The sequence below is a fragment of the Salvelinus fontinalis genome, chromosome 14 (genome assembly GCF_029448725.1).
Source record: "Salvelinus fontinalis isolate EN_2023a chromosome 14, ASM2944872v1, whole genome shotgun sequence".
Lineage (NCBI taxonomy): Eukaryota > Metazoa > Chordata > Actinopteri > Salmoniformes > Salmonidae > Salvelinus > Salvelinus fontinalis.
Window position 1 is genome coordinate 39,782,425 of NC_074678.1, and position 71,074 is coordinate 39,853,498.

Consider the following 71,074-nt stretch of genomic DNA (forward strand, 5'->3'; position numbering starts at 1 on the left):
GGGGTTTCAGTGGGATTGAAGAATAGCCGAGGCTCTATGACAGGAGAAGATTTCCCCTCGGGCCTCTAAATTTTTACAAGACTGACAGATGTAGTGTATTGTGCATAGGGGCCTATCAAATGTGTGACTGTCTGAAGTCACAACGACAGCTCAAAGAGGCACACGTTTTTTCCTAGGCTGTACTGTAGGGGTTTCCTGTAGGGTTTATTAACAGCATTCGGGTCGCGTGTGCAGTCCGGCAGTGTCAATTATGCGTGTGCTTTGAATTTATGGTGACTTTGTGTGAAGTAAATATCCTAGACTCAAGGCTTCCATGCAACAACCTGTTTGGATAATGTGCCATTTTATTTTTTGCTAATCTGCTGCTACACATAACACTAATCTGCTGCTACACTGCTGCCACTAAGGAAAAATGTAATTTCCAGGGTCTTTTCATTTAAAATTTTTTTTGGGGGGGGTAATGTGAAGAGTGTTCCCGGGACAGTCCCAGGATCCCGTTTACCCATGTTAATCCCTACAATGGTGTAATGTGTTGACTTCATAGCTTTGTATTCCTGTATGGAGACGCAACCGGTTTGTTTTAGTGCTGATGTGAGGGTGTGCGTCTCCATAATAAGTTGGCCATGCTCGTTTTTCACCAGGAAACAAAGACCCGAGGCGAGCAAACCCCACACTGAGCCAACCAAAAGGCTTTCCTTTGACTCTCTGGGCTCTGATGTCATTTCCCTGGTGTCAGATCTGGAAGCAAAGGGCTGACAGGGAGAGCTTGACACTCATCCAGAACACTGCCCGACTTAAATAAGGACCTGCACACTGGTACTCTGCCCCTAATTGTTCTCATCTTAACCAGCCCATCCACTACCTATTGACCATTCGGTCTGAGTATTATGGGTAGAAACAACATTTCAATAAAACAGAGCAAAACAAAGTTAGTCTTAAAAGCAGTGAGTTTTTGGTGCTCCCAAGTGGTGCAACGGTCTAAGGCACTGCATCTCAGTGCTAGAGGCGTCACGACAGACCCTGGTTCGATCTCGGGCTGTATCACAACCGACCGTGATCGGGAGTCCCATAGGGCGGCGCACAATTGGCCCAGCGTCGTCCGGGTTAACCGTCATTGTAAAATAAGAATGTGTTCCTAACTGACTTGCCTAGTTAAAGGAAATAAAAAGTGTGTGGAGCAGTTCATTTTTCGGCAGTTGTCTGATGCTGGCTATACAGTACCTGTGCAGAACTATTTAAATGTGTGTACATCCTTCTGAGTGTAGCTTGTCAACAACACCTTAACTCTGTAGTGTCGAAATGTTACAGAGAGACCCGCCAGACCAACGCTACAGTAATGTTGTTCTCCCTGTGTTGACTGACAGTCTATTGTACGGTCTGTATTAAAAACGACAGCAGTTCTACCTACAACAGAACCATGCACACACGGCACCAGTCTTTGAAGCAGCAAACCAAGCACGATCTCAAGCACACCTCAGGTTCTCAGCGCGAGCAGCCAGACCTCATCCGCGTTACAACAGCGCCATCCTGTGTTAGAATGATTCCCAGTCTCCCAGTAACAGCAACAAGAGACTCCTGGAGGATAGAAGAGGTACTGCAGTGAGGATGCTCACCTGGATGCCAGAGGTAGTGAAGTAGGGGATCTCAAACTTCACACTGATGGGGGGCTTCCCCTCCTTGTCCTCTGCTTCCACACTTGGCAGACCGAAGTGGGCTCTCATCAGATACTCCTTACCCCCCTGGGACAAGACAAAACAGATCAAGAGTTAGGATAACGTGGATTTGTTTTACATAAATGTATCCAGGTCAGTTAAGTGACACATGATATCTTTGGGGTTATGATGTTCGGACACTCAAAAGAACCGCACTTTGAGAACTATAGTCTACGCTAGCATGCAGTCCAGTGTGTTGTTGTGCTCACCGGGAATGACTTGATGGACCAGACAACCTCACTGTTCTCTGGGATCCACTTGACACTGCCCACCGTGGTCTTGAACTTGGGCGAGTCTGCGTCTGTGGGAACTGGAATGTGGATCTCCACGTTGTTGGCTGTGGAGCGCCTCTTGAACTGACTCTTGGCCTTAGACACAAAAAGAGAGGCTAATACATGGCATTCCTGAAGATCATGCTATTTGCATTTATGATAGCTTTGTGGTCAACTATTGATTTGATACCAGAGCATACTGTTAGCTGCTGGGTAACGTTGCAGGGCTGGTGTTTACCTTGATCATGTACTCGATCCTGCTGTGGGAGTGTTTCTCTATCACAGACTCTATCCAGATCAGGGGCTTCACCTGGGGACAATACATTTCATAGGCTTAAAAAACAACTCATCAATACAACGAAAAGGGTCATTTCTGCATTGACACGTCTTTCTTGTACATGCAAAATGGCATGTCATTATCTCATATGCATAAATAAAATAGCAATTCCGTAAAGCTGAAATCTGCATAAGGTGAAAGAGGGTCACTGTCTGCCACAGCGCATTTGTTATCGGTTTTGTTTAGTTGATGAAACGGAGAGTAAAAAAATTGCAATAAATACTCTGCTATTCTATTGCTCGTGCAATGATGTGCAACACTCCTTCCGTGGCCTCCAACTGCTCTTAAACGCTAGTAAAACCAAATGCATGCTTTTCAACCGTTCGCTGCCTGCACCCGCACGCCCGACTAGCATCACCACCCTGGACGGTTCCGACCTAGAATATGTGGACATCTATAAGTACCTAGGTGTCTGGCTAGACTGCAAACTCTCCTTCCAGACTCATATCAAACATCTCCAATCCAAAATCAAATCTAGAGTCGGCTTTCTATTCCGGAACAAAGCCTCCTTCACTCACGCCGCCAAACTTACCCTAGTAAAACTGACTATCCTACCGATCCTCGACTTCGGCGATGTCATCTACAAAATAGCTTCCAATACTCTACTCAGCAAACTGGATGCAGTTTATCACAGTGCCATCCGTTTTGTTACTAAAGCACCTTATACGACCCACCACTGCGACCTGTATGCCCTAGTCGGCTGGCCCTCGCTACATGTTCGTCGTCAGACCCACTGGCTCCAGGTCATCTACAAGGCTATGCTAGGTAAAGTGCCGCCTTATCTCAGTTCACTGGTCACGATGGCTACACCCACCCGTAGCACGCGCTCCAGCAGGTGTATCTCACTGATCATCCCTAAAGCCAAAACCTCATTTGGACGCCTTTCCTTCCAGTTCTCTGCTGCCTGCGACTGGAACGAATTGCAAAAATCTCTGAAGTTGGAGACTTTTATCTCCCTCAACAACTTTAAAAATCTGCTATCCGAGCAGCTAACCGATCGCTGCAGCTGTACATAGTCCCTCTGTAAACTACCCACCCAATTTACCTACCTCACCCCCATACTGCTTTTATTTATTTACTTTTCTGCTTATTTGCACACCAGTATCTCTTCTTGCACATGATCATCTGATGATTTATCACTCCAGTGTTAATCTGCTAAATTGTAATTATTCGATTTATTGCCTACCTCATGCCTTTTGCACACATTGTATATAGATTCTCATTTTTTCTACCATGTTATTGACTTGTTTATTGTTTACTCCATGTGTAACTCTGTGTTGTTGTCTGTTCACACTGCTATGCTTTATCTTGGCCAGGTCGCAGTTGCAAATGAGAACTTGTTCTCAACTAGCCTACCTGGTTAAATAAAGGTGAAATAAAAAAATAAAAAATAAAAAAATGCCAGAGGGAAAAAACAGTGTTAGTTGTTTGAAGTATCTTCTTTACTGCTTTAATATTGCAAAACGGACGTGGCAGTTTCACCAAGTACGGATTCCAGCTTTAACTTGTACACTTCTAATTGCATGCCCATCCCATAAAGTGGGCGGTTACCTGGACAGAGATTAAACCTAGTCTTGGACTAAGAAGCCCTTTCGATGGAGAAGCTTCATGAACAATGTTTCTTTTTTTGTCAAAGACTTCATATCTTTGTAAAACAGATCCATAATGACAAGCCCATCTAATGTAACTGGCCTCTCTCTCTCATACAGTACCCACGTGTGTGTTGAGGCGGTAGGACATGAGCTCAAACTCTCCATCGGGGGGAATGAAGGAGATGGTACGGTCATTCTCAAAGCGGGACAGACGCACACACTGGTGGAACTTCGTGTCCTCCAGCTCCACTGATTTACTCTTCCCTCCTGTGGTGAGCACAGCAACAGAGAGAGTCAGGGCATGAGAGGATTGTACCTGGTACAAGTCCAGTCTTCTGAGAAAAATACAAGCTCTGTTAAGAATTTAAATAGATTAGAGGTAAGAGCTGAATCCTAACTTGAAATATGTGCGCACAGCACACAACTCCAACTTCCTTGCAAATCATACAATGATGTCGATGGGAAATTCTAAGCAAAAGGCTAAGTCACGCATTAGTGTCTAAAATTTGGGATGAGAATACAGACAGAAACAGCTTTGAAATCTGACATGCATTTGTATTTTAACTGAACTGTAACCAATCCAGTGACACACAGTGCAGAGGAACTCACGGCCAGTGTTCTCAAACAGAACTTTATCATTGAGGCCCAGACGCAGCTCAGGCATCCCTGACAAGAACACACGCATCTTGATGGAGCCCACGATCTCACTGCGCAGCACGTTACCGTTCGCACTGACCTGCAGAGGAGAGAAAGGGGGAAAAGTGTCAAACTGTTTACAACAATTGCAGAAATGCGTCTACGTTCAAAAACGTTGATAGTACTTCAATAAAACACTGAATAATTTTGTCATTGAGAAATAATAAACATTGTAAGCCAAGAATGTATTAGAGGGAGGCGAGTGTTAGACTTAGAACACGACGTGACAAGGCACCGCACCAGAAGATTAACAGACTCGATGACATCCAGGAAGACTTCATTCTTCCTGTACTTGATGCCCTCTGACCTCCAGGACACAGCGTTGGTGACGGTGGCAGGAGGACGCGGGCCCCCTGTGTCCAGCTTGTGCCCCTCTTGGGTGATGTACCTACAAACAAACAGAGACAGACCTGGTGAGAGGACAGGACAACAATGACAGGAACTGTCTGTCTGCAGCCATACTGGGTGTTTAGGTGAAATGGAAGATAAACTGTATACACAGTACTGTAGGTCACTACTACATTATTAAATCATGTTTAACTTGGAGGAATTTTAAACTGTTTAATGGAAGCTAAACATAGGTTTGTACAGAGAGAGTTTTGTAGATAGAATAAGGGCTAGTTAGGATACTCACTCTTGAAGGATCTTGCTGTCAGTAGTCTGAGGATAGCCAAAGTCCATCAGCTCATCCATCAACTCATAGATGATGACAAAGTTATCTCTGATACTCTCCTCTTCCAACTCTTTAAAATACTCGGAGAAAACCTGCAGAGACAATAGGCTGAGTCTAGATACAACAATTTTTTTTTACCAGTTAACCACCAGTAATACCTATGGGTTATTGGAAAATAAGACTACTGCACACCACACACCATTATAGAGACGAATTAACTCACCTGGATAATTTTGTAGAGGAAAGAGAAGACCAAGGAGACACAGGCATTTTTCTTAGACGTTGCTACAACTGATGGAACATTTGTTAAGGTGAAAAGTTGATGTGGGGCTTTCAACATAAGTCGACTTGTATCTACCTTAAAAAAAGAGGCCGGTTTGAGAACGAACTACAAGTGGAATTTGCAAGAAGTGAACCTATCCATTGTTTGAACTCTCAGCGAGAGAAGTAGTACTTTGACCTGAGCAGTCAAACCAACCATCACTCTCCCTTTTACCCAGAGCAAAATATGGAAGCGTTTCCCATTTCTATTTAGAAACATATATTGGAATGGCAAAGGAATACTGAAGCAGTAGTCACTCTAATCCCCTTTGTGAGAGGTTGAGTAAGTGGCAGTAAGGATACGGTACAGATTGTTGTGTTTGATCCACATGAAGCGGACCCCTCCATGGGCCAGGATAGGGGATAAATTGCCCTCCTCCTCTCTGTCCATGAGGATGGGCATAAAGTGCTCAATCTCTGACATGTCCACATCTCCTCTGTAGTTACGACAGACCAGAACCTGGAGCGGTGAAACAAAATATACAGGAACTTACTTCTCTAGCTATCGCTCTGTCCTACATGGTATGTGCCTCCTGATGACATCGTGAACTGGCATCAGTGGCATCATGTTTTCATATCTTCAAGTGTCTTTGATATGGAACACAAAAATCTACATGGGTCTAACGAGACTATGCATTTGAGGCTTCACATAAAGTGTGTTTTCATTCTCAAACAGGCCTTAGGATGGGGGCAAATGTTGGTGATCATGATGACATCCATGGATGGTATGGGCTCTTGTCAGGCTTGTGATACAGTATACTGTTCACAAGGCCACCACAACAATTATCATTATCATGCAGAATTTGGCCATAATACATTACGTGATTCATTGAACCCAATCTGATCCCAATACCAGTCTAGCTGGGTGGGGTAGATGCTAGCTAAGTAACTAGCTACAATGCATACTATTAATGTCCCGTTTCAACATCAAAAGTTAGCCATCTCAAATTCACTATTGTATATTTTTCTTAGACTGTAAAGTAGCTAGCTACATATTGTAAATTGGCCATCAAATTATGTGATGCATTAGTAAACATTTTAACGTAAACCATGTTAGATTAAGCTAGCTAACGTTAGCTCTTTAGCTGGTTGAGCTAATCTCAGTTCCTCTTACCTTGCCCTTAAGATCTAACACATACACCGCACTTGCTGACATTTTTGCTTTTAGCTCGTCGTAACTTACGAGTTGGTACCGGTGAAAAATATTTATAATATCTAAAACATGCGGCGGTACGATAGCATCCACCTAGGAGTGCTAGGTGTTGCCGGCTAACATCAGAGAGGAAGAAGCAAAGCGAGAGGGTTTACTCCGCCCAAATTTTGTTCACGAAAACAAGACCGCGAAAGTGAGGAACTTTTGAATATGAGTGTCGAATTTGGTCATCAAAATAATATAATTGCTCATTTGCTACGTGAGGCTTATTTGATCAAATATAAGTTTCGAGTTCGATTGTTACGAATAAACTAACGCACGTGGTATTTCAACAACAAAACGACTTTATATCAGAGTTCTGCCTGTTGTTGACACACTTATCTGACCTTATTATCTAGAATGGTCAAACCTTTTCGCCCCCTCCCCCATGCATTCAACCTTTGAAGACATGTATTTCCATTGTTGGAGCGACTACTCGACTATCTTGTCAATATAATAGAAAACCTTTGCTAATATTTACTATTATATTTCTCTACTTCCGGGAAGCTGTCTGTCTATTCCCAACACAAATATTGCCTTCATACATAATTTGCTACATATTTTTTTAGATTACAAGTTATGCTAATTGTAATTAATATATTGAGTGACTATACTGTACGCATGTGGTGTTATAAGAGACCACAGCTCAGCCCTCTACTTTACAATAGAAGGCTCTGCAATTGGGCCTGGAAAATGCCACCTGTTGTTTCAGTCGTGACAGCAATGAACTACACACAACCAATACTAATGTAAAAAATGTAAGGTGAATAAATTTGTGAAATTCCAGACAAGGAAAAGTAACTCAGTTTAATTCAATACACATCACAGCATGTCTAATCTAGTATAATTCTATGTATGGAACCAAAATATAGTCACACAAATTACCACATTATAAAATGACTAATATACAACAGAAATGACACAGCATGGGTAACAATGGGCAATTTTTTTTCTTCTAAAGCATATTCTAAAATGAAAATGGTCCAGGATTCCTCTTCATTTGGTCCAGCTGACTTTAGGAATATCGTAATGTTCTGTCAGGGAGTCCAGGTGACGGTTGAAATCCTGCAATACAACAAAAATACCTTTGTTTATTGTAAATGCCAGGAGTTTGTAGAACTCAAATGTCCAAGTGTATTTTCTAAATTACAGTAAATTCATGCAGATGTTTTCAAATAATAAGGTCTTACCTCAACTCTCCGCTTGTGAGTTTTTTCTGCTTTGTTCAAAATTCTCTCCATTTGCTGAAAGAAACATAAAAAAATTGTGTGTGAATATTGGTATTTTAAACAGGAAGTAGGTATTTTTATCCCATGACTAACATTGTCTCTATTTCAGTGCTAGAACATCAGTAGGACAATACATTTAGGACAATAATTATTACCCTCTTCTCTTGCATCTTGTCAAAAGCCATTTGAGCTGGTGTTCTTTTGTCAATGTATCCACTCTTGGTTTCCTCCTCTTCATTTTTATTTGTATTAATTTGCTGCTCCAAACGATGCTTCTTCTCCTTGTTCTTCTTCTTCTTTCTAAAAGAGTAAAATAATGCCAACAGATGAAGAGTTGTTAGTGAGGAGTTAGCTAGCCTGCTACATAGCTAGCCTAAACCAGCTAGAGCTTTGAGGTAAATACTAGATTAGGCTTATATGTTTGTTTACTTTTATTTAACTAGCCAAGTCAGTTAAGAACAAATTCTTATTTACAATGACGGCCTACCAAAAGGCCTCCTGCGGGGACTGGGGTTGGGATTAAAAATCTATAAATATAGGACAAAACACATCACAACACTACATAAAGAGAGACCTAAGACAACAACATAGCAAGGCAGCAACACATGACAACACAGCATGGTAGCAACACAACATGGTAGCAGCACAAAACATGGTACAAACATTATTGGGCACAGACAACAGCCCAAAGGGCAAGAAGGTAGAGACCACAATACATCAAGCAAAGCAGCCACAACTGTCAGTAAGAGTGTCCACGATTGAGTCTTTGAACGAAGAGATTGAGATAAAACTGTCCAGTTTGAGTGTTTGTTGCAGCTCATTCCAGTCGCTAGCTGCAGCAAACTGAAAAGAGGAGCGACCCAGGGATGTGTGTGCTTTGGGGACATTTAACAGAATGTGACTGGCAGAACGGGTGTTGTATGTCGAGGATGAGGGCTGCAGTAGATATCTCAGATAGGGCGGAGTGAGTCCTAAGAGGGTTTTATAAATAAGCATCAACCAGTGGGTCTTGCAACGGGTATACAGAGATGACCAGTTTACAGAGTAGTATAGAGTGCAGTGATGTGTCCTATAAGGAGCATTGGTGGCAAATCTGATGGCCGAAAGGTACAGAACATCTAGCCGCTCGAAAGCACCCTTACCTGCCGACCTATAAATTATGTCTCCGTAATCTAGCATGGTCATCTGAATCAGGGTTAGTTTGGCAGCTGGGGTGAAAGAGGAGTGATTACGATAGAGGAAACCAAGTCTAGATTTAATTTTAGCCTGCAGCTTTGATATGTGTTGAGAGAAGGACAGTGTACCATCAAGCCACACTCCAAAGTACTTGTATGAGGTGACTACCTCAAACTCTAACCCCTCAGAGGTAGTAATCACACCTGTGGGGAGAGGGGCATTCTTCTTACCAAACCACATGACCTTTGTTTTTGAGGTGTTCAGAACAAGGTTAAGGGTAGAGAAAGCTTGTTGGACACTAAGAAAGCTTTGTTGTAGAACATTTAACACAAAATCCAGGGAGGGGCCAGCTGAGTATAAAACTGTATCATCTGCATATAAATGGCCTTGGGGTACTCCCTTTGTGACAGGCAGTGGCTGAGACAGCACATTTTCTGACTTGGAAAAACACTGCACTCTTTGAGAGAGGTAGTTGGCAAACCAGCCCAAAGACCCCTCAGAGACACCAATACTCCTTAACCGGCCCACAAGAATGGAATGGTCTACCGTATCAAAAGCTATGGCCAAGTCAATAACAATATCAGCACAACATTGCTTAGAATCAAGGGCAATGGTGACATAATTTAGAACCTTTAAGGTTGCAGTGACACATACATAACCTGAGCGGAAACTAGATTGCATACCAGAGAGAATACTAGACATCAAGAAAGCCAGTCAGTTGATTATTGACAAGTTTTTCCAACACTTTTGATAAACAGGGCAAAATAGAAATAGGCCTATAACAGTTAGGATCAGCTTGATCTCCCCCTTTAAATAAAGGACGAACCTTGGCTGCCTTCCAAACAAGGGGAACCTCCCCAGAAAGGAGAGACAGATTAAAAAGGTTGGAGATAGGCTTGGCAATGATAGGGGCAGCAACCTTAAAGAAAGGGTCTAAACCATCTGACCCATGACAAATCAGGACAGACCGTTTCACTGAGCAGCCATTACGAACACAGGCTGTAAAACAGTGATCACTAAGGTCATTACAGAAAACACCAGACTGATACCTATCAGGATAATTTGTGAGGATAACATCAAGCCTTTTCTGGGTGTTTGGAGTCATACCTTGTGGGATTGGTAATAATCTGGCAAAGATTTAGGGAGCCCCATTGCTTTAGGACTTTGTCAGGTGGTTTAAGCATGTCCCAGTTCAGGTCACCTAGCAGGACAAATTCAGACTTAGTGTAAGGGGCCAGGAGTGAGCTTGAGGCAGGTTGGGTAAAGAACGGTGCTGATGGACTGATGGCCCGTGCACTTTAAAGCTACATACATTTGAGAAGGCTAACACTATGTAACTATTTACAGTGAACAAAATACGATTTAGCTGTTGTTAAAAGCTACATACATTTGAGAAGGCTAACACTATGTAACTATTTACAGTGAACAAAATATGATTTAGCTGTTGTTACCATGTTTGATAGTTAGCTTAGCTGGCAAACTTTTGCAAATTGTAAAGTCTATAAAACGCAGTCCACTCTGTGATTTTTTCTAGTTTTGGAAACAGAAAACTGTATGGAGATGTTTTATCGATGAGAAAATGTACAGTAATGTCAGCCAAAATTCATCTCACTTCTACTTCCGGCCACTGGGCTTCCTCTCATCACCATATTTGGCAGTGGGAAACGCCAACCGGATGCTTCACATTTATAAATCTGGTGAAATATCTGGCTCATTGTTCTAGCTGGTTTATAGGGACAGAGAGGTAACTACTTTGCTCCTTTACTCCATTTTAAACATAGTAAGGTGTGGACAATTTTAAGAACACATTGACTTATAAGTAATAATAACATGAAATACATACTTTTTACCGGCGGAAACGACGCCTATTCCTTTCAATTTCAGGGAACCTTTCTGTACGGTGGCGTATTGATCCGCCATATTTGTTGTTGACGTAGATTTCCTTCTTCCTCTCTCGCTGTTACGCAGATGAGTTTCATGAATGGTAGTCTGTTGCCACCTAGTGCAGAGTACCGTGCGTTCATCCCAGTAGGTGGCAGTAACGTGACCAGAAATGGGGATTATGAATGTCAAACACATGCGCAGTGGCCTGTTGTGTTAGCTAATCCCCAACGCTTCACGAAAGGATGGCAGGGTACGGTTTATTCTGCTCTACAATGACAATGAAATGCCTTGTGACCAATACACCCGTGTGGTTTTGTACGAGTAACCTGTTGTATAAAACCCCGACATGTGGATACGCAAAGAAAGTTGGTAAGTAACGTTAAATGGTTCCTATAAAATGTATAATCTAATCTAGCTAACGTTAGTTCCATTAGAAAATATAAGTGAGTAATGAACAATACACAGGTACAGATAAATAACAGGCACGGTGAGCAAAAGTTATTTATATGATTACAATATGAGTAGTTAACATAGATGGTTTAGCTGACAACGTCACGGAAACGATGTGCACGCTTCAATGGGGCAGAAGCCGGTGTGATGTTGTGATTCTGGATGGCCAGGTAGTTCAATAGGGTCCAGCTCCAACGTCATCTCCCAGGGTCTCCATGCTCCCACCTACTGATATGTCATCTCTCATGAAAAGTGGGCGTTTCGAAAGGAACCATGTAAGGAGAAGTGGGGGTTTCTTGGAAAATGTATTCGATAATACCCATGTCTTGTTTTCACTGATTTCATGGCAATGCTAATATGGCAGAAATGTGCTAGCTAGTGTAACAACAAGTGTGCTTGTGCTACAACAAGTGTAACAACGTATTTGAGACAGCAAGTGCTTATTGTGCAAATTTTATTATTTTTTTAAACACACCTTGGAGAAGAAACATAGTTTACATGTTGTCAAAGCCTACTTAGACACTGTGTCACCACATTTCCCGTGATAAATAGCCAGATTTTTGACCTGGTTACATGTACATTGAACAACACAGAAGCTTTTCAGCATGTTTCTGTACCAATTTAGGGAAACCCTGCTATAGAGTACCACATAATGAGTCATAATACCCATAAAACCTAGCAGTCAAACAAGAAAATGGTTCCAATCATTTTTCCACCATTCATTTTTCCCATACGGATATTAGAAACACTTCAAATAAGGGCTGCGTAGGCTTACCCTGGCATGAGGTTTTGATAACCATGTAAAGCTCTCTAGGACAAGATGATTTATCAATATATTTGCCTGTATTTACCCCCTAAACATGAAATACTATTTAGCTGGTAATATGGCTATCATAAAGAACTTCAAATGCCATGATGATCTGGATGAGACTGCCAAATCGAGGCAAAGGTAGTTAATCCAGAGATTCCTATCTAAATTTAGTCATGAAGAAATTGGATAACTTTCTTGAAATTTACAATTCTTTAAACTGTCTTGTGCAAGTTTTAAATTTACATAATACCTGTTAGCAAAGGTGTCAGCTAGAGATGACGTGCAGGAGCTTGCAGGGATTTGTAGTCTTGCATGATGTCTACTTTGATGCTAATTAGCATTTTAGAATCAGAGAGTAAATAAAGCTGAATATATTGATAAATGTCACCTTGTCCAAGAGAGATTTACATGGTTAGCAAAACGTCACACCAGGGTAAGCCTATATTCTTGCAGTTGACATATGACGCCTCCTGGTGGCCATGTTGGAAGACCACCGCATTCATTCTAATGACAATAGCTGAGTGGCTACCCCAAACTGTATGATAATAGTGCTTAAAACTACAGTGAACAAAAATATAAACGCAGTGTTGGTTTCATGAGCTGAAATGATCCCAGAAATGTTCCATGCGCACAAAAATCTTATTTCTCTAAAATGTTGTGCAGAAATTTGTTTACATCCCTGTCAGTGAGCATTTCTCCTTTGCCCAGATAATCCATCCACCTGTCAGGTGCTGCATATCAAGAAGCTGATTAAACAGCATGATCATTACACAAGTGCATCTTGTGCTGGGGACATTAAAAGGCCACTCTATAATGTGCAGTTTTGTCATACAGCATAATGCCACAGATGTCTCAAGTTTTGAGGGAGCGTGCAATTGGCAAGCTGTCTGCAGAAATGTCCACCAGAGCTGTTGCCAGAGAATTTAATGTTAATTTCTCTACCATAAGCCGCCTCCAACGTCGTTTTAGAGAATTTGACAATACGTCCAAACGGCCTCACAACCGCAGACCATGTGTAACCACGCCAGCCCAGGACCTCCACATTCGGTTTCTTCACATGTGGCCAGGTCTGAGACGAGCCACCGGAACAGCTGATGAAACTGGGTTTTCACCACCGAAGAATTTCTGCATAACTTGTCAGAAACCGTCTCAGGGAAGCTCATCTGCGTGCTTGTCGTCCTCACCAGGGTCTTAACCTGACTGCAGTTTGGCGTCGTAAGCGACTTAAGTGGGCAAATGCTCACCTTCGATGGCCACTGGCACGCTGGAGTGTGCTCTTCATGGATGAATTCCGGTTTCAACTGTACCGGGGAGATCGAAAAAAATTAAATAGAATTTTATTGGTCACATACACATGGTTAGCAGATGTTAATGCGAGTGTAGCGAACTGCTTGTGCTTTTAGTTCCGACTGCACTAATATATAACAAGTAATCTAACAGATTCACAACAACTATCTTATACACACAATGTAAAGGGATGAATAGGAAATGTACATATAAATATATGGATGAGCAATGGCGTGCTGCATAGGCAAGATGCAATAGATGGTATAGAATACAGTATATACATATGAGATGAGTAATGTAGGATATGTAAACATTATTAAAGTGGTGTTATTTAAAGTGACTAGTGATACCTTTTATTAAGTCCATTTATTAAAGTGGCCAGTGATTTGAGTCTGTATGTTGGCAGCAGCCTCTCTATGTTAGTGATGGCTGTTTTTCAGTCTCTCGGTCCCAGCTTTGATGCACCTGTACTGACCTCGCCTTCTAGATGATAGAGGGGTGAACAGGCAGTGGCTCGGGTGGTTGTTGTCCTTGATGATCTTTTTGGCCTTCCTGTGACATCGGGTGCTGTAGGTGTCCTGGAGGGCAGGTAGTTTGCCCCCGGTGATGCGTAGTGCAGACCGCACTACCCTCTGGAGAGCCTTGCAGTGATACAGCCAGACAGGATGCTCTCGATTGTGCATCTGTAAAAGTTTTTGTGTTTTAGATGACAAGCCAAATTTCTTCAGCCTTCTGAGGTTGAAGAGGCGCTGTTGCGCCTTCTTCACCACGCTGTCTGTGTGGGTGGACCATTTCAGTTTGTCCGTGATGTGTACACCGAGGAACTTAACTTTCCATCTTCTCCACTACTGTCCTGCCATTGTGGATGTTTTGTTGACGTTGAGTGAGAGGTTATTTTCCTGACACCAAACTCCGAGGGCCCTCACCTCCCTGTAGGCCGTCTCGTCATTGTTGGTAATCAGGCCTACCACTGTAGTGTCGTCTGCCAACTTGATGATTGAGTTGGAAGCGTGCATGGCCATGCAGTCATGGGTGAACAGGGAGTACAGGAGAAGGCTGAGAATTCACCCTTGTGGGGTTTTGAGGATCAGCGGGGTGGAGATGTTGTTTCCTACCTTCACCACCTGGGGGCAGCCCGTCAGGAAGTCCAGGACCCAGTTGCACAGGGCGGGGTCGAGACCCAGGGTCTCGAGCTTACTGACGAGTTGTAGTCAATGAACTGTAGTCAATCGTCAGTGGACCTATTGGGGCGGTAAGCAAATTGGAGTGGGTCTAGGTAGGGTGAATTGGATCTTATCCTTGACTAGTCTCTCAAAGCACTTCATGAGGACAGAAGTGAGTGCAATGGGGCGATAGTCATTTAGTTCAGTTACTTTAGTGTTCTTGGGAACAGGAACAACAGTGGCCATCTTGAAGCATGTGGTGACAACAGACTGGGATAAGGATTGGTTGAATATGTCCGTAAACACACCAGCCAGCTGGTCTGCGCATGCTCTGAGGGCGCGGCTAGGGATGCCATCTGGGCCGGCAGCCTTGCAAGGGTTAACACGTTTAAATGTTTTGCTCATGTTGGCCACGGAGAAGGAGAGCTCACATGCTTTGAGCTGTGTCAGTGGCACTGTATTGTCCTCAAAGCGAGCAAAGAAGTTGTTTAATTTGTCTGGGAGCAAGACGTCGATGTCCGCGACGGGGCTGGTTTTCTTTTTGTAATCCGTGATTGACTGTAGACCCTGCCACTCACGTCTTGTGTTTGAGCCGTTGAATTGCGACTCTATTTGTCTCTATACTGACACTTGTTTGATTGCCTTGCGAAGGGAATAGCTGCACTGTTTGTATTCGGTCATGTTTTTGGTTGCCTTGCCATGATTAAAAGTGGTGGTTCGCGCTTTCAGTTTTGCGCGAATGCTGCCATTAATTCACGGTTTCTGGTTAGGGAAGGTTTTAATAGTCACAGCGGGTATAACATCGCAGATGAACTTGCTAATAAACTCGCTCACCGAGTCAGCGTATACATCAATGTTGTTGTCTGAGGCTATCCAGAACATATCCCAGTCCACGTTATCGAAGCGTGGAATCCGATTGGTCAGACCAGCGCTGTATTGACCTGAGCATGGGCGTTTCCTTTTTTGTTTCTGTCTATAGGCTGGGTGTACACAAAATGGATTAATGGTCAGCGTTGCCGAAGGCAGGGCGTGGGAGGGCTTTGTATGCATCGCGGAAGTTCGAGTAGCAATGATTCAGAATTATGCCAGCTCGTGTTGGGTATTCAATATGCTGATAGAATTTAGGGATTAATGATATTAGGTTAGCATTGTTAAAATCTACTTGGGGGGTTATACATGGCTGTGACTATAATCGAAGAGAATTCTCTTGGAAGATAATGCGGTCTGCATTTGATTGTAAGTAATTCTAGGTCAGGTGAACAAAAGGACTTGAGTTCCTGTATGTTGTTGTGATTACACCATGAGTCGTTAATCATAAGGCATACACCCCCGCCCTTCTTCTTACCAGAGAGATGTTTGTGTCTGTCGGCCCGATGCGTGAAGAAACCGGGTGGCTGTACCGACTCTGCCAACATATCCTGAGTGAGCCATGTATTCCAGAAACAGAGAATCTTACAATCTCTGTCTTTCTGGAAGGCAACTTGTGCCCTAATTTCGTCCACCTTGTTATCTAGAGATTGGACATTGGCGATTAATATGCTAGGAAGCATTGGATGGTGTGCTCGCCTTCTGAGTCTGACCAGTAGGCCGCTCCGTCTGCCTCTCCTGCGGCGACCGCTTTTGGGTCAGCCTCTGGGATAAGCAATTTGAATGCACATAGATACTGTGACGTGATCCTGAGGCCCATTGTCGTGCCATTCATCCTCCACCATCACCTTTCAGCATGATAATACACGGCCCCATGTCGCAAGGATCTGTATACAATTCCTGGAAGCTGAAAACTTCCCAGTTCTTCCATGGCCTGCATACTCACTAGACATGTCACCCATTGAGCATTTTTGGGATGCTCTGGATTGGCGTGTACGACGGCGTGTTCCAGTTCCCGCAAATATCCACCAACTTCGCACAGCTATTCAATATGAGTGGGACAACATTCCACACGCCACAATCAACAGACTGATCAACTCTATGCAAAGGAGATGTCGCATTGTGGCGGTCACTCCAGATACTGATTTTCTGATACACACCTCTGCTTTTTTTAAGGTATCTGTGACCAACGTACGCATATCTGTATTCCCAGACATGTGAAATCCATAGATTAGGACTTAATGAATTTACAGTTGAAGTTGGAAGTTAGCCAAATACATTTGAACTAAGTTTTTCACAATTCCTTACATTTATTCCTAGTAAAAATTCCCTGTTTTAGGTCAGTTAGGATCACCTCTTTATTGTAAGAATGTGAAATGTCAGAATAATAGTAGAGAGTGATTTATTTCAGCTTTTATTTATTTCATCACATTCCCAGTGTGTCAGAAGTTCACATACACTCAATTAGTATTTGGTAGCATTGCCTTTAAATTGTTTAACTTGGGTCAAACGTTTCGGGTAGCCTTCCACAAGCTTCCTACAAGTTGGGTGAATTTTGACCCAATCCTCCTGACAGAGCTGGTGTAACTGAGTCAGGTTTGTAGGACTCCTTGCTTGCACACGCTTTTTCAGTTCTGTCCACAAATGTTCTATGGGATTGAGGTCAGGGCTTTGTGATGGTCACTCCAATACCTTGCCTTTGTTGTCCTTAAGCCACTTTGCTACAACTTTGGAAGTATGCTTGGGGTCATTGTCCATTGGATGACCCATTTGCGACCAAGCTTTAACTTCCTGACTGATGTCTTGAGACGTTGCTTCAATATATCCACATAATTTTTCCATCCTGATGATGGCATCTATTTTATGAAGTGCACCAGTCCCTCCTGCAGCAAAGCACCCCCACAACATGATGCTGCCACCCCCGTGCTTCACAGTTGGGATGGTGTTCTCCGGCTTGCAAGCCTCCCCCTTTTTCCTCCAAACATAACAATGGTCATTATGGCCAAACAGTTCTATTTTTGTTTCATCAGACCAGAGGACATTTCTCCAAAAAGTACGATCTTTCTCCCCATGTGCAGTTGCAAACCGTAGTCTGGCTTTTTTATGGCGGTTTTGGAGCAGTGGCTTCTTCCTTGCTGAGCGGCCTTTCAGGTTATGTCGATATAGGACTCGTTTTACTGTGGATATAGATACTTTTGTATCTGTTTACTCCAGCATCTTCACAAGGTCTTTTTTTGTTCTGGGATTGATTTGCACTTTTCGCACCAAAGTACGTTCATCTCTGAGATAGAGCACGTCTCCTTCCTGAGCGGTATGACGGCAGCGTGGTCCCATGGTGTTTATACTTGTGTACTATTGTTTGTACAGATGAACGTGGTACTTTCAGGCGTTTGGAAATTGCTCCCAAGGATGAACCAGACTTGTGGAGGTCTACAATTCTTTTTCTGAGGTCTTGGCTGATTTCTTTTGATTTTCCCATGGTCAAGCAAAGAGGCACTGAGTTTGAAGGTAGGCCTTGAAATACATCCACAGGTACCAGGTACACCTCCAATTGACTCAAATTATGTCAAGAAGCTTCTAAAGCCATGACATCATTTTCTGGAATTATCCAAGCTGTTCAAAGGCACAGTACACTTAGTGTATGTAATCTTCAGGCCCACTGGAATTGTGATACAGTGAATTATAAGTGAAATAATTTATCTGTAAACAATGTAGATGTAGCACAAATGTAGCACAAAGTTGATGTCCTAACCGATTTGCCAAAACTAGTTTGTTAACAAGAAATTTGTGGAGTTGTTGAAAAACAAGTTTTAATGACTCCAACCTAAGTTTATGTAAACTTCTGACTTCATCTGTATTTAAATTGACGCATTTCCTAATAGGAACTGTAACTCAGTAAAGTCTTCAAAATTGTTACATGTTGCGTTTATATTTTTGTTCAGTGTAGTTAATTCATCACCATGTCATTTTCTGAACGGTATATGGCTACTCTAACAAGGCAGGAAAGACAACAGAAAAATATATGTTTACAGATTCCCTGCAGTCATGAAACACCTTTGTTGACACCAAGGAGATAAGACTCATAAACTGTAAGAAAAGATCAAGATCGTCAAGATCTGAACCCAGACAGCTGTCAGTACAGGTTCTGCTACGGTTATTTCATCAATGGTAAGTCTGCTCGTTTTCAATTTTTGTTTAGCTGTTATGCTAACCAGGTGTTAACAACAACACTAAGTTAGCCAGAATTAGCTAGCTAGATAGCTTGTAGTCTAGCTAAAAGCATGCGTCGAGTGAGTTTCAAGTTTTGGGGAAGCAATTTCTTCACCATATGCACCTTGATAACAAAGGATTGCATGCATTTATTATCGCATTTGCAGAGTAATGTAAGCCTACTATTCCTAATGTGATGAGTAGATTGGCTATATCAGAGACATTTTTTTCCTTTGTCTGGGAGAAATGTGGCCTTTGATAAACATTTCCTACATTTCTGCTACACTTTATATAACTGGAGACATTAGCCACATCTTTTTTAATACGATGGTAGGCTAGGCCTACTCTGCTGACACCGACAACATTCCTTGTCTGGAATGTAATCATGTAATCTATGCCTATGAAAAGTAGTCATGGCTAGAAGGGATGCAGCTTTTGTCAAATTGACGTCAAAAGTAAAACAATCATTTTAGCTAACCCTTTTCCTTACCTTAACCTAATTATCCTAACCTGCTACTTGAATACTCCTAATCTGTAACAAATAGTCAAATTACGTTAATTTGACAAAAGATGGATACATTCTACCTATGTAGAATGTACAATATGAGGTCCATATAGCCCCCCCCAAAAAACAATGATCATTTGAGAAAATGTATGGACATTACAGCATAGGAAAAATGCCTCAATGGGTTAGGACAATCTGCTGTGTTGACTGGTTGTTCCAGCCCAACAACATATTTAATCTTTATGACACTAAAACAACTGAATTAATTAAACACAACCAGACAATTAAGAGACCTGGTGGTATAGGTGACCTGAAGAAGTGATATTCTAACATCAGGTGTCCTTTATTTGTTTATGTACTGTATGTCGACTGGATTCCCCCTGTGAAGATGAGCAATGCTGCAGCAACATCAGTTTCTTCTATAACTTCGTCCTTTTCCAGATAAGAAAGGAGACATCCCTCAGTTATACATTTATTTTGGAACAACATGTAAAATGCTTATTTATATACTTATTTATGAAATTATAAACATACTGTACTTTAATAATAGGCTATATTGTTGTTTGGGTGAAATTAAAAGTGTTTTGTCATTTCTGCTTTGCCTTGCTTTATTGAATAAAAAGTATTTCTTATAGCCTAACTAGGAAATATATATATATATATATATATATATATATATATATATATATATTTAAACACATTTAGCATAAACAATGTAATTGTTGTGGTAGTCTTAGGAAAACCATTTTCATTATACCAGTGGCACTTCCGAAGTGCCACTCGGATCTTCTAGGAGAAAAGTATCTGGCATTGAACATGGTGGTGGATGTTTTAAGCTAAAGATCCCATCTCCTGCTTCTAGACATTTCACCACCTAGATTACAAGGGTTGGATTTGCACAAAACTATTTAATGTCAGCACAATGCATGTAAAACATCTATTATAATGATTAGCCTCATACATTGTCTACTGGTATCGTTTTAAAAATTGAGAACATGTACTCAACAATATGTAAAAAATGTGTGAGTTAGGCTAATGCCATCATACTGTAGGCCAGTGTTTCCCAACTCGGGTCCTCGAGTACCCCCAATGGTACACAGTTTTATTGTAGCCCCGGATAAGCACCCTGATTCAACTTGTCAACTAATCATAAGGCCCTCTGTGTTGAATCAGGTATGTTTGTCTGGGGCTGCAACAAAACTGTATGCTGTTGGAAGTACTCAAGGACTGGAGTTGGGAACCGCTGCTGTAGGCCTATGGCTGCATTGGTGTTGCATGCCGTTATCAGCTGCAAAATGGGTTCACATGGCTGATATCCTGAAAAACATTTTTAAAATTATTTTTATTTTATCCCCTTTTTCTCTCCAATTTTCGTGGTATCCAATCGCTAGTAATTACTATCTTGTCTCATCGCTACAACTCCCGTACGGGCTCGGGAGAGACGAAGGTCAAAAGCCACGCGTCCTCCGAAGCACAACCAGCGCGCCTCCAACCCGGAAGCCAGCCGCACCAATGTGTCGGAGGAAACACCGTGCACCCTTGGTTAGCGCGCACTGCGCCTGGTCCGCCACAGGAGTCGCTGGAGCGCGATGAGACAAGGATATCCCTACCGGCCAAACACTCCCTAACCTGGACGACGCTAGGCCAATTGTGCGTCGCCCCATGGACCTCCCGGTCGCGGCCGGCTGCGACAGAGCCTGGGCGCGAACCCAGAGACTCTGGTGGCGCAGCTAGCACTGCGATGCAGTGCCCTAGACCACTGCGCCACCCGGGAGGCCCTTGAGACTCCAAAATGAGCTCAGATGCATCCTGTTTCCGTTGATCATCCTTGAGATGTTTCCACAACTTGATTGGAGTCCACATGTGCTAAATTCAATTGATTGGACATGATTTGGAAAGGCACACATAGAATGCCAAACTGAGCTCTTGGGGGAGAAGGGCCTTGGTAAGGAAACTCTTTGGCCTGAATGCCAAGCGTCACGTCTGGAGGAAAACTGGCACCATCCCTGCGGTGAAGCATGGTGGTGGCAGCATCTTAATGTGGGGATGTTTTTCAGTGGCAGGGACTAGTCAGGATTGAGGGAAGATGAACAGAGCAAGGTAGAGAGAGATCCTTGATGAAAACCTGCTCCAGAGCGCTCAGGACCTCAGACTGGGGCAAGGTTCACCTTCCAACAGGACAATGACCCTAAGCACACAGCCAAGACAATGCAGGAGTGGCTTCGGGACAAGTCTCTGAATCTCCTTGAGTGGCCCAGCCAGAGCCCAGACTTGAACCCGATCGAACATCTCTGGAGAGACCTGAAAATAACTGTGCAGCGACGCTTCCCATCCAACCTGACAGAGCTTGAGAGGATCTACAGAGAAGAATGGGAGAAACTCCCCAAATACAGGTGTGCCTAGCTTGTAGCGTCATACCCAAGAAGACTTGAGACTGTAATCGCTGCCAAAGGTGTTCAACAAAGTACTGAGTAAAGGGTCTGAATAGTTATGTAAATGTGATATTTCAGTTTTATTTGTAAAACATATGCTAACATTTCTAAAAAACTGTTTTTGCTTTGTCTTTATGGGGTATTGTGTGTAGGTCGATGGTGGGGGGGAAACCATTTTAATACATTTTAAAATAAGAGTATTCAGGTACAGGTGGATCTGTGAAGACCTCTAGTGTGAGGTAGCTATTTACTTGCTAGTAGGAGTCTATATGCCGCTTTATGGTCAGGATGCCCACAGTGATGCACAGTTCCGATCATAACTTCCTGTGCAATCAAAATAGCTCTTTCACCCACACCCACTGAATAATTGCCTGTATCCTCTGTATGCCTTTGCTTGTCCATATTATCTCTGTAAATGGTGAAGTTTATCTCAAGGCACTGCATCTTTAGATTACATCTGAATGTTGCCTTGCCACATAACATTCAGGACAATATCACGTTTCAAGTTGTATTAGTCGTATGTACAGGATACGCATGGTATACATCGTCCAACGAAATGCTTAGTTGAAGGTTTCTCCTCGACAATGCAACAAAAATAAATTAAGAAAATGTAAGAAAATGGAATATAAAGTAAATGAAAGTAGAATAGAATAATACATTTTATAATACAGGAAGGCACAATTTATAGTCTAATATTTACACGTGTATTGGGGAAGGGGAGATGGAGGCAAGTGTATAAATTGAGCAGTATAATAAGAGTCTGGTAGCAGCAGGTGTGTGCATGTGTGCTAAGGTCCGGAGAATCAGAGCAGGTGGTCAAGTCCAGTTCAAGTGTTCAGCAGTCTGGTTTGTAGATAGAAACTGTTGTTATCAGACCTCATTCTCCGATACCGTCTGCACGACGGTAAGGGAGATAACAGCTCATGGCTGGGGAGTGTGGGGTCCTGATGATGCTGCGTGCCTTTCTCAGGCACCGTTTCAAGTAGATATTCTGGATGGGTGGGAGCACGGTCCCAGTGATCTACTTGGCCGTCTTCACCACCCACTGGAGGGCCTTGCAATCGTGTACGGAGCTATTCCCGTAACAGACCGTGATGCAACCGGCCAGAACGCTCTCGATGGTGCAGCGGTGGTATTTGGAGAGGACCCGGGGTGGAATGCCAAATTTCTTCAGGCTTATTAGGAAGTAGAGACGCTGTTGCGCCCTCTTGACAAGAGTGATGGTGTTGTTGGTCCATGTCAAGTCCTCAGTGATGTGGACGCAGAGGATCTTAAAATGTATGACTCTACTGCAGTCCCGTTGATGTGAATTGGGGCATGTTCCCTTCTCTGCTTTCTGAAATTGACAATCAACTATTTTGTTTTGCTCACATTGAGGAAGAGGTATTTGTCATGACACCACAATGCCAGTTCACTTACCTCCTCCCTATAGGCTGACTTATTGTTGTTGGTTATCAGGGCTACATCCATGGTGTCGTCAGCAAACTTGATGATGGAGTTGGTGTCGTGCAAAGCCACACAGTCGTGAGTAAACAGGGACTACAGCAGAGGAAGGAGGACACCCCTGGGGGGCCCCTGTGTTAAGAGTCAGTGTGGAGGAGGTGTTGTCAATCCTCACAGCCTTTGGTCTGCCTGTCAGGGTGTCCATGTTCCAGTTGGAGAGGGTGGGGTTGAGCTTGGAGAGAACAATAGTGTTGAATGTTGAACTGTATTCAATGAACAGCATTCTCACATACTGTAGGTGTTCCACTTGTCCAGATGTGTTACGGCCATGTAAATAGCGATGGAAATGGTATCTTCCGTGGATCAGTTGGGTCTTTAGCCAATGTTAAATCTATTGCATTAATTAATTTACCTGATTTAAGAATTTATATCTATGGGATCAATTAGATGTATTTAACATAACACTGGGCAAAAATGCAGAAGAGCACAAATCTTGAGTCCAATCTTGTTCATGTTCTCTAACTCATTGTTTCCATGTTTTGTAGAACAGTGATAGCGATGCTGAAGTGTTGAATGAGTCATAACAGGTTTTTATCCCAACTTGTTTTCTCTCTGCCAGCTGCCAAAGGGAAAGGCAAGGGCATCGTGAAAGATGTGCTGAAGGGGCCAGAGGTGTGTAAGGACCCTGTGAAGCTCACCTCTCATGCTGTCGGAGTCAACATTTTTAAGCAAGGAGACAACCCTGCACTTAAACCACACAAGGAATACCCAGAGTGGTAAGTGCTCAAATGTGGTACTACCTTGACAAAGAGAGCTGGAGATAGGTTATGTTTTTGTGGGATATTTTGAGCTATAGCTTTCACTTGAAAAATATAAATATATCCTGTTAATGCTCTACTTCCTGTTAATGCTCTACTTCATGTCCATGAATATCAGCTTTTGTTATAAACATGTAGCGTTGTGTGTTTTTATTAATGAATAATTACAAATCCTTTATAAAAAATTAAAGTGACACCAAGCTTCTGCCTCCCAGGCTGTTCCAGTTACAGCTGGGTCCCCTTAAGGATATCCATGAGCTGAAGCCAGATAGCCGTGAATACTGAAAGGTCCTGAGGAAGGAGCACGTGGCGCTTTAACAGGTTACACATAGGGAAGAAGCTGTAGGACCCGGGGCAGCGATCAGCTGCTCTACAGAACTGTGTTCTCTGGACACCAGACACTATAGCACAGCTGTAACTTGACTGAGTCAATACTCTCAGCCTGTATGTCATCTTTCTGCTGAAAAGGAATAACCCATCACCTCGAGAACTTGGACTTTGTACTGTAAAATAAGGCAAATAGAAAGACCTGGATTTTGAATCCATCTCAACTTTTGCATTTTGATTTCTAATCTCAAATGTTACCATGTGTAGGCTTCTTTGAAAAGGATGACGCATACAGACATGTTATTTTAGAATTATGTGAGGGTATGAGTTTTGATTCACACCTTGCAGATAGCATCTGTAATACTCTGTGAACATACAAAATGATTCATCTTTTGTCTCTCCCTGCTGTCTCAGTATGTGTAGCCCATCTATGATGCTGTCTGTTCAAAAAGTGTATGACATTGTTGGCAGTATACAAAGCGTGTGAAAAGTTAGGATTTTGCTTGACACCAATCACATCAAAAGCAAAACGTCATTGACAGAAACAAACTTGAATTGTTGTGTCGTTGTCCTCCGGTGGCTAGCTAGCTAAAATCGTCCCTTTTCATGGATAGAGACAGGGATTTGGAGTTTTGGTTTTACTTAATTCTCCGTGCTGGCCAATTATTATAAGGGAGATTCTGATCCAACCATAAATTCAAACATTGTGCCGCTGGCCTGAGAGGATGGAAGTTCAACATGTAGCTAGATGTAGTTCGCTAATTTTAATTAACTGGCCTGGTGTATCGTTGCCCATGAAAGGAAGTTAGGCTAGCGAGCAAGCATTTAAGTCAGGTAGCCTAGGGCAACAACAACTATAAAAGTGTAGGATGGCATTTGCATTTCTCTACAAGTAGGGTGAGTCAACATGTTTTTTCTACTTACACATACACAGAACTCAGTCCCATGGACAGCCACATCATATTTAGCTTAAGTTGATTGGACTAAATAGTTGTTGGTATCTTTTAGTAGTCAGATTAAATGTAGCACATGGGGATGTGTGAAACTTACTCCTCAGCCTGAAGTGTCCACACTTGTGCCAGCTAATAGCTAGCTTTTCGCGTAGCACCGACTGGTAAGACGTTACAGGAGGGCGGTCATGTGTGCTAGCACGGCAGAGGTCCCAAGTTCGCGCTCAGAAAAATGAAGGCCTTGTTTATTCTCGTCACTTGTCAGAGAGAGAACACCTAAATACCTTTTGAGATCTGCTTATTTCGTGCAAGATTTTGTATCAATGGTGAATAGAATTACTGTTTTGATTATTCTGTAAGTGATTATTCTACACAGTGGCGTGTTCATGGATGCCAAGGGAAGCCAGGCTTCTCCAAATATTTGACCAATACCAAAATATTAATAAAATTATATTTTGTCTGTGTTTTCATAATTTGAGTGTCTGAATCTCACTGGAGAAATGATCGGAGTGAGGGAAACAGCGCCCCTCTGTCTCAGTATGTGTAGCCCATTTATCTGTTGCTATCTGGACCTAAAAAGTATAACATGTTGCCCCCCTAGCATTTGATTGAATGATACCAGCAAGCATTTGGACAAAACTTCAGTGTCGGTTTCTGGTCTGCTTGTGTTGATGTCCTGCAGTAGCTAGCTTGCTAAATCCTCCCATTCCTAAACCATGGATGGAGATGGGGATTTGGACTTGTTGTTTTGACTTAATTCTCTGTACAGGCCAATGATTGTGATGGCGATTCTGATCTAACTATAAATGTATATGTTGTGCCACTGGCCTGAGATGATTGAAGTTGAATATGTAGCCTAGCAGGCTCCCATTAACTAGCTAGCAAGAAAGGAGGTTTGCATTGGCATTCAACTAGTCTACAAGTATGGTGAGTCTCAAAAAAATGTTTTGCTTAAGCACGCACACCCACACACACAGACTGAAATCTGTACCATGGACAGCCACATGACATTTAGCAACATTGATTGGACTAAATTTTTTGGGGTATATTTTAAGTTAGTTTTCAGTGTATTAAACTAAGCATTTATAGCCTTGTTCATTTTATGATGTTTAATTTGAAATTGTACTGGAATAGCAAAGGCAGTGCTCCTGTTGTTTTTATGCTGACTTGTGGTAACTGGTTTTAAATCAGTAAGTAAACTGTTGAAAACATGAACTTGCTTGACCATGCTGCAGGTGAAATAACTGTTACATGCAATATTTGCTTTGTGGACTTCACCACTCTGGTTTTGTGATTAAACAAAGGTGTGGTTGAATTTATTCTGCCAGTGTGGCTTCCCAGGTAGCACAAAACGTCTGGCCCACATCTGGCCTGATTCCGGCATGCCAGATCTAAAACTGCTGGCCTGGGTCTGGCAGCCGGATCCTGCCCGAGTCTGAAATGAATGTCGGTACAGACTAGGCCTGAGTCATTCGGGCCAGATCTGGCAGCCTGAACTGAGCCAAAGCTGCCATGTTAGGGCCAGAATCGTCCAAGGAATGGCCCAAATATACTTGATTTTACCCCCCACACACACACCACTGCAAAAAAATATATGAATATTAAAATATGTGGAGAGGTGTGCAAAAATAATCAATGTGACATTAAGGAGACGTTTTTATCCAAAGTGACAGTATGTTGGCATGCATTCATTTTCTGTTCGTGGACCCAGGAATCGAACCCACAATCATGACGTTTCGGGCGCCATGGTTTTTTCCATTGACAGCTATGGTCTTTGTTTATTTTGGCTAAAGACTAACTTTGTAAGTTTAATAGGCTATTGGAATAATTCAACATGCATGGTTGTAGGCTGCATCACTCCTTCAGCCTAGGTAGCAGATTATCAAATGGAAGATATAGGCCTATGTTTTGGGAAAATACAATTATTCTATGTCTTAGGATACAACACAGTGCAATGAGAAATGTATTATTGTTAGTACACAATTATTGTCTAGGTTGTAAACTGCAGTGATGTAGGCTAATATGAATAACCGCTCAAACGTCTTTTTGTGTTTCATGCGGAAATAAAGTACTGATTATACAACCATTTGGAACAGTTTTGGCTTTATTCTCGACAGTTTACAAGGTCCAGAAAATTTCATTATGCCACTCATATGGTGTATTTTGTCAGGATGTATCAACGTTTACAGATAGGCTATAGCCTATTTTTCTATGGTAGGCCTATGACACTGAGATGTGCTGTCTATCGTAGACAGTGGTGTAAAGTACTTAAGTAAAAGTACTTTAAAAGTATTAATTAATTAGTTTTTTGGGGTATCTGTACTTTACTATTTATATTTTTGACTACTTTTACTTCACTACATTGCTCATGAAAATAATGTACTTTTTACTCCGTACATTTTCCCTGACACCCAAAGTACTCGTTACATTTTGAATGCATAGCAGGACAGGACAATGGTCCATTTGCACACTTATCAAGAGAACATCCCTACTGCCTCTTATCTGGTGGCCTCACTAAACACACGTTTCATTTGTAAATTATATCTGAGTGTTGGAGTGTGCCCCTGGCTATCAGTAAATGTAAATAACAAGAAAATGTTGCTGTCTGGTTCGTTTAATATAAGGAATTTGAAATGATTTAATGCTTAAGTATATTTTAGCAATTACATTTACTTTTGATACTTAAGTATATTTAAAACCAAATACTTTTAGACTTACTCAAGTAGTATTTTACTTGGTGACTTTCACTTTTACTTGAGTCATCATCGGTTCCTCTTTTTGTGTTGTCCGTTGTATGTTTCCTTTTACTCAACTATGACAATTTGCAACTTTTTCCACCACTGGTCGTGGATCATGTATCCCAAGTCATCCTATAATTAACATTGCCACCAGCATATGCCTAAAAATCGCTAATGCCATTATATTAAACCAGGATTGGCCGAATGACTGAATTTAATAGAATTGTGAGTGGGTTTCGGGAAAAAAATCTGTAGTAAAATCTAATTAATTTATAGTAGAGATTATCTAGGGTCATTCTCCATCTAATAGTATAATAGGCCGAATTTTTGCTTGAAAATTCGAGCTGAAATTATTACAATAATTTGTTTTTTTGTATTATTCCATCCCCTGCCGAATAGAAAATCTCATATGGCCCTCCTGAAAAAAGGTAATTGTGTTGTTTGCTCAGCATATCTATCACAGATTGTGATATGGCATTTTTTTCGTGGCTTGCCGTCGCTTGTGGTTTTACACATGCACCGATGCTGCTAGAGACCTTCTGAAAACAATGGCCTTGTTTATTCTCGTCACCTTTTGAGATCTACTTATTTCGTGCAAGATTTTGTGTGTAAATGGGGAATATATATATTTTTTGTGGATTTAAACTTGTTCCGCCACTGTGTGACTGTTGTCTATTTGTTGTCACGGCCTTATTGTATTTCACGGTGGCGTATGAATGGGTTGTAGAGCAAACAACGCAATTATCATAACAGGTTTTAATAGCTTTTTTTATTGGCTTGGCTTTCTCAGTGATTTTACCCATGAACCGCTAGTGTTTCTGCAACGTGATGGAGTTGTCTCTTTTGCTCTCTTTTGCTGATAGTTCCAAACTTCTCTCTGATACATATTTCCACTGACGCTGAGTTTTGGTGTGATTCTATTGGCGTAGGGAAGGTGAAAGTAAACTTGAGGGGAACATGGTTGCTTTCATGCAAATACAAGGGACAACACAAAAAGAGGAACCGATGTAAAATGAGAAACAAGACATTGTTCAACCAATTGTGAGAGTTGATTCACACCGAGACGAGATTGGCAAAACGGACTACTGTAGTTCCGAAATATATGATTATTGATAGAGATTTCTGAACTAGATGGGAGCGGTCGGTTTGTCTCTTCTTCCACTGAAAACTATTGAACGACTTCTGGTCTCGTCGAAAACATCGTCGGAATCGGTAAAGGGGCAGGCGTTTGTAAGTTTTGAGATAAAGATACAGTAGTCTCGTTTACGTGGACGAAGAAATTCATCTCAGGGTATTCCGGAAGCAGCTGAATAGAACGCAGGTAAATGGGTGCGCTTTCAGTCACTCATTTAAGTGAGCGATACATTCAGATAATAGGCTATAGCAGTTGAACGATATTTAGGCCTATTCGTTATGTTGTAATGTGCTTGTTTAATTGTTATAGCTTTTAACTAGGCTACGTACAGTCCAATCATACAAATATTTTTTCACAGGCTTTGTATACTGCCAGTCACTGTAAACATCACCAAGTGAAAGTTGTAACCATAGCATTACGAATTAGAATACTAGAATGGACATGAACGTTGTTATGATCATATAAAGAGCCATTTTGGTTAAGTTGGTCAACCGTGGTTTGCCAGTGCTGTGATTAGATATTGTGTAAAATAATGTATTTGAACAATTTATCTGCATTGTATGTTTGTTAGCAAGCTATAGCAAGCCGGTTTTAGAGGAATGGTTCCATTAATGGGTCAAATGAACTGCTAATATTCCAACATTCCATTCAAACAATGCAATCAATCCAAAGCCTAACGGACTAAACTCCACTTCCGCTATCCATGGCCATACACCTGCCAAAACTAATTGATGATAGGACTTAGACAAGTTGTAAATGCAACAAGTACTCATATTGTATCATATAATAGCACTCACAGCTTTACAAGAAAACGGAGACATTTCAGATCTGTTTACATATATTTTAGAGGCTATTTATAAAGAAAATGGGTATAAACCCTGTATAAACTGTATGTATAATTAAATGACTATTTTATGTTGACAATAATTATATTACACAATTTCTACAATATTACATGCATTTTATTTTCATGTATAAGTAAAATCAGGATTATGCCTCTACTGCCATTCATTCCAATTAGACTGTTGGGATTCTTCCCTGACCAATATGGCTGCCATTTTCATCCCATTCTGGAACTTTGAGGATCTATGAAATCCCTTCTAGTAATTTAACAGGATTTCTATGGTTGGAACAATGTGTCTTCTGTAGTGTGTTCTGTCATCACAGCCACTCAAGGCGTGACTGGCACGCTTGACTCTGGATGACCACTGTTACAAGTTTATTCCAAAATGTTTTGAGAACTGTGAAAAGTAAGGTCAATAACCATTAGCTGTTTCTTTTCTTCCCTACAAAAAAACAATATTGTTTGAAGACAGACTAGAGATGGGTGACTGGAATCTCAGCATTGGGACTTTGAGTGAAGGAGCTCAGAGCAGGTTAGCTGACATGCTGGATAATGCCAAATGTGGATGGAGACAACTTGCCAAAGTTGTCACTGAGGAACCTCGATTCCGCTGCAGGTGAGACTTTGAAATGAAACACTCAATGTTAATAGCATTGTCTCATAATCATTAGAGCTATGATGTTGATAACTGAGTCCGTACCCCATATTCTTTACAGAATAATTTGTCATCTATACCGAATGATAACACTCAATCTGTAACTTTTTTTAATGGCGATGTTGTGAAGCTGTGGAGTCTTAATGATGGTATAAAGCCATACAGAGAGAATGTCGATGTTTAGCCTGACCTGTTAGTGGTTTGTCACCATTTATTGACAGTGAGAATGAGATGACCAGCTGTTCGCTCCAGGTGCTCAGCCCGACAGGCAGCCCCAGCCGCTACCTCCTAGAGAGGCTGTCTGAGCGCTCCTGCACCCTGGGCTTCCTGCTGCACTGCCTGAAGAAGATGGAGCACCATGAAGCTGCGCAGTACCTCACTGCTAACGGTCAGTCTTAACCTCTGCCTGTCTGTCTCTCTCTCTGAAATATATGATATCTGCTCTATTTTAGCAACACTACAGGTGTCCTCTGTCACCTTACTTGGTACCTCAGTCACTGTGCGTGTGTATATGTGTGTGTGTAGTGATGGAGCGGTTTCAGATCACAGTGCAGCCCCAGGCCCAGCATGCTACAGAGGGAGGCAGGGTTGTGCTGGTCTGTAAGGCTATTGGTCCTGCTGCTATGGGCTACCAGTGGTTCAAAGGCAAAGAAGAGGTCAGTCCATTGCATATTACAGTGATTATACACTGAGTATACAAAACATTAAGAACACCTTCTCTTTCCCTGACAGATTGACCAGATGAACACAGGTGAAAGCTATGATCCCTTATTTATGTCCCTTGTTAAATACACTTCAATCAGTGTAGGTGAAGGGAAGGAGACAGGTTAAAGGAGGATTTTTAGGCCTTGAGACAATTGAGACATGGATTGTGTAGGTGTGCCATTCAGACGGTGAATGGGCAATACAAAAGATTGAAGTGCCTTTGAACGAGGTATGGTAGTAGGTGCCAGGCGCACCCGTTTGTGTCAAGAACTGCAACGCTGCTAAGTTATTCACACTCAACCGTTTCCAGTCTGTATCAAGAATGGTCCGCCACCCAAAGGACATCCAGCCAACTTGTTTAATGGGTGGGGGGTGCAACTCAATATTGGGAAAGTGTTCCTAATGTTTGGTATACTCACTGTGTGCCCACATACAGTGTAAAGTGTATGAGTGAGATAATATATTCTCTCTTTAGGTGCTGGGTGGAAGTGGTCCAGAGTTGCTCCTTTGCCCTTTAACCCCAACCCACCAGGGACACTACATTTGCCGGGTCAACCATGGAGAGAACTTTGTCTTCTCCCAGTGGGCACATGTCCGCATTGTCAGGTCAGCTGGCTCCAACACAGGTAACTCAATTCAACTATATTTTCAAATATAGTTCAATCAGTAGAACTAATGTAGTCAATGCAACGATGGTATTAGAAGATTGTCTTGGCATTTAGGCTCTGCCTTTCCTGAATTCATCACATTGACTTCACCTTGCATTTTTTTGTGTCATAACCATTAGGCCCCTTGGTTGTGTTTCAGGTGTCAGTAGCAGCTTCTTCCCTCCCTCAGTGAGTGGAGTGCGTATTGTCCGTCAGCCCCGGCTCCAGGTAGTAGCTGAGGGGGACTCCTTGTGTCTAGACTGCTTTGCTGAGGCCAACCCTCCTCCTCAGTACCAGTGGTACCACAATAAACAACTAATGCCAACAGGCAAGCTAAGCACCCTGAGGGTCAGTGCCATTTTGGGTCCCCTGAATATATGATTACTTTTTATTTTTTATTTTTTTACTCTATGTTTAAAAAGCCTGTATCATAATTATAGGTCCAATTATGTCAGACATCTTGGGACTTGTATGTGTCTGTTCATTTGCTGTATATGATTGTCATGTTTGGAGTTATGTGTTGTGGTTGTCTGCAGATACTGTGTGTGACCACAGCAGATCGAGGAATGTACAGCTGCAGGGTGTTCAACCTGTACCATGAGGTGTGGAGCGACCAGGTTCATGTCAAAATAGGTGAGAGTGGTGCATCTGCAATGATTGTATTGTCTGTTATTTCTGTTCTGTGGTCAGAATTGTACGACGTATTTTGTATGTTTCCTTTTTAGTGTTGGCTTAGTTGTGAGGATTCGTGCAGAAGTGGTTCCATGAATATGTTTTGGTTGTCCCAGAAAGCACATGACACAGTGATTTGACTGACTTCCTTGTTTGTGGTTTTTGTAGACCCTGGTTCCTCCATTGATGCCTCCTGGGGAGAAATAGACCCTGGTACAGACATGATAGTATTTTAACCAACTTCACTGTTTTTCTACTCCGTGTCACACCAATGTTTTTGGGTGGTAATGTGATTAATTCATAACAATGTTATAAACAATGTTTTACAGCTGCCACACCTAGCCCTGCCAGGCAGATAAGTAAATTATATGGTAAGTGCAGTAAACAACATAGCCATCTAAAAGAAGATGCAGTGTCGAAAAAAAGCTTTATAAACACAAATGACGGTATATGATTGTCCATTTGAATAACATTAATAACAGAATGTTTGTGATATGTACCCTTTTTCCTCATACCTTAATTTCCTCTTGTTTTTCAAAGCCACGGACAAAGTGGCTCTTCTGATGGGCAACATGAACTACCTGCACCACAGGCCTCTGCGAGCGCCCATGGCTGACGTGCACGAGATGACCAACCTGCTGCGTCAGCTGGACTTCAAGGTGGTTTCTCTGCTGGACCTCAACTGGCAGGAGATGCACAGCGCTGTAACTGAGTTCCTACTGCTGCTCGACCGCGGCGTCTATGGTCAGTTTAGTTACTATAAGAAATCATAGTAGTTAAATAGTAATATTATTTGCATTGTCCAGCTGTGTCTAATAGTGCCGATCCCTTTCACGTTCCTCCTCTCCCGTCATGTTCCAGGGCTTCTATACTTTGCGGGTCATGGTTATGAGAACTATGGGAACAGTTTCATGGTGCCCATTGATGCCCCGGCTTCTTATACCTCAGAGAACTGCCTGTGGGTGCAGGATGTGCTACAGCGGATGCAGGAGCGAGAGACGAGTCTCAATGTATTTCTATTGGACATGTGTCGCAAAAGGTACAGTTCTCAGCATCAACTATGTGATTGGGCTCTACGAAAATGTAATAATGATTTTGCTGTTATGTTGTAAATTAATTAATATCTGTACTAAACTTGTACTGTTTTAGAAACTTGAACGACGGCGTCCCTCCACAGCCAGGGCAACTGAAAGTGACCGCAAACATAGTGTTTGGTTATGCCACGTGAGTTGCTTCTCTGCCAACTTAAAGTACCTCTTTCACTCATCCACGTATCACAGAATGTGTTATATTAATCTCTGATTATGTCTAGGTGTGTGGATGCAGAGGCCTTTGAGGTGAATAAAGACGACCTGTCCAATGGAATCTTCATCAATTTCCTCAAACAGAGAGTCATGGACGACGAGAAGGTCACTGTCATGCTGGACAGGGTGGCCGAAGGTATGACTAATGAAGTTTTAAAAAACTAAAACATATTTTGAAGTATTGTGACACTTGATATTGTGAATATCAATCTTTACAAATGACTGTTAATGTAGTTTCTCTGTTTTGTTCATGTATCTGTACAGACATGGGTCGGTGTGAGATCACACGAGGGCGGCAGGCTCTAGAGTTACGCAGTAATCTTTCTGAGCGACGTGCACTCACTGACCGCATCCAGAGCTCCGGCTGCCCAGAGACTACCTCGGCACGCAACCTGCAGTGGGCCATAGCACATGGTGAGACCTTTGGCTTATTCACCATGCATTTTTCAATCAAGGTACATTAGTGGAGTGACCGACTGAGTTTTGAACCAGGTCATATGTGTTACATTATCTGTCAGAGCTAAATCCAATGCATTAGCTCTGGGAGCTGATATGCGTTTTCTGGTAGACGTAAGTAAGCACTGCATGACGGCTTCAATAAGCATTAGCTGTCTCTTTCCAGTTCTTCCAAAGAGCCGTAACCTGCAGTTTGACTGTGGCGTGACGGTGCAGCTGGGCTTCGCAGCAGAATTCTCCAACGTCATGATCATCTACACCCGAATATTGGAGAACCCCAAGGAAATTGCGTCCTGCTCGGCCCATCTCACAGACTTCACTGAGGTTAGCTTCTCCATTGTCACAATGTCTTAATATGTTCAATAGACTTCAAATGCAGCACAGTCAGGGTTGGTGACTCTTTATTAAACATTTCACAGTAATAAACTCATCAAAAAAAGAAACGTCCCTTTTCAGGACCCTGTCTTTCAAAGAGAATTCGTAAAAATCCAAATAACTTCACAGATCTTCATTGTAAAGGGTTTAAACACTGTTTCCCATGCTTGTTCAATGAACCATAAACACTCATCTGTGTGAACGTGCCTTAGGCATGCTGCAAGGAGGCATGAGGACTGCAGATATGGCCAGGGCAATAAATTGCAATGTCCGTAATGTGAGATGCCTAAGACAGAGCTACAGGGAGACAGGACGGACAGCTGATTGTCCTCGCAGTGGCAGACCATGTGTAACAACACTTGCACAGGATCGGTACATCCGAACATCACACCTGCGGGACAGGTACAGGATGGCAACAACAACTGCCCGAGTAACACCAGGAACGTACAATCCCTCCATCAGTGCTCAGACTGTTCGCAATAGGCTGAAAGAGGCTGGACTGAGGGCTTGTAGGCCTGTTGTAAGGCAGGTCCTCACCAGACATCACCGGCAACAACGTCTCCTATGGGCTCAAACCCGCCGTCGCTGGACCAGGCAGGTCTGACAAAAAGTGCTCTTCACTGACGAGTCACGGTTTTGTCTCACCAGGGGTGATGGTCGGATTTGTGTTTATCGTCGAAGGAATGAGCATTACACCAAGACCTGTACTGTGGAGCGGGATCGATTTGGAGGTGGAGAGTCCGTCATGGTCTGGGGCGGTGTGTCACAGCATCATCGGACTGAGCTTGTTGTCATTGCAGGCAATCTCAACACTGCGTTACAGGAAAGACATCCTCCTCCCTCATGTTGTACCCTTTCTGCAGGCTGATCCTGACATGACCCTCCAGCATGACAATGCCACCAGCCATACTGCTCATTCTGTGTGTCATTTCCTGCAAGACAGGAATGTCAGTGTTCTGCCATGGCCAGGGAAGAGCCCGGATTTCAATATCATTGAGAACGTCTGGGACCTGTTGGATCGGAGAGTGAGGGTTAGGGCCATTCCCCTCAGAAATGTCCGGGAACTTGCAGGTGCCTTGGTGGAAGAGTGGGGAAACATCTCACAGCAAGCAGCAAGAACTGGCAAATCTGGTGCAGTCCATGAGGAGGAGATGCACTGCAGTACTTAATGCAGCTAGGTGGCCACACCAGATACTGACTGTTACTTTTGATTTTGACCCCCCCCCCCCCCTTTGTTCAGGGACACATTATTCAATTTATGCTAGTCACATGTCTGTGGAACTTGTTCAGTTTATGTCTCAGTTGACACATGTTAAGTTTGCTGAAAATATACGCAGTTGACAGTGAGAGGACATTTCTTTTTTTGCTGAGTTGATGTTTCTGTCATGTGGACATGCAATCATACTTGTTCCTGTTTCCAATTGTGTTCTGTATGATGGCAGGGTTTGGATATGGATCTGAAGATGAGTAATCAGGAGAACCTCCTAGATGCAGGGAGTTTACTGCCAATGGAGATTCTCCTGCCTGCAGAGCTTCCAGGCCTCTATACCCGCCTGAAGGGACTGCAGAGACTTAAGGTCAGGGTTCATTTTACACATTGACTCTCATGGATGCTCCAAAACAGTGGGACCAGTGTTGGTATTCGAACTCTAAATCAGATATCATTGTTACCAGTTTTGTTTGGGGATACGGGAGTGCCCAGAAACGCTGTAAGAACCTTGCTCAAGGTGATTGTGAATCCCTTCTCTGTGTAGGCCGTTGAGTTATGTGAATATCACCATTTTCTGAGCTTTGACGCATCTGCCTTTGTTTGTTCTCATTACAGAAGGAGTTGACATTCACTGTGTGCCTTCAGTATAAGTATACAAACTTGGATGAGGAGGTCCATGAGAGGCAAACTGTCACTGTGGGCAAACCACTGGTATCCAAACTCAATCTCCACGAACCTCGGCTTCCCCGCTCCTACTCGGCCTCCTCCTCATTCGACCTTCACTCCTTCAGCCATTCCTCCTCCTTCCCAGAGGGCTCTGGGCCAAGCTTCCCTACCTCAGAGACTTCCTCCATTGGCTCAGCCTCCACCACCTGGTCATATTACTCACAGCCAGGAGTGTCTGCCACCCCATCTTCCCCCGGGAAGTTAAATCTACCTGTGGAGGATGACAGTCCAGAGTTGTTTGATTCTGACGCCCCTCAGCCTCTCACCACAAGCAAAAGCCTGCCTCATGGTCAAGTAGAGGACCTCACATATCGGTTCAGTAACATGCACAACTTCCATTCATGTTAGTCATGTCAATTTGCAGTGTTGTAAGCCGTGCAACCCATTGTGTTTTGTCTACAGACGTACACATTAACTTATAGTGCAACTTACTTTACAACAAATTGATCCCATGACCTGCATTGTTTATATGTTAAAGAATATGTAGAGAATAACTGATGTAATCAATTTTTTTTAGCTCATGTAATGGTTGTTTGTCTTAATGTTATGAAAATATAGTGCCTTAAAGCATAACCATTTGGGCATGCTGTTAATACATTCCTTTCACATCTTTCACATGGTGGATTTAACTTTTCTTTAAACAGACATACATTTCTTATAAAAATGTGTTTGAACATTTTGATTCTGACCTCTCATATTGTATGCAAAAGACAACTCATTTAGGCTGGGATATGTTTATTATCCTGTCAGAGCCTTTATATCCAGACCTTTGCAGTGTAAGGGATGTCAAATGTTTGGACATGTAAAAAGTGTCTGCAGACGGAAGGAGCCGAGATGTGGAACGTGTGGGGGGAAATCCGTTTGATAGAGACTGTATAGCAGAAGAGAATTGCAAAGGAATAAAGTGTTGTAACTGTGGTGATGAGGCAATATCCTTGGAATGCCCAAATATGGTGGTGGAGGTGGCCAAAATCAGGGCAGTTCAGTCCGTCTTTTATGCGGAAGGTGCTATAAAGGGTAGAAATAGCAAAAGGTCCGACACAGCAACAAGCAGCGATGCCTGCGTGTCACCTGCAAGATCCAGACATTCTTCAAGTAAAGAAAGTGGACGTTGTGTCATTTATAGCAATGGTGATAAATGGAACTACAGAAGTAGAAATAAGTCAAGAAAGATTGACATTGATCCTGCAGCTGAACTCTTTCAAGGATTAAAGGATTTTACATCTGAGGAGTTGCAGTGCCTTTGGAAAGTATTCAGACTCCTTGACTTTTTCCACATTTTCTTACGTTACAACCTTATTCTAAAATGGATAAAATTGTTTTTTCCTCCATCAATCTACACACAATACCCCATAATGTCAAAGCAAAAACTGGTTAAGAAATGTTTGCTAATTGATCAAAAATAAAAAAACATATCACATTTACATAGGTATTCAGACCTTTTACTCAGTACTTTGTTGAAGCACCTTTGGCAGCGATTACAGCCTCGAGTCTTCTTGGGTATGACGCTACAAGCTTGGCACACCTGTATTTGGGGAGTTTCTCCCATTCTTCTCTGCAGATCCTCTCAAGCTCTGTCAGGTTGGATGGGGAGCGTCGCTGCACAACTATTTTCAGGTCTCCAGAGATGTTCAATCGGGTTCAACTCCGGGCTCTGGCTGGTCCACTCAAGGACATTGAGACTTGTCCTGAAGGAACTCCTGCGTTAGTTTCGCAGTATGTCCAGCCAGCCTCACAACCGCAGACCACGTGTTTGACGTCGTGTGCATTTTATCGATGGCAATTTGAATGCACAGAGATACTGTGATGAGATCCTGAGGCCCATTGTTGTGCAATTCATCCACCCCCACCACCTCATGTTTCAGCATGATAATGCATGGCCCCATGTCTCAAGGATCTGTGCACAATCACTGGAAGCTGAAAATGTCCCATTTCTTCCATGGCCTGCATACTCACCAGACATGTCACACATTGAGCATGTTAGGGATGCTCTGGGTAGACATGTATGACAGCGTGTTCCAGTTCCCGCCAATATCCGGCAACTTCGCCAGCCATTGAAGAAGAGTGGGACAACATTCCACAGGCCACAATCAACAGCCTGATCAACTCTATGTGAAGGAGACGTGTTGTGCTGCATATGGCAAATAAATGGTGGTCACACTGGTTTTATGATTCACACAACTACTTTTTTTAAAGGTATCCATTCCCAGTCATGTGAAATCAATAGATTAGGCCTAATTTATTTATTTCCATTGACTGATTTCCTTATGTGAACTGTAACTCAGTAAAATCTTAGATATTGTTTCGTTCATATTTTTGTTCAGGGAAAATTAACACGAATCCACACAAACTACTCAATATATAAAAAATATTTAAAAAATGTATGTGTAGTTTGTGTGGAGTCATGTATAATTTCGCTTCCCCGTATGGAATTTACTTTTCTCTTGTATATTTTTTGCACCCCCGTTCAGTTGGTGGCAACAATACACCACCAACTTCTGCGTGTAGCGCGACATAAAACTCAAAGAAGCAGAACAAGAGCACGTTTAGGCGTTCACAATTATAAGAACACTGCCCCTTTTCATAAACTGTTTTCAGATGACATATGCGCAGTGGAGTTCCATGTTCATAGTGCGCCATTTTGTGACAGTAGGCCGCTTGTTTCGTGCAAGAGATTAGTTAACCTGTGCTTGCAAACAAAATAACGTTTTCTCAGTGTAATCATGGCTGAAAACTATTCGACGGGAGAAGCAGGGGGCGTTGAGATTCCTGAGGGAGAAATTCGTAAATTGTCGGAGCTGAGAGTCATCGACTTGAAAGCAGAATTAAAAAGACGAAATCTGGACGCCACTGGCATCAAGAGTACGCTGACAGAGAGGCTGAAAAAGGTAACGTTAGCCATGCTAACTAGTAGCTAGTTAGATGTGCTCATGCATCATGATATTTCACAAATGAACTGGAACCAGTGTCACGTCATTAGTTAGTTGCATGATATATATATAACCACTTGAATTTGCTAACTAACTAAGTTTTATATATGTCGAATAAATGAAGCTAACGTCAGCTAGCCATGGCCTTGCGTAGCCGAACGGCAAGGCCTTTGTGAGCGGGCGTGATAGCCACATGGTGCCCTTTCCCAAACCTCTCCTCGGGCACCCCCGCTCCGTATTCCAGAACTAACTAGTTTAGCATACACGATTCAACAAATGAAAGCCTTAGTGATTAGTTGACCATTTGAATCCGGTGTGTTAGTACTAAAATACATCGAATAGGTTTAATGCTTGTAGACACTGGAGGAGAGGTTAGGGAAACACTGCTCCAAGGCCTGCAAGCTGGCTTGTCAGATGTTTATGTAAGTGATAATGTTCACCAACTAGCACTGTGTTGTAGCTGACCACATAGCCGTGTGTTTGATAATAGTCGAGTTGGCTAAACTGAAACCAGATATAACGTAGTTAGCTAGCCAGGTAACTATAGTATTTCCTTATGTAATTTCTCCACAGGCGATTGAAGAAGAGGGTGGAAACCCAGATGAGATGGTGGTTGTTCTCGATGCAACTCCTAAGGCGGCACTGGCTAAACGGACCTCCAAAGGTATGTTTAGGGAGTGAGAGCAAGGTCGTAATTAAACAATAATGTCTTGGAGTAAATTGATATTAGGGACTTAAATATTCGTTTTTAACCCCACTTTTCTCCCCAATTTTGTGATCTTTAATTGTGATCCAATTACGATCTTGTCTGCAGGGAAAAGACAGGAGAATGATGAATCAGAGGACTGCACCATTGAGGAAGATTCGGGTGATGGCCAGGTGAGCATCTGCCATCGTTTTTATCTAATGCAATCACTATGCACTCCCTGGATAACAATCTATTAATAAATTCACCTTCCATAATTCCATTCAAGGATGACAACATGCAGGACATGGACATCCTGGATATGAATGTGCTTGATGAGGCTGAGAATGACAACAGTATGCCGGCAGAGGAGGAGTATGACACAGATGAAGTCCTGAACTCTCCGTCGGATGAAGTCAACCCTGAGATCCTGGCTGACGAAGAGGCCACAAACGAAGATGAACACAATGGAATCTCTGGCTCTCTTGAGCTGATGAGTGAAGCCAAACCTGAAGAGGTGAGAGAAACTCGCTGCTGTTGTGGCACAGTCATATCTAATGAAAACAAAATTCTCCCACTTCTTTTTCTATGGTGTCACAGCCTGAATTAGCAGACGTTTAAGAGAAGAAAGAGTTCAAGTTTAAATAAAATGCAAACACATTTCATTATCATTTGTGTTTAGTTGGAAGGAAAATAGACTAAAACCCCATTTGTGCTAGGAGCCATGTTACACAAGATACATTTTCCTTTTATTCCTTTAGGTTCAAGAGAAGGATCTGAAGCCCAAAGACTCAAAGGAAGAAATAGGTACTGTTGAAAAGGGGTTGGAAGTTGATATGAATGCACACTATCTTTTTGCAGTGTTAAATCCGGTATGCAAGTCGTTTTAGATTAACATTCTTGCCTGTGGTTGGTCAGGAAGAGACTGGAAATCCAAAGAAAATTGCTGACTGTGTGTTGATGCTCGTTAACTGGAATTGCTAAACACTGATATATGAATCTGTCTGTTTTGGGCACCCTCCTATTATTAAAACAGAACTGGTTAACAATCTGAAGCACAAAGTCAGTAATTAAAGGTTTAGTTGTTGCAGTTAGCACGCAGTGTTTTTAGCTTGCCACGCAAAGACCAAGAAGAGAAGACTGAGGCCCATCATTTGAAACCAACCATTCAAAAGCCTTTTTAGGACTCTGACTAATATTCTCACTGGAGATGAGACTAATGGACTTGTTATACAAACCAAAAGAATTCTGAATTCGCTGTCACTTACCAGATTATGGACACTCATGAAGTCAGCAATTGCATGAAGATGGACCTTCATGGAGCCTCTGCTGATCTTTTGGCTTTCTTCAGATCAAATCTTTTTCTGCCTAGGGATCAGGTGAACTGAAATGGTCGACTTGAATGAGGAGTTAGGCTGCTTGGTCAGTCTCTTTGGTTTTTCCAGTCTCTTGTTACGTGTGTATCTGTGTATACGTAGTTCAATGACAGCGGAGGGCCACGTCCTTTTCCAGCCTTGCCAGTTCCACGTTAACCATTGCTGTGTTTCAGAAGTAATTAAACTCTGTGCCATTCTATTCCTGTTAAATCCGTAGAAACTGATAAAGTAGCCGGGTCTTGTTTATCTGAGCCGCTAAATGAAGAGCGCCAGGAGCCACCGACAGAAGATCAAGCCACCATCGGGGACAAGGTCAATGTTGCCGAGGAAGACAATTTGGAGCCTGAACTGTCGACTAGCGACATGGACGTTGCTAAGCTAACTGCGAGTGAAATGAAAGACACTGGCGACACACAAAATGTCCCCGACGAGGCAGATGACGCTGAAAGCGAGAGCGCTCAGGCTGTTAGCGTAAGCGAGCAGGGCGCGGGTGAAACCGAAAGCGCTGTTGATTCGGAAATGGTCTCTAAGGCTGAGGGTGAGGAGAAGACTGAAGAGAATGCTGCAGAATCAACGACAGTGAAAGAGTCCTCTTCTGTTGAGGGTGATGATCAGAAAAAGAGGTTTGTTGTTTTCTGTCTACTAGAACAATGGCTATCTCTGTTGCATTGGGTCCTTTTTGTAGCAAGTTTTGGTGCTCTTCTGGATGTAAAATGGTCTGCATTTGTGTCAAGTTATCATTTTGTCATTTCCCACCCCTACCTCACCTCTTTACCTTCATAAAGTAATGTATTGGGAGTTTCTTTGGCCATGTAAGGCTACCTTGTAACATTGACACCCACCCAAATCACTGTAGTGTTGTATATGCTGGGGTAATTACTATGTGCACTGGGTAAGTATGATTAATCTGGATGAGCCCCCTCCCCCAGGTCTTCTCACTTCCAGATATTAATTGTGTGTTCTCTTTGTCTTTAGTTCTGATGAGGATAAAGGTAGCAAGCCTGACTCAAAAGATGAAAAGGGTAAGTGTAAACATTGTTCATTCTGTAATTGTGATGTGCCCATTGTAGGAAATTGCAAAAGACTTGCTCACACCTGAATGAGGTGCTGAATCAGCTCTGATGAATGTCTGTACATTTGGCTCATGTTTGTCTGTTCTGAAAGGCCCTGCAGGTAGTGCTCCAGCTAGTAGTGGCAGAAACCTGTGGGTTAGCGGCCTCTCCTCCAACACCAGAGCAACTGATCTAAAGACTCTGTTCAGCAAGCACGGAAAGGTCAGTATCCTGAGGGGGGAAAATAAGTACTTTTTTGGTATATATGTTCATGCAAGAATGTAATTGAACAAGATGTAGGTGTGAAATGGTACTGTACTTTTGGACCGTCCCTGCCCATTAATTAAATGTTCTATCCTTCTCCGTCTCAACATCAGGTTGTTGGTGCTAAAGTGGTGACTAACGCCCGGAGCCCTGGGGCTCGCTGCTATGGTTTTGTCACCATGTGTTCCACAGAGGAGGCCACCAAGTGTATCAGCCACCTGAACAGGACCGAGCTCCATGGTAGAATGATCTCTGTGGAGAGGGTGAGGGTCATTATCTACCATCTTCTATATCAGTGGCCTCTGCTCTAAACTTGTAGTTTTGTCAAATGTTGGGATGCCTTCATTCAGAGAAGTGAGGATTGACCTTGCCAACCTGCATGCATTTTGCGTGCCATGTACGCCATTTGAGGTCAAAATAAGCTGGATCAAAAAACTCCCCTTAAATAGGCTTTTATTTGGCATATTGTGGTTTTTCACTTAATAGGGATAGGCGTCCCGCTAGCGGGACACCTGGGAACAAGATCCGGTGACATCGGAGGGCGCAATTCAAATAAATAATCATAATATTAAACATGCATGAACATACTTGTATTTTATATAATTTTAAAGCTTAAATTCTTGTTCATCTAACTGCGTTGTCTGATTTACAATAGGCTTTACAGCGAAAGCATTGAATAAAGACTGACATCTAGTGGAAGCCATAGGAATTGCAATCTGGGAGCCAGAATTACATAGGCCCCATAGCTTTCCATTGTAAAAGCCTGGGACCTCAAAAACATTCTGGTTGGTATTTCTTCGGATTTTCGCCTGCCATATCAGTTCTGTTATAGTCTCAGACATTATTTTAACAGTTTTAGAAACTTCAGTGTTTTCTATCCATTTACATTTAAGTCATTTAGCAGACGCTCTTATCCAGAGCGACTTACAAATTGGTGCATTCACCTTATGACATCCAGTGGAACAGCCACTTTACAATAGTGCATCTAGATCATTTTAAGGGGGGGGGGGGGGCAGAAGGATTGCTTTATCCTAGGTATTTTTGTCCAATGCTACCAATTATATGCATATCCTGGCTTCTGGGCCTGAGTAACAGGCAGTTTACTTTGGGCACGTCAGTCAGGTGAAAATTCAGGAAACTAGACTCTATTCCTAACAAGTTTTAACTGTCTAAAGTTGGAGCTGAGGAAATCAGACGATTTGGGCAAGGATAAAATGATCTCTAGCTCTCCGCTCTGGCCTGCCCTGTAGTCTTAATACTAAACTCAGCAAAAAAAGAAACGTCCCTTTTTCAGGACCCTGTCTTTCAAAGATAATTTGTAAAATTCCAAATAACTTCACAGCTCTTCATTGTAAAGGGTTTAAACACTGTTTCCCATGCTTGTTCAATGAACCATAAACAATTAATGAACATGCACCTGTAGAACGGTCGTTAAGACACTAACAGCTTAGACGGTCGCAGATATGAAAACTTAGGACACTAAAGAGGCCTTTCTACTGACTCTGAAAAACACCAAAATGAAGATGCCCAAGGTCCCTGCTCATCTGCATGATCGTGCCTTAGGCATGCTGTAAGGAGGCATGAGGACTGCAGATATGGCCAGGGCAATAAATTGCAATGTCCGTACTGTGAGATGCCTAAGACGGCGCTACAGGGAGACAGGACGGACAGCTGATTGTCCTCGCAGTGGCAGACCATGTGTAACAACACTTGCACAGGATCGGTACATCCGAACTTCACACCTGCGGGACAGGTACAGGATGGCAACAACAACTGCCCGAGTAACACCAGGAACGTACAATCCCTCCATCAGTGCTCAGACTGTTCGCAATAGGCTGAAAGAGGCTGGACTGAGGGCTTGTAGGCCTGTTGTAAGGCAGGTCCTCACCAGACATCACCGGCAACAACGTCTCCTATGGGCTCAAACCCACCGTCGCTGGACCAGGCAGGTCTGACAAAAAGTGCTCTTCACTGACGAGTCACGGTTTTGTCTCACCAGGGGTGATGGTCGGATTTGTGTTTATCGTCGAAGGAATGAGCATTACACCAAGACCTGTACTGTGGAGCGGGATCGATTTGGAGGTGGAGAGTCCGTCATGGTCTGGGGCGGTGTGTGATTTCCTACAAGACAGGAATGTCATTGTTCTGCCATGGCCAGCGAAGAGCCTGGATTTCAATCTCGTTGAGCACTTCTGGGACCTGTTGGATCAGAGGGGCGCTAGGGCCATTCCCTTGAAACCAGCTCATATAGGCCTAGTTTCATATTCCAAATAGCCTACATCAATCTAGACTACTACATTTCATCCAGTAATTGAATTATTCTGAATTTTCTCCACAAATTAAATTTAAGATGATGCAAGTTTACATTTTCACTAGACACATACAATGATTTGAATAAATAATACCTCAATTTCATTGACCACCTCAATTTCATTTAGTATCAAACACAAGACTTCTGTGTTGGCTACAATGTTTATCATTTAAAACCCTATTCAGACGGGACTAGCATTATTAGAGAACGTTGGTTATGTATTTATAACCCCAGAATGTCCGTTGCGCCAGAGGACGATTCAGACAGGATAATTTTTTCCCAAAATGCTCCCTATAATTATTTTTCTCAATAAATTGACAGTAATGACGGAAACCTGGAAGTTTTTTTCTAGGCTTGTCCAGGCGACAACAGGCTACACTGATAACCCAAGTTTCTTTAACCTCTCTGGGATAGGTGGGACATTAGCATCCCACCTGGCCAAAATCCAGTGAAAATGCAGAGCGCCAAATTCAAATAAATTACTATAAAAATTAAACTTTCATGAAATCACACATGCAATACACCAAATTAAAGCTACACTTGTGAATCCAGCCAAAGTGTCAGATTTCAAAAAGGCTTTACGGAAAAAGCAAACGATGCTATTATCTGAGGATAGCACCCCAGCAAACAAACGCAGACAGACAATCATATTTCAACCCTCCAGGCGCGACACAAAACACAAAAATAAAGATATAATTCATGCCTTACTTTTGACGAGCTTCTTCTGTTGGCACTCAATATGTCCCATAAACATCAAAAATTGTCCTTTTTGTTCGATTAATTTTGTCTATATATATCCAAAATGTCCATTTATTTGGCGCGTTTGATCCAGAAAAACACCAGTTCCAACTTGCGCAACATGACTACAAAATGTCTCATAAGCTTTGTCCAAACATTTCAAAGTACTTTCCTAATACAACTTTATTTTTTAACGGGACATACTGTGTTCAATATCGGAGGAAAACAAAGTGGAGAGTGCTTTTCAGGTCACGCGCTTCTAACAAAGATTACACTTCCATCTACCCTCATTCTGAACAGTGCTACTTCATTTCTCAAAGGAAAAACCTCAAATTTCTAAAGACTGTTGACATTAGTGGAAGCAATAGGAAATGCAAGAAAGTCGCTTAGAAATCTGGATTCCCAATGAAAAACCATTGAAAAGAGTGACCCCCCCCCCCCCCCCCCCAAAAAAAAATTCTGATTGGTTTATCCTATGGGTTTCGCCTGCCAAAGTTGTTATACTCGCAGACATGATTCAAACAGATTTAGAAAACACTCAGAAGTTTCTGTCAAAATCTATTAATAATATGCATATCTTCGCTTCTGGGCCTGAGTAGCCGGCAGTTTACTTTGGACACGCTTTTCATCCGGACGTCAAATACCGCCCCCTATCCCAAAGAAGTTAAACCATCTTTGCTATAGTGTCGTTATAATATTTGAATTGTGGAAGTATGATCATTAGGATATTTTAGCGATACACAGTAGAAGACGTCCTAAATGCCCCCCAGCCTAAACAACGCTGTTGTGGAAATTCCTACACGGGGATACTCAAAGTCAATGTTAAAGGAATCATTGTTTATTGTCAGTGCACTGGAGAGGTTCTATCAAACTTGATGCACCATAGTGAATGTCTGTCAGGAGCTCTAACGGGACAGTCCCATTTAGTTCTCTTTTATATATGATAGGCAAGCCATATTTGCATGATTTTAGCTTATTCATAATTCATTTAATGTTTGCTTCATTCATGTGACCGACCAATACTTCACGAGCTTCTGGGTTTACTGCCAAATTGCAGACACTGAACGAATCCTCACTATCAATCAGTCACTAGCATGAACACAAATTGGTTTATAGACTAGCACCAACATAACATTTTCCATCACAGCTCACATTTTATCAAATCAGTTAATGATTTCTTGCTCAAACCGTGAGCAACGCCTATCAAACTCGAACATTTCTCTCAAAACACAGCGATGATGATTCGCAAAGGGCTTTTATTATCAGAGGAGGTTATTATAGTTGGAAATGTTACACTCCTGCCATGAAAAAATAAATTTAGGACGTGACTGAAATTTTACTTTTTGTGCTTGTGCACATAATTACATTACCTGACCTCCCCCAGTAAAACTAATCCCATCTGAATAGGGCTTAAAGTATACATTTAAATGTATTTCATTGTAAAAATGTGTACATTAAAACATTTTCTAGTTATCTACTGAAAAGCATCCAATTACCATATAAGTCTAACATACCATTCCTGCTTAGGCAGTCTCTACCAACATCATTATTTGGCAAAAAAAAGTGCATTTGATGTTGGGAAGTGTGGGATTTGCACGCGTACCAATTTTGGAGCTGGAGATTCTGCTGCCACCCTGAAGTGGTACTCGTAAAAAATCTTCATGGTTGGCAAGTCTGACATTTTTATAATCCAACCTCTGTTCCAGGCTAAGAACGAGCCTGCTGGGAAGAAGCCTGCTGACAAGAGCGATGCTAAGTCTGACACCGACAGGAGACACTCCTCAGACTCCAAGTAAGCTCTGAGAACATGTCAATGTCATTACACAGTAAGCTATGTACTTATTGTATGTCATCAGATACTAGATTCATGTTTTTAACCATTTTCTCTATCCAGGTCCGATGCCAACAAAGATGAAATGGCTGAAGGTGAAGTCGGAAAAGATGGCAAACGTAATGAGAGGACAGTGGTGATGGACAAGTCCAAGGGAGAGCCTGTCATCAGCGTGAAAGCCAAAAGCAAAGACCGGGTAAGCTTCCCAAACGCTGACATCTATGCTCCATCTATTGAACTTTCACCTCAAACTTTTGTGGTAAAAATGGTTACGCTACATGAGCTTTTGTCTTGTTCAAAACAGAGCACCAAGAGTCGCGACCGCAAGTCCCCAAGCAAAGAGAAGGACATCCTGTCGTTTGACCAGATCAAGGAGCAGCGTGAGCGGGAGAGACGGAGGCAGCGGGAGAGGGAGGTCAGGGAGGTGGACAGACGCAGGCACTCTGGGTGAGGAGTTGCGATAGCTGCACGACATTTCACCTCAAAGCTAAGAATGAAGCCAGCTTGTACACTGTTAGCTTGTTACAGCAGTTAGAAAGCTTTGAAATGAGACTGGTCATTCAAAGTGATTCCGCTAAATATCTCCTATGCTTTCTGTTTGGTCCAGGGAGCGCGGCAGTGGCCCAGACCGTAGCAGCGTGGACAACCGCACAGAGCGTGAGCGTATCCGCCTGTTCCGGGAGAAGGAGGAGCGCGAGCGCCTCCTGCGGAAAAGAAACTGGCTGGAGGTGGAGAAGGAACGGCTGAACTTTGACCGCATGGAGCGCGAGTTCCTGGAGCGTGAGCGTCAGCGTGTGGAGTACGAGCGCCGGCGTGAGCAGGAGAGGATCCAGCGGGAGAGGGATGAGCTCCGCAGGCAGCAGGAGCAGCTGCGCTTCGAGCAGGACCGCCGCCCCCTCAAGAGGCCCTATGCCGACTTGGACAACAGGTACACACTTCATCCACGTCTGCCACCCTTTCACCCCTCTCCACAGCATCTGTACCCCCTGTTTGAGTTACCAGGTCTCTTATCATAGAATAGATGGCTGGATATGGCCACATAACAACCTCAGCCTTACTATAGATCTTCAGTGTGCAAGACTGTCATCTAAAGACATGCATGGTTTGAGAATATTTTATTGCGACTGACAAAGACCTGCTGCTTGTAGGAAAGACGACTGGCAGGAGAAGAGGCTGGCTATGGATGACCGCTATGGAGGGCGCTCAGACTTCGGTCGCCAGGAGCGCTACCAAGACATTGACCACAGGGACCGCGGTCGCTACCAGGACGATGCCGTCATTGACAGGTACAGAGTAGACTACAGTTATTTGCAGTGAGCTGACACCAGCTGTCATGACTGTTTATGACATCTGTTATGTAGGTCTTATGATGGGAGGGCTTCAAATATTTTATGCCTGTTTCTGCATCACTTGAATTGATGCTTATATTTATACTTAAGTAAAAAGCCGTTTTAATGGCCAACTGAATGGTGGTGGATTTGTAGTTGTATGCCACACACTTCGGTCAATAATCAATGTTTGTGTTTAGTAATGTTTAATGTAATCTTTCCTGTAGGAGGGACACTTCACGGGCTGTAGTTGCAGACAGGGATAGCACGGTAAGAGACATGGCCTCATGCAATCTACACACAATGCCCCATAATGACAAAGCGAAAACAGGTTTTTAGATTTGTTTTGCAAATTTAATATTTAAAAAATGTGTATGTGTATCGCGCTCGCTCTCTGCTATGAGACTTGAAATTAAGCTCAGGTGCATCCTGTTTCCATTGATCATCCTTGATGTTTCTACAATTTGATTGGAGTCCACCTGTGGTAAATTAAATTGATTGAATGTGATTTGAAAAGGCACACACCTGTCTATATAAGGTCCCACAGTTGACAGTGCATGTCAGAGCAAAAACCCAAGTCGTGAGGTCGAAGGAATCGCCCGTAGTGCTCCGGGACAGGATTGTGTCGAAGCACAGATCTGGGGAAGGGTACCAAATAATTTCTGCAGTACTCAAGGTCCCCAAGAACACAGTGGCCTCCATCTTCCATTTAAAAATGTTTGGAACCGCCAAGCCTCTTCCTAGAGCTGGCCGCCCGGCCAAACCTAGCAATCGGGGGAGAAGGTCCTTGGTCAGGGAGGTGACCAAGAACCCGATGGTCACTGACAGTGCTCTAAAGTTCCTCTATGGAGATGGGAGAATCTTCTGGCAGGACAACCATCTCTGCAGCACTCCACCATCAGGCCTTTACGCTAGAGTGGCCAGACAGAAGCCACTCCTCAGTAAACTCTGCTTGGAGTTTGCCAAAAGGCACCTAAAGACTCTGACCATGAGGAACAAGATTCTCTGGTCTGATGAAACCAAGATTGAACTCTTTTGCCTGTATGCCAAGCATCACTTCTGGAGGAAACCTGGCACCACCCCTACGGTTAAGCATGGTGGTGGCAGCATCATACTGTGGGGATGTTTTTCAACGGCAGGGACTGGGTAACTAGTCAGGATCGAGGGAAAGATGAACGGAGCAAAGTACAGATCTTAGTTGAAAACCTATTCCAGAGCGCTCAGGACGTTTCACTTTCCAACGACAATGACCCTAAGCACACAGCCAAGACAACACCGGAGTGGCTTTGGGACCAGTCTCTGAATATCCTTGAGTGGCCCAGCCAGAGCCTGGACTTGAACTCTATCAACCATCTCTTGAGAGACATGAAAGTAGCTCTGTAGCAACGTTCCCCATACAACCTGACAACACTTGATAGGATCTGCAGAGAAGAATGGGAGAAACTCCCCAAATACAGTTGTGCCAAGATTGTGGTGTCATACCCAAGAAGACTCGAGGCTGTAATTGCTGCCAAAGGTGCTTCAACAAAGTACTGAATAAAGGGTCTGAATACTTAGGTAAATGTGATATTTCTGTTTTATTTTTTTATAATCAATTAGCAAAAATGTCTAAACCGGTTTTAGCCTTGTCATTATGGGGTATTGTGTGACGATTGTCTCCCCTCAATTTAATACATTTTAGAATAAGGCTGTAATGTAACAAAATGTGGATGGAGTCGAGGTCTGAATACTTTCCCAAAGGCACTGTATGCTATTAGGCACCAAATATGAGTTGATCATGTCGTACCACTGTTTTACAGCATTTGGTGCCTTTAAAAAAAAAAAGTGTTGCGATTGTTTTTAATTGTGCTTCCCTCACCAGCACTTCTCGGACCGTACCGAGAGGCACGGGAGGGACACCTGGACCGCAGCAGGAAGTTATGACAAGCGTACTATTAATCCAAGGTTAGTTTGATTTTAGATGGTTTTGTCAATTTTAATTTACCTCTCACCAGATGGATGCCGAGGTGTGCTTTGAGCTGCTCATCACTGTCTGATTTCTTTCAGGGAGGGCCGTGACTGGGACAGAACCTGGCAAACCGGTCGAGACGGGGGCATCCCAGGCCAAAGTCACATGGGGGCACGGGGAGGAATGGCAAGGTAAGCTCAAATATATGTATGTGTATGGCAATATTGACTATGTTTTTGAGACATTTGGAAATGTGGGACCAGTAAGTGCAAAATCCTTTAGCAATTCTGGTCCTTATGGTGTCTTGTTTTCTGACCCCCAGTCGTGGAGGAGGCTACATGACAACAGGGACCTCCCAGTCCCTCTCTGGAGCTCTGAATCGTCAGAATCAGATGATGCAGGGTGGCGGGGCCTTCGGTCGCCGCTACTGAGGTCTGAACACCCTTGTTCTCAGTCACATGTTTAGATGTATTGTGAAACTGTCTGCAGCATGTATATTGCTCACAAAAGCTTTGTGAATTCGATGTTGCTTTTATAGACCCTTTGACTTTTCTTCCTCCTTTTAAAATTTAAGATTGCAATTGAATTTAACTGAACATCTGAGTTTTAAATGTCTGATCAGATCATTCATAGTTCACTCAATTACCCTTTTTTTTTTTCAAATAGAAAATTGATAAATTCCGTTCAATTTGTGTAATTTGAGTGTTTTCAATGTGGTTGAATCTTGGTAAGAAATGCTCAGGAATGCGTCTGCTTAAACTTGGTTGCGGAAAAGTACGAACACAATGGTTATGATTGCATTTCAGGCTTAATTTCAATTACTGTCAAATGTGGCATTGTCTTAGTGGTAATGTACAAAAATCTTTTAAGAATTTGTATGGATAATAGGAAACGATTAACCGCGTTTGATTCAACTGCAGTTGTACAATACCACCACTGGATGGCACCAGATGGCTATTTTTCTGTGAGATGAAAATGCTGCCTAATAAAGTTCTTTTTGCAGGCCAAGGGCAAACATTTTTTTATTTACTTTCTCATTATCGTTTTTAAGAGCAATGTTTTGCAATCAACTATTAACACAGGTTTAGTTTGTGGTAGATATAACTCTCCACAAATCAAATAGAATTTGTCCTAAGAGCTCGGGGCTCTTCATGCAACCAGAAAATTATAAGTACATTAATCATCTTGCCCTAGTGAAATGTTGTGTGGGTATTTTCACCTACATACTTGTAGGCTACATGTTTGGAGTGTTACACTTCACCTTTTTTTGGACCATCTTTATTCATAATGAGCTTAAGAATGTGTTAAAATAACTTTTAGTTTGGCATGATTGCTGTCTATCTACTACATAGGGCCTGGGCCACACTGATGTAAACAGTTGTTTAATATTTACATTGTGTTTAATCCACTTGATTTTCTCCTAACCTACCAGCAGTTTTCCCCTCTAGCAGCCTACCATAATTTTTGGTGTCTAACTTGCCCAGCTCAGAGATTAGATGAATCTTTGGTCCATTCATAGAATTAGTATACCACAATAGACATGAACCTTAAGGTCAGTCATCTTGGTCAGGGGTTTGAACAGACAAGTTGTAAATGCAACAAGTACTGATATTGTATCATAGCGTTCAGTTTTCCAAGATAAACATTTAGACATTTACTGGCCGTTTGCCTATTTTAGAGGCTATTCATATAGAAATTGTATTTATATTGACAGTATTTTGGGTAGACAATTATTACAATATCACACGCCTAACTTTTATTTTCTGCATAAGTAAAATCAGGATTTTTGGATTTTTCCCTGACCAATATGGTTGCCATTTTCACCATTCTGGAATGTTGGCGGTTAAAATTAGCTAGATAACCAACAACTGTAATGACGTATTTGAGAGACGAGTGCTCATTGTGAAAATGTATTTGTTTTCAATAAACGTTGGAGACATATAGTTTACATGCCAACTCTGTCTGTTTTGCCCGCGATGGTTTTGTTGCTAAACCACCAACCCATCAATGGGTCATGTACTATCTTCGTGCCCAATTCGCGCTACACACGTCACGGGCGTTGACAGACAAATCCGACTTGCTAGCTAACGGCTCCACTGCAAAGTGATTTCACATGGTTTAAACAGTCAAACTATGATTATTTACCAAGCTAGCAATGTAAAATATAGTGAAATACTAGCTAGCTTTTTATTCTTTCGCTAGCTAGCCAGCTATACTGAACAAAAATTCAAACGTAATATGTAAAATCATTTACTCCGTTACAGTTCATTTAAGGAAATCAGTCAATTGAAATGAATTCATTAGGCCCTAATCTATGGATTTCACATGACTGGGCAGGGGCTCAGCCATGGTGGGCCTTGGAGAACATAGGCCTACCCACTTGGCAGCTAGGCCCACCAATTGGGCTGACGTGGTTATACGTTGGTTGGACGTACTGACAAATTCTCTAAATCGACATTGGGAGGCAGTTTATGGTAGAGAATTTCACATTAAATTCTCTGGCAACGGCTCTGGTGGATATTCCTGCAGTCAGCATGCCAATTACACTCTACCTCAAAACTGCACATTTTATAGTGGTCTTTGTCCCCAGCACAAGGTGCACCAGTGTCATGATAATGCTGTTTAATCAGCTTCTTGATATGCCATACCTGTCAGGTGGATGGTTTATCTTGGCAAAGGAGAAATGCTCACTTACAGGGATGTTAACAAATTTTTGCACACCATTTGTGTATTTTAAACATTTCTGGGATTTCTTATTCAGCTCATGAAAAATGGGTCACCACTTTACATGTTCCTTTTATATTTTTGTTCAGTGTACTTTTGCTTGTTATCAAGCAAAGATACTGCTCATTCCATCTGTGTTACAAGTTAATAATGGCTCTCCAGAGTGGAGAACAAGTTATCCGGATAGCTATGGGTCAAATAAAATTAAACTAATTCATATTTGGTAGCCTATATTATTGTAGCCATTTTCAGTGCTCTTTCTGCGTGTCATATTACACCAAGTGGCCCAAACCTCTGACATGGTAGTCCTTGCAGAACAAAGAGTAAGACTGCAACATTTCTTCAAAGAAGGTGTCCCTGCGCTTCACACCCATCCATCCTGCCAGCCCAGTTAACGATCAGCCAAAACACGACTCCAACGCCATTAAGTTTGCTGACGACACAACAGTGGTAGGCCTGATCACCGAAAATGATGAGACAGCCTATAGGGAGGAGGTCAGAGAACGGGCAGTGTGGTGCCAGGACAACAACCTCTCCCTCAATGTGAGCAAGACAAAGGAGCTACAGGAAAATGCAGGCCAAACAGGCCCCCATTAACATCGACAGGGCTCTAGTGGAGCGGGTTGAGAGTTTCAAGTTCCTTGGTGTCCACATCACCAACGACCTATCATGCTCCGAACACACCAAGACAGTCGTGAAGAGGGCCCAACAAAACCTTTTCTCTCTCAGGAGAATGAAAAGATTTGGCATAGGTCCCCAGATCCTCAAAAAGTTCTACAGCTGCACCATCGAGAGCATCCTGACCGGTTGCATCAGCGCCTGGTATGGCAACTGCTCGTCGCCAAGCTTCCTGCCACCCAGGACCTAAATAATATGCAGTGTCAGAGGAAAGACCATAAAATTGTCAGAGACTCCAGTCACCCAAGTCATAGACTGTTCTTTCTGCTACCGCACGGAAAGCGGTACCGGAGTGCCAAGTCCAGGACCAAAAGGCTCCTTAACAGCTTCTACCCCCCTAGTCATAAGACTACTGAACAATTAATCAAATGGCCACCGGACTATTTACATTGACACCTCGCTCCCCTCCATTTGTTTTGTACACTGCTGCTACTCGCTGTTTATTATCTATGCATAGTCACTTCACCCCTACCTACATGTACAAATTACCTCAACTACCTGTACCCCCGCACACTGACTCGGTACCGGTACACCTTGTATATAGCCACGTTATTTTATTGTTACTTTTTATACATTTTTTACTTTCGTTTATTTGGTAAATATTTTCGGAACTCTTTTTGAACTGCACTGTTGGTTAAAGGATCGGGCCCTTTTTAAAATGTTAGTCTAAAATGACCCAAATCTAACTACCTGTATCTCAGGCCCTGAAGCAAGTATCATTTGAAAGGAAACACTTTGAAATGTGAAAGGAATGTAGGAGAATATAACACATTAGATCTGGTAAAAGATAATACAAAGGAAAAACCGTCATATTTGAAATACAAGAGAAAGGCCATAATGTATTATTGCAGCCCAGGTGCAATTTAGACATTGGCCACTAGATGGCAGCAGTGTGCGTGCAAAGTTTAAGACCGATCCAATGAACCATTGCATTTCTGTTCAACGTTTGTATCAAGACTGCCCAAATATGCCTAATTTGTTGCCTTTTTATGTTCAAAACTGTGTCCTCCCCTCAAACAATAGCATAGTATTATTTCACTGTAATAGCTACAGTAAATTGGACAGTGCAGTTAGATTAACAATAATTTAAGCTTTCTGCCAATATCAGATATGTCTATGTCCTGGGAAATGTTCTTGTTACTTACAGCCTCATGCTAATTGCATTAGCCTACGTTAGCTCAACCGTCCCGCAGGGGACCCACCAATCCTGAAGAAGTTTTAAGGGCTTGTAAGTAAGCATTTCACGGTAAGGTCTACGCGTGTATTCGGCTCATGTGACAAATAAAGTTTGATTCGATTTACTAAGGTTGTTACTGTTGCTCGCTGGTGGTGTCTACCAGAATCAAATAATCTTGATGCAACACATTGATCCCAAGTTGTTTTAAATTAATGATCATTCATTAGAAAAATAAAAGCAGTAGGTGACCTCAAATACCTATCATCTGAGTCTTGAAAGTATTTTTTCATGTACTTAGTGGCAATACCATGCCAGCACCTACATTTTTTATTTATTTCAAGTACCGAGGATGGCCTTATCCTGTCTGCTGAGTGGAAAGGTAGTCAATGGCTGCAGGAGTTGGCCTAAGAATCTTATCAGAGGACAATGAGAGATTGGTGAAGGCATGTAAAAGGGGCATGTCAGTCAGGAAGGCAGTTGTGATATTTCAAGTACCGAGGATGACCTTAGCGGTGGCGGTTATGAAAGATGATTGTTAAGCAAATAATTGCTGGACTCCCAGTAATTGACCGTTAATTCACATAAAAATCTTTATCTCCTGGCTTACACGCATAGCCTGCAAGCCACTGATGCAGACTTTTGGAACATCTACATTTTAAAAAGTCTAATGAATCCATTTAATATAGCCTACATCGTCACAAATACATTATTTATTTTAGACAGGTCTAAAGAAACATGATATGTAGGAAATGTAGTCTATTTAAGAAGAACAGAATAGCATACTCTGAGTTGTCCTTATGTTAGGCCCTGATATGGCTATGCCAAATGGCTTTAGGCTACACTAGTTCATTTAGCAGATAAGATCTGTTTAGATTTCTGTGGCATTATTTTGTATTCATTTATACATAGCTGAATAAAATAGAAAGGATATTTTCTCCAAACGATTTCCAAGGAAGTGCGCCCACGCGGCTATTCTGTGTTGAGCGGTTAACAAAGATACAGACCCTCTCTATATGCTTAATCTACCGTGCTCCGAAGCACCTCTCACTCACATGGCTATCAGATATCTCAATTCTTATTCGCCAATGCCCATCGTGATCGGGTCCTTCTCGCAGCTAAGAAGTAGGCTACAAGTGAAGACGGACACATCCCTCTTATCGAATTCTGAGGTGCATATTGAAGATGTTAGAAGAACTGTCCACATTTTGCCTATTGTTAGTCAGCCAACAAAATGAGTAGGCCTAACAAACAGCAAAAACACTAGCCTATGTTAATCTACTGTCCCCCATAGTACAAAAGTTGACCTATTCTATTTGTCAGCTTGTCCTGTGCAATGAATAAATATTCTTAACATAAGCTGGGACAGTTGTGGGATGCGATAGATCCCAAATTAATACAACCACTCGCATTAAAAAAACTTTAAAAGCAATGAGGCTGGTGCAACAGATCAGAACATTCAGCTTAAAATATTGATATACTATAAGGCTATTTCTTCACATTATGAATGTTCCAAAATGCAATCAATTAGCGGGAAAACACTGTTCTGACCACAAATGCAATTATACATGTCATGAAAATGATCTTCCCCAAACTTGAAACTCACATGCCGCCTATGTATGCCAGTTAGGCTCTACATCGATTGTAAAGCGGATTAATGAACTTAACTACAGTGGCCAAATAACTTCTTAAAATTGTGACACAAACCTTATTAAAACATATCGGCCTATGGGCTAGGCTACATGAGGTGTGCGACTATGATTTGAAAAAATCAACAACAAAAAGGCATGCGCTGTTTCTTGCCTTGCTGGCCATCATTCACAAGTGATAATACATCATTCACAAGTGATAGGCTAATATTGTCAACCATGAGACTATTCTTAATTGTATGTCGTCTATTATAGTAAATAATGTGTGAAATTAGTTTTGATTTAGAATGGACTATTATGCACCTGTCTTGGAACAGGTGTCACGCCTGCTCCCGCTCTCCCTCTCATTACACACACCTGTCACTATCGTTACGCGCATCAGATCTCATTGGACTCAATGCACTTTCTGATGAAGCCGGTGACTGAGGTGGTATACTCCTCGATGCCATTGGATGAATCCCGGAACATATTCCAGTCTGTGCGAAAACAGTTCTGTAGCGTAGCATCGGCGCCATCTGAACACTTCTGTACAGAGCGAGTCACTGCTACTTCCTGCTTTAGTTTTTGCTCATAAGCAGGAATCTGGAGGATATAATTATGGTCAGATTTTCCAAATGGAGGACGAGGGAGAGCTTTGTATGCGTCTCTGTTTGTGGAGTAAAGGTGGTCTAGAGTTTTTTTTTTTCTCTCTGGTTGCACATGTGACATGCTGGTAGAAATGAGGTAAAATGGATTTAAGTTTACCTGCATTAAAGTCCCCGGCCACTAGGAGCGCCGCTTCTGGATGAGGATTTTCTTGTTTGCTTATGGCCTTATACAGCTCATTGAGTGCTGTCTTAGTGCCAGCATCGGTTTGTGGTGGTAAATAGACGGCTACGAATAATATACAGTTGAAGTCGGAAGTTTACATACTCTTAGGTTGGAGTCATTAAAACTTGTTTTTCAACCACCACAAATTTCTTGTTAACAAACTATAGTTTTGGCAAGTCGGTTAGGACATCTACTTTGTGCATGACACGTCATTTTTCCAACAATTGTTTACAGACAGATTATTTCACTTATCATTCACTGTATCACAATTCCAGTGGGTCAGAAGTAGAGGTCGACCGATTAATCGGAATGGCCGATTAATCGGGGCCGATTTCAAGTTTTCATAACAATCGGAAATCTGTATTTTTGGGCGCCGATTTGCCTATTTAAAAAATATATATATAAATATTTATTTAATCTTTATTTAACTAGACAAGTCAGTTAAGAACACATTCTTATTTTCAATGACGGCCTAGGAACGTCCTCGTTTAGGGGCAGAACGACACATTTTTAACCTTGTCAGCTCGGGGGATCCAATCTTGCATTGATTACATTGCACTCCAGGAGGAGCCTGCCTGTTAGCGAATGCAGTAAGCTACGGTAAGTTGCTAGCTAGCATTAAACTTATCTTTTAAAAAACAATCAATCAATGACTGTCATTGCTCCAATGTGTACTTAACCATAAACATCAATGCCTTTCTTAAAATCAATACACAAGTATATATTTTTAAACCTGCATATTTAGCTAAAAGAAATCCAGGTTAGCAGGCAATATTAACCAGGTGAAATTGTGTCATTTCTCTTGCGTTCATTGCACGCAGAGTCAGGGTAAATGCAACAGTTTGGGCCGCCTGGCTTTTTGCGAACTAATTTTCCAGAACTTTACGTAATTATGACAACATTGAAGGTTGTGCAATGTAACAGGAATATTTAGACTCATGGATGCCACCCGTTAGATAAAATACGGAACGGAATAAACGTTTTGTTTTCGAGGTGATAGTTTCCGGATTAGTCAAAGGTATATGGTTTAGAGAGAAATAGTCGACGCGTTATAATTCCTGTAATAACTTGCGGCTGAATTTGAAAGGGGTTCCTTCGTTATTTTACCGTTCATGTCTTCCATAGAGAATGTCTTGATCTACTTCAAATAAGCTCTGTGTTTCGTGCAGGCTTAAACCGCCTTGACGTTTTGATACCCGTGTAAATCTCACTAGGATAAGGTAACGCTTGTCAACATATTTTCATAAATCCACTCTACAAATGTTTTTATCTTCGCTTATATTTAGCCAATATTGATCAGAGTTACCTTGTCCTATGGAAATCTACACAGTTATAAAATTGTCACGGTGATGTAAGCCTACACGAAACACAGACCTTATTTTAAGTGAATCTAAAAATATCCTATGGAATAAATGAAGGAACCGCTTTTCAGATTTTGCTTGGTGTCATGGGAATTATGACTCGCACTTTGGTTGTCAATTCTTACCATGCCCATTATTAAAATAGGATTTCCTGCCTATAGAAATTTAAGTTTTTGTTTTCAACATTCATCACAGGTAACTTAAACTATTTTTATTCAAACAGTTGAGAGTATTTGTCTCCTAAGCAGACTCTTAAGTATCATTGTCACTTCAGAGCTGTGTGCGTGTGTGTATTTATGTATTATATTAAGTTAAAATAAAAGTGTTCATTGTTCATTCAGTATTGTTGCAATTGTCATTATTACAAAAATGTGTGCGTGTGTATGATATATATATATTTATCGGCATTGAAAAATCATAATCGGTCGACCTCTAGTCAGAAGTTTACATACACTGAGTTGACTGTGCCTTTAAACAGCTTGTAAATTCCAGAAAATTATGTCATGGCTTTAGAAGCTTCTGATAGGCTAATTGACATAATTTGAGACAATTGGAGGTGTACCTGTGGATGTATTTCAAGACCTACCTTCAAACTAAGCAAGTATAAACACCATGGGACCACACAGCCGTCATACCACTCAGGAAGGACACGCGTTCTGTCTCCTAGAGATGAACGTACTTTGGTGCGAAAAGTGCAAATCAATCCCAGAACAGCAAAGGACCTTGTGAAGTTGCTGGAGGAAACAGATACAAAAGTATCTAGATCCATAGTAAAACGAGTCCTATATCGACATAACCTGAAAGGCCGCTCAGCAAGGAAGGAGCCACTGCTTCAAAACCGCTATAAAAAGCCAGACTACGGATTGCAACTGCACATGGGGACAAATATCGTACTTTTTGGAGAAATGTCCTCTGGTCTGATGACACAAAAATATAACTGTTTGGCCATAATGACCATCGTTATGTTTGCAGGAAAAAGGGGACGCCTGCAAGCCGAAGAACACCATCCCAACCGTGAAGCACGGGGGTGGCAGCATCATGTTGTGGGGGTGCTTTTCTGCAGGAGGGACTGGTGTTCTTCACAAAATAGATGGCATCATGAGGATGGAAAATTATGTGGATATATTGAAGCAACATCTCAAGACATCAGTCAGGAAGTTAAAGCTTGGTTGCAAATGGGTCTTCCAAATGGACAATGACCCAAAGCATACTTCCAAAGTTGTGGCAAAATGGCTTAAGGACAACAAAATCAAGGTATTGGAGTGGCCATCACAAAGCCCTGAATTTGTGGGTAGAACTGAAAAAGCGTGTGCGAGCAAGGAGGTCTACAAACCTGACTCAGTTACACCAGCTCTGTCAGGAGGAATGTGCCAAAATTCACCGTATTTATTGTGGGAAGCTTGTGTAAGGCTACTCGAAACGTTTGACCCAATTTAAACAATTTAAAGGCAATGCTACCAAATACTAATTGAGTGTATGTAAACTTCTGACCCACTGGGAATGTGATGAAAGAAATAAAAGCTGAAATAAATCATTCTCTCTATTATTCTGACATTTCACATTAAAATAAAGTGGTGATGCTAACTGACCTAAGACAGGGCATTTTTACCCAGGATTAAATGTCAGGAATTGTGAAAAACAGAGTTTAAATGTATTTGGCTAAGATGTATTTAACTTCCGACTTCAACTGTAGATGTGAACTCTCATGGTAAATAGTATGGTCTACAGCTTATCATGAGGTATTCTTCTTTAATATTAGGCATCGCACACCAGCAGTTATTGACAATTAGACACACACACCCACCCCTCGTCAGACGTAGTTGCTCTGTCCTGCTGAAAAACAGAGAAGCCAGCCAGTTCTATATAATCCGTGTCGTCGTTCAGCCAAGTCTCTGTGAAAGTTTTTAATGTCCCGTTGGTAGGATATTCTTAATCTTAAATCGTCCAGTTTGATTTCCAATGATTGCACGTTTGCCAATAATACAGAGGGTAGGGGTGGTTTACTCAATCGCCAGCAAATTTTCACAAGGCACCCAGAACTCTGCCCCCTGTAGTCCCATCTTTTATTCATGTGAATGACGGGGATTAGTGCCTGGTCTCCGGGAAGCAGTATATCCTTCGCGTTGGAATCATTAAAGAAAAAATCTTTGTCCGGGTCGAGGTGAGTAATCGCTGTTCTGATGTCCAGAAGATCTTTTCGGCCATAAGAGACCGTAGCAGCAACATGTACAAAATGAGTTACAAAATATGCAAAAAAACAAACTAAATAGCTGGTTAGGAGCCAGGAAAACGGCAGCCATACCCTCCAACGCCTACATGTTTTCAGATGTGAGAAAGACCTTTAAACAGGTCAACATTCACAATGCTTTTGGGCCTGACGGATTACCAGGACGTGTACTGAGAGCATTTACGTACCAACTAGCAAATGTCTTCACTGAAATGTTCAACCTCTCCCTGACCGAGTCTGTAATACCTATATGTTTAAAGCAGACCATCATAGTCCCTGTGCCCAAGATCGCCAAGGTAACCTGCCTGAATGACTACCTCCCCGTAGTACTCTGAAAGTGCTTTGAAAGGCTGGTCATGGCTCACATCACTCCCCTCCTGTTCTCCCTGTTCAAGCACGACTCCAAAACCATTATTACGTTTGCTGACGACACAACGGTGGTAGGCCTGATCACAGACAACGATGAGGCAGTCTATAGGGAGGAGGTCAGAGACCTGGCAGTGTGGTGCCAGGACAACAACCTCTCCCTCAACATGAGCAAGACAAAGGAGCTGATCGTGGACTAAAGGAAAAGGAGTGCCGAACACGCTCCCATTCACATCGACAGGGCTGTAGTGGAGGGGATCGAGAGTTTCAAGTTCCTTGATGTCCACATCACCAACAAACTGTCATGGTCCAAACACACCAAGACAGTGGTGAAAAGGGCACGACAACGTCTTTTCCCCCCTCAGGAGACTGAAAAGATTTGGCATTGGTCCCCAGATCCTCAAAACGCTCTACAGCTGCACCATCGAGAGCATCCTGACCGGTTGCATCACCGCCTGGTATCGCAACTGCTCGGCATCTGACCGTAAGTCGCAGAGGGTAGTGCGTACGGCCCAGTACATCACTGAGGCCAAGTTTCCAGCCATCCAGGACCTCTATACTAGGCGGTGTCAGAGGAAGGACCCCAAAAATTGTTAAAGACTCCATCCACTCAAGTCATATACTGTTCTCGCTACCACTGCACGGCAAGCGATACCGGAGCGCCATGTCTAGGTCCAAAAGGCTCCTTAACAGCTTCTACCCCAAGCCATAAGACTGCTGAAGAAATTAATCAAATGGCTACCCGGACTATTTGCTGAGGCTGAGTTAGCTACCAAAGCCAGGGAGGCGGGCACTTCACCGGCCGATGGAGAATCAAAGAAATCCCAAATAGATATATTCCAGATGTCCGTCAGCTAGCCTGCCAATGTGTAAAAAGTTACAAAACTCCCAAAGCCTACTTCACAGAGAACATGCCTAAAAGTTGATAAAACAAAAAGGAGAACAGACGAGGTACTACAAAGAGCTCTTCGTGAGTCATTCCAATTCGTGAGTCATTCCAATTGTTTTGTTACCTTTTCAGAACAGGTATTTGCCTCTGTGAAGGATTCCGCCTCTCTGCCACAGCGATCGGTAACACGGGGCAGTATGGCTTGTATGTAAATTATGTCACAACGTCTTTTTTTTTTGTACTTGCAACCTTAAAGTCTTGGTCCTGTTCATTATTTTTTATTTGATGTCCTCCGGAAGTTGTGATAATTACTGTGTAAGTCTATGGAAGGGGGTGACCACCATGAACCTTCTAAGTTTTGTATTGAAGTCAATGTGCCCAGAGGAGAACAGAAGCTAGCTGTCCTCCGGCTACACCATGGTGCTACCCTACAGAGTGCTGCTGAGGCTACTGTAGACCTTCATTGCAAAACAGTACGTTTTAATTTATTATTTGGTGATGTGAATATATTTAGTATAGTTTTATCTAAAAAGGATACACTTTTTAATGTTTCACTATTTTTATGAAATTCAATGAGGATGATGGTCCTCAACTTCCTCCTCTTGGGAGCCTCCACTGGTGGACACCTGCTCATCGAACATCTCATTCCAAAATCATGGGCATTAATATGGAGTTGGTCCCACCTTTGCTGCTATAACAGCCTCCACTCTTCTGGGAAGGCTTTCCACTAGATGTTGGAACATTGCTGCGGGGATTTGCTTCCATTCAGCCACAAGAGCATTAGTGAGGTTGGGCATTGATGTTTGGCGATTAGGCCTGGCTGGCAGTCGTTGTTCCAAATCATCCCAAAGGGGTTTGATGGGGTTGAGTTCAGGACTCTGTGCAAGCCAGTCAAGTTTTTCTACACTGATCTTGACAAAACATTTCTGTATGGACCTCGCTTTGTGAACAGGGGCATTGTCATGCTGAAACCAGAAAGGCCTTCCCAAACTGTTGCCACAAAGTTGAAAGAACACAATCATCTAGAATGTCTTTGTACGCTGTAGCGTTAAGAGTTCTCTTCACTGGAACTAAGGGGCCTGAACTATGAAAAACAGCCCCAGAACATTATTCCTCCTCCACTAAACTTTTCTCCTGGCATCCGCCAAACCCAGATTAATCTGTTGGACTGCCAGATGGTGAAGCGTGATTAATCACTCCAGAGAACGCGCTTCCTCCAGAGTCCAATACACCACTCCAGCCGATGCTTGGTATGGTGCATGGTGATCTTAGGCTTGTGTGCGGCTGCTTGGCCATGGAAACCCATTTCATGAAGCTCCCGACGAACAGTTCTTGTGCTGACGTTGCTTCCAAAGGCAGTTTGGAACTCGGTAGTGAGTGTTGCAACTGAGGACAGACGATTTGTACGCACTGTGCGTTTCAGCACTCAACGTTCCCATTCTGTGAGCTTGTGTCGCGTATCACTTCGTGGCTGAGCCGTTCTTGGTCCTAGACGTTTCCAATTCACAATAACAGCCCTTACAGTTCGGCGAAGCTCTAGCAGGGCAGAAATTTGACGAACTGATTTGTTGGAAAGGTGGGATCCTATGACAATGTCACGTTAAAAGTGACTGAGCTCTTCAGTAAGGCCATTCTACTGCCAATGTTTGTTTATGGAGATTGCATGGCGGCGTGCTCGATTTTATCAGCAACGGGTGTGGCTGAAAAAGCCAAATCCATTCATTTGAAGGGGTGTCCACATACTTTTGTATATATAGAGCATTTTCTGAGCTAACATTCAACTTGGTAGCACAGATTAGATCATCCATGTGACATTGAGAAATAGTGCATTGTGTGTAGTTTAAAAGATATCCAGAAATAAGTTAATAAATATGTAATAGGTAACCAGATAGTGACTACAACTAAGTTACCAAGTCTTTGACCACACTGTCTTGTTATATTGGTGAGTAAAAACACATGCTTCGTACCCTATAATATAGATAGTAATATGAGCGCCTCAAGATGTGAAGACCCTAGTAGATAATTGAGGTGGGTGGAAGCAAAGGGGATTGTAACTGTGACCCACCTTGAAGCCAAAGCCAGGCCAGAGTGTAGCTCTTAATTCACCTGTCTTGACAAAGAGGATTTATGTGGCGGGGTCCAGCTATGAAAGAGATGGGAGACCACGTGGCACCTAGGGTGGAGACAGGGGGAGGTTAATGGGAGGGAAAGGTTGAGGGGGGGATCTGGGAGTAGACTGCTGTCAATATAAGGTCAAGTCAAGTATTTTAGTTAGATAATGTTCTGTGGGGCATCAGTAAGCATCAGTACCCTGGGGAATCAGTAACAAAGGGGCAACACCTTATGACATTAATGCTCCCTGTTCTGCATCATCACCTGACTGGAACTGCCCTGATAGACCTACTTGCCTTGCTGAATTTGCTTGTCCCCAACTTGGTTCCATCATCTAAATATCTCTTCAAAACGTTTTTGGGTAATCCAGCCCTGACAGCTGTCTCTCATTTATTTTGTGATGAATGCCAAAATTACTTAGGAAAGCAACCCAAAGACACAAATTGCTCACATCGTGGAACGTCCTTCATCAGAGAAACTAAACATTTATTTTTGTCAATACCTTTGAGGGAACTTCGGCGAGATACACTGGAGAACCATGGAATGGTTATTTTGAGGAAACGGTGAAGGATGAATAATATGAAATCGAGGATGTCATGGATGGAAAGATGTACCAGACATTACCAAAAGAGAAGAGGCTTTCTGCTGATTAACATTAACCTGGAAATGTGAAGGAGTACCCATTTTTAACTCCTCAAATTACTCAGTTTGGCCACTTCAATTTACCATAAATGAACTGCCTTACATACATCGGAAAGAAAATGTGATGGTTGCAGGACTTTGGTTTGGCCCAGAAAAACCCAGAATGGATACCTTTTTAAAACATTTTATTGATGAATGTTGCAATTTAGCCCAAAACAGAGGACAAATGTCTTCTCCTTGATTTGTTCCTTAGATGCAATTGCCAGGCCAGTCCTTCGTTACTGTAAGCAATTCAATGGTGAATATGGTTGTGACTGTTGCTTGCACCCTGGTAAAGTTGTCCCCAAAGGCAGAGGATATGTGAGATCCTGTCCTTACAGTCAACAACTGCAAATTGAAAGATCACACAATCAATTTAAGGATAATGCATTTCATACTGCTCGCACTGACATTCCGCAAAATGGTGTAAAGGGGTTGTCAACTGTTTTTGCTTCCATTGTTCTACATTGTGTTTGGTTTTGTGTCTGATACATGCATTTTGTTCTCCTCGGCATAACTCGACAACTTCTGTCTCTTTATTTGGACACGTTACAGAATTAGTTGTTATACTGCTAAATCTCAAGCCACCAAAGGAAATCACAAGAATACCGTGATCACCGCATACGAGACAATTTTAGAACGCATCGGAGTGTCGTGCATTTTTTCTGTTTTATTCAATCACTATTCTGCCTGGCATCCTTCTGGCTCCATTTCTACACAAAATATATATATATTTTGCTTCAACGATCTATTTCACAGCGTGACCTTAGATTAGCTAACATTTCTTTAGTCCTCTTTGTCAAGAAAATTGAAGAATTATATGGACAAGAACATTTTTCTTTCAATTGTCATCAGCTAATCCACCTGACTGATAGTGTACTGAACTGGGGGCCTCTCTGGGCAACGTCATAGTTTACATTTGAGGGTAACGATTCAAGTTTGAAATCTCTTTTCCATGCGACGCAGTGTGTTCCATAACAAATTTGCCAGCTTTTCCTTCTTTGGCGGGACATTTCCAAAACGTCTTAGTGTTTTAGGATTTCACCCAGAGTCAGAGTTCGGTATAGTCCTTACAAAGCTTGCAGACAGGAGATGGAAAGGAGAAAAAATCTCTTGCTCCCTCAAAACTCTTGGAAAATCTGTACCTCTTCACCTCACAGCTTAGGTAAACCTTGCTGTAGAATAACTAATTACCGGATCTGTCCCGTCCCAGCCTGTGGAGTCACACGGACGATGCATTTATGGATTGTTTATCACACAACTAACTACAAAACCTCAGTCATGTAATACCTCAGTCATGTAATACCTCAGTCATGTAATACCTCAGTCATGTAATACCTCAGTCATGTAATACCTCAGTCATGTAATACCTCAGTCATGTAATACCTCAGTCATGTAATACCTCAGTCATGTAATACCTCAGTCATGTAATACCTCAGTCATGTAATACCTCAGTCATGTAATACCTCAGTCATGTAATACCTCAGTCATGTAATACCTCAGTCATGTAATACCTCAGTCATGTAATACCTCAGTCATGTAATACCTCAGTCATGTAATACCTCAGTCATGTAATACCTCAGTCATGTTCAAAAATGGATGTTGTGCACAACTGCTGTTCTTTTTCTTTGTTAGACTGAATTGCATTTGTCAAACAAACTGCTTATGTCAACCTATTTGTAATGAGGTCTGTGTGTAGCTGTTGTAGAGGAGTCAGGCGCAGGACAGCAGATATGAGTAAATAAACGTACTTTACTCAACATATACAAATGCAATACAAAAAAAAGAGAGCCCACATAAACAGACCGTACTACATACAAACAATTACTCACAAACAGACATGGGGGAACAGAGGGTTAAATAATGAACAAGTAATTGGGGAATTGAAACCAGGTGTGTAAGACAAAGACAAAACAAATGGAAAATGAAAAGTGGCTCGGCGATGGCTAAAAGGCTGGTGACGTCAACCGCCGAATGCCGCCCGAACAAGGAGAGGGACCGACTAGTCGTGACACTATTCCCATTGTTGTGGTTCAACCATATGTAATTAAAACTAGGCCGCAATCTATCTCATCAAAAAAAGTGTGTGAAAGTCGAGACAAAAAAAAGCTTTTTCTTTGGAAGATATCAAGTGTAAATGTATTGATGGATGGCTGGCTTGTCCCTATGCCATACACCAGGGGTGTCAAACTCATTCCACGGCGGGCCTAGTGTCTCCAGGTTTTTGGTTTTTCCTTTCAATAAAGCCCTAGACAACCAGGTGTGGGGAGTTCCTAACTAATTAGTGATGTTAATTCATCAATCAAGTACAAGGGAGGAGCGAAAACCCGCAGACACTCGGCCCTCCGTGGAATGAGTTTGACACCTGTGCTATACACTTATGAGAGAGATTACTTATGGCTGTTTTTTAGAGAGCTGGTTGATGTTATTGAGCTGATTGATAATGAGAGCTGATTCTCATTTGCAATGGTGACCTGGCCAAGAAAAGCATCAACATACTTTAATTCAGGTCCGTCCAGTGTGAGGAAATGTTAAGGACGTGCAGCTTCCAGTTAAAACACATGCATTTAGTTTCACTGGAATTGAGCAATAGTTGGAGATCACAGAATGTGTGTTGTATGTCATTGAATCTGTGATTCTAATAGTATCACTTATTTATAACTTATCAGGGACATACATCAGTGATGCAAGGGCCATCACTTATATATTGTATTGTACATGTGGTTCAGTGGAATTGTACATGTTCAGTGGAATAGATGTTTTTTTAAATAAAAAATATATTAACATCAATATTACTGGTCAGTTTTTAGTAAGATGCAACATGTTTTTAATGGATTCAAGTATCCATCCCAAAAATTCACACTACTTTAAAAGTAACCTGGCTATACCCATGTTGGCATATAAAATAAATATTTGTTGGCTTTCTTTTTTTGCTTGCAGGAAATGTTTTTTCTTCGATAAGTTTCATCACCTCAATTAGAATACTATTACAAACCCGACAGAAATAGTCTATTGGAATGCTTCCAATAACTTCAGGGGAATACTATAGAAAATAATACAGGAACGCTATTTAAATTCATAAGAATACTATGGAGATACTATAGAGATAGATAGATAGATAGATAGATAGATAGATAGATAGATAGATAGATAGATAGATAGATAGATAGATAGATAGATAGAGATACTGCATATTATTTATACTATTGAAATCTTATTGGATATTTTGATGTTATTATAGGTCAAAAATACTATGGAGACTCCTATAATCTTTCTATAGTATTTTCACAGCAAAATAATATCATAGCATACTTTAAGCTAACTATAGGGTATTATTTTAAAAAAACGTACAATTTCTTATTAGAATCTTATAGGAATGCTATAGTGCTTTTTCGTAAGGTTCTGTCGAGGGAGGAGCTGTATTTTACATATTGTGTATATGTATTTCTTCTGAACACATTTCCATTCGTTGGCACTGTCAATTCTTGCGAATCTTTTCAAAATACTTACTTTTATGTTTGCTAGCTGGACAGGCAGACGCCAATGAGTACTAAACTGTAAACCAATCAAAACGTGTGTACTATCTATCCATGATACTATCTCTGTTGATCACATCTGCCAGTCACTTTATCTGTATCTGAGGTAGTAGACAGCTGGTGACATCTCTCGAGATATCGTCATCCGACAAACTGCTATCAGCAGTGGTGTGTATTCATGGATGCCAAGGGAAGCCAGGCTTCCCCAAAAAGTTGACCAAGGAAAAAAGGTCTGTATGGAGGAGTGGGCCAAAATCCCTGCTGCAGTGTGTGCAAACCTGGTTCAAGAACTACAGGAAACGTATGATCTCTGTAATTGCAAACAAAGGTTTCTGTACCAAATATTAAGTTCTGCTTTTCTAATGTATCAAATACTTATGTCATGCAATAAAATGCAAATTAATTACTTAAAAATCATACAATGTGATTTTCTGGATTTTTGTTTTAGATTCCGTCTCTCACAGGTGAAGTGTACCTATGATAAAAATTACAGACCTCTACATGCTTTGTAAGTAGGAAAACCTGCAAAATAGGCAGTGTATCAAATACTTGTTCTCCCCACTGTATATATATATATATATATAACGACAAAGCGAAAACAGGTTTTTAGACATTTTTTCAAATGTGTGTGTGTATATATATATATATATATATATATATATATATATATATATATATACACATACATTTGAAAGAAATGTCTAAAAACCTGTTTTCGCTTTGTCGTTATGGGGTATTGTGTGTAGATTGATGATAATATATATACATCTTTTTTATATTCAATTTTGGAATAAGGCTGTAACGTAGGCTATACATCCCTCCTATGTGCTGCTTCTAATGTGCATCTTTGTTGCAGTGTGAACATGCAGAGAGGTATTTAGCCAACATCTACTTAGGCATATTACAACACTTACGTTTTCTCCCATCACGAGTATCATCCTATCCAACTATCAACTATCAATTTACGGATATGATTACAAATACAAGTATGGCCATGTCGGGACACCCCTAGTTAGGAAGTTATCTTTCTTGTAATAAGGAGATAATGGATAATTTTGTTTTAATTAGTTATGTAGTTATTTTGTAATAATGAGTGACAGAAATATGCAAAGTGCAATGTCTGGCTTTTTTTTATGTGCAAAAAATGACAAGTGAAATTAATGCCATTGCCTCATCTCTGGTCTGAGTTAAGAAAAACTGCAGACTGGGGTGACTGCCCGTCTCTAATGAAATGTGCCCAACTAGAATCCTCAAGGGTGAAATGTTGCACAGAATGAACCAGTCAATGTTGAAGAAATAAGGTGAAAAGCTGATAGTGTGACAGACAACCTTCGACCTGTACAAGTACTGTACAAATTGTGTTGCATTGACCCCTACATTTATTCCTTACCAAATGGCACATAATTGTTCATATTTCTGACTGGTGAACAATACAGAGAATCCATACGCAAACAGATACTTTACATTGACAACATTTTTCTGACTTATCTATGATCTTAAAAAAATTCAACAACAAAATATCTGACAGGTTTAAAAAAAAAAGTGGAAGGAACTCTTCCCAATTCTCACTTCCTTGAGCCCAATATGCTT

The 71,074-nt window shown here is 42.0% G+C and overlaps 4 protein-coding genes across 8 annotated transcripts in view; 2 read left to right on the forward strand and 2 right to left on the reverse strand.

Moving 5' to 3' along the window:
- Positions 1–6,911, reverse strand: part of LOC129810820 (AP-1 complex subunit mu-1) — an 18,188-nt gene extending 11,277 nt beyond the window's left edge. Inside the window, exons 1-10 of the mRNA XM_055861746.1 lie at positions 6,718–6,911; positions 5,907–6,063; positions 5,506–5,573; positions 5,244–5,374; positions 4,850–4,997; positions 4,523–4,649; positions 4,038–4,180; positions 2,223–2,294; positions 1,922–2,080; positions 1,614–1,739 (exon numbers count right to left, since the gene is read on the reverse strand). Coding sequence (XP_055717721.1) covers positions 1,614–1,739; positions 1,922–2,080; positions 2,223–2,294; positions 4,038–4,180; positions 4,523–4,649; positions 4,850–4,997; positions 5,244–5,374; positions 5,506–5,573; positions 5,907–6,063; positions 6,718–6,759 — 1,173 coding nt within the window. The 5' untranslated portion in view covers positions 6,760–6,911. The remainder of the gene's footprint in view (positions 1–1,613; positions 1,740–1,921; positions 2,081–2,222; positions 2,295–4,037; positions 4,181–4,522; positions 4,650–4,849; positions 4,998–5,243; positions 5,375–5,505; positions 5,574–5,906; positions 6,064–6,717) is intronic.
- Positions 6,912–7,588: 677 nt separating this feature from the next.
- Positions 7,589–11,157, reverse strand: LOC129810821 (protein FAM32A-like). Of its 2 annotated transcripts, XM_055861748.1 has the most exons (5): positions 11,044–11,157; positions 10,308–10,401; positions 8,180–8,324; positions 7,986–8,039; positions 7,589–7,860 (listed from the first exon to the last, which is right to left on the reverse strand). In XM_055861748.1, exons 2-5 carry the CDS (start codon positions 10,382–10,384, stop codon positions 7,792–7,794), a joined length of 345 nt encoding a protein of 114 aa, XP_055717723.1. In that variant the 5' UTR covers positions 10,385–10,401; positions 11,044–11,157; the 3' UTR covers positions 7,589–7,791. The 2 variants fall into 2 exon arrangements, with proteins under 2 accessions (XP_055717723.1, XP_055717722.1); XM_055861747.1 differs by lacking the exon at positions 10,308–10,401 and having other exon boundaries at positions 11,044–11,152.
- A 12,780-nt stretch (positions 11,158–23,937) lies between these two features.
- Positions 23,938–38,238, forward strand: LOC129810818 (mucosa-associated lymphoid tissue lymphoma translocation protein 1 homolog). Of its 4 annotated transcripts, none has more exons than XM_055861745.1 (17): positions 23,938–24,028; positions 30,537–30,680; positions 30,941–31,107; positions 31,245–31,375; positions 31,900–32,050; positions 32,232–32,419; positions 32,608–32,704; positions 32,912–32,956; positions 33,073–33,114; positions 33,284–33,487; positions 33,605–33,782; positions 33,893–33,967; positions 34,056–34,183; positions 34,312–34,461; positions 34,670–34,827; positions 36,321–36,455; positions 36,704–38,238. In XM_055861745.1, exons 2-17 carry the CDS (start codon positions 30,544–30,546, stop codon positions 37,160–37,162), a joined length of 2,445 nt encoding a protein of 814 aa, XP_055717720.1. In that variant the 5' UTR covers positions 23,938–24,028; positions 30,537–30,543; the 3' UTR covers positions 37,163–38,238. The 4 variants fall into 4 exon arrangements, with proteins under 4 accessions (XP_055717720.1, XP_055717717.1, XP_055717718.1 ...); XM_055861742.1 differs by having other exon boundaries at positions 23,945–24,028; positions 30,533–30,680; XM_055861743.1 differs by lacking the exon at positions 23,938–24,028 and adding an exon at positions 24,367–29,406 and having other exon boundaries at positions 30,533–30,680.
- A 1,155-nt stretch (positions 38,239–39,393) lies between these two features.
- LOC129810822 (scaffold attachment factor B2-like) lies at positions 39,394–53,225 on the forward strand. Its single transcript, XM_055861749.1, has 18 exons — positions 39,394–39,702; positions 40,318–40,408; positions 40,559–40,623; positions 40,719–40,946; positions 41,191–41,236; positions 42,023–42,428; positions 42,781–42,827; positions 42,970–43,079; positions 43,235–43,384; positions 47,877–47,962; positions 48,065–48,197; positions 48,306–48,448; positions 48,609–48,929; positions 49,150–49,287; positions 49,557–49,599; positions 51,191–51,273; positions 51,376–51,468; positions 51,600–53,225. The coding sequence occupies exons 1-18, from the start codon at positions 39,538–39,540 to the stop codon at positions 51,706–51,708; spliced, it is 2,457 nt and encodes an 818-aa protein (XP_055717724.1). The 5' UTR covers positions 39,394–39,537; the 3' UTR covers positions 51,709–53,225.
- The last annotated feature ends 17,849 nt before the right edge of the window (positions 53,226–71,074 follow it).

What these genes read in the sequence shown, in the direction of transcription:
- LOC129810818 (XM_055861742.1), top strand. Translation starts at nt 23,956, where the DNA reads ATGCTGTCGGAGTCAACATTTTTAAGCAAGGAGACAACCCTGCACTTA. An exon ending in GAACCTCGATTCCGCTGCAG is followed by an intron (nt 30,681 to 30,940) that starts GTGAGACTTTGA and finishes ATTTATTGACAG; the next exon opens with TGAGAATGAGATGACCAGCT. An exon ending in GGTTCAAAGGCAAAGAAGAG is followed by an intron (nt 31,376 to 31,899) that starts GTCAGTCCATTG and finishes TTCTCTCTTTAG; the next exon opens with GTGCTGGGTGGAAGTGGTCC.
- LOC129810822 (XM_055861749.1), top strand. Translation starts at nt 39,538, where the DNA reads ATGGCTGAAAACTATTCGACGGGAGAAGCAGGGGGCGTTGAGATTCCT. An exon ending in GAATGATCTCTGTGGAGAGG is followed by an intron (nt 43,385 to 47,876) that starts GTGAGGGTCATT and finishes CCTCTGTTCCAG; the next exon opens with GCTAAGAACGAGCCTGCTGG. An exon ending in GACGATGCCGTCATTGACAG is followed by an intron (nt 49,288 to 49,556) that starts GTACAGAGTAGA and finishes TCTTTCCTGTAG; the next exon opens with GAGGGACACTTCACGGGCTG.
- LOC129810821 (XM_055861748.1), bottom strand. Translation starts at nt 10,384, where the DNA reads ATGCTTAAACCACCTGACAAAGTCCTAAAGCAATGGGGCTCCCTAAAT. An exon ending in ATTATTACCAATCCCACAAG is followed by an intron (nt 8,325 to 10,307) that starts GTATGACTCCAA and finishes TTACTCTTTTAG; the next exon opens with AAAGAAGAAGAAGAACAAGG. An exon ending in CTCACAAGCGGAGAGTTGAG is followed by an intron (nt 7,861 to 7,985) that starts GTAAGACCTTAT and finishes GTTGTATTGCAG; the next exon opens with GATTTCAACCGTCACCTGGA.